Raw genomic sequence first — 72089 nt, 5'->3', positions numbered from 1 at the left:
ATATTTTGATTTCAGGAACCCTTGTGACATTACACAATTCCTTTACATGTTTCAACCAAGCTTATTTTTTAAACACATGCCTTTCTTTCAGCATGAAAAAAACACCTTAGATGAAACAAGGCAAAAATGGCTGCTTATGCATTTGTACGTTATTCCAACTGAGACGGGTGAAAAGTAATAAAATGTTCTACTTTCATAATTTTTCTACCATGTGTACAACATTTCTTAATAGGCATGAAGCAAATTCACTTTTATCACTAGCCTATTACAGAAACAAAAAATGACAAACTGAGCTTTTAAGGGGGCCCTCAGAAGGGCCCAGTCCGTGCGTCTTCTTTTCTAGCGCCATGGCTGTGAGCGCAGCTGAGCACATCTGCAGCCTGCACACCCTGTTCTAGAGGTGATCTGCTGCGTGTGGAAAGACTAGACGTGCTGATATGGCGTGGTATTATGTGCACAGTCTTCCCACGTGTTTAGTACACGGGGTTGCATAATCTGTAGTTTCAGAGATGCATTGAAGTTTGAGACAGACAAAGCGTTTGCCTCCACTGCCAGCACTTTTCATGATAGTGTCGTTCCACTGTGTGTGGCAGTATCAAAGAGGACAGGGCGGATGCGAAAGCAAGGCTGGGTTTGCTTCATGCTACCTATGTGAAGGTATCGTTAACACACCGTGAAACCGTATCTTTGGTCGCTGACTCTCAAATTCAAATTTTTTTTCTCATTCAGATTTGTGTTTTCTGACTGCGGCCCTTTCCGTGGGAAAACAATACATTTGCAAGTGTACTTATTTGACTAAACGGTCGAATCTGAGTACAACAAACCAAATTGCTGATTTTAGTGCATTCGTTATGTTGGGGTTCCTTTGTATATGACTCCAGAAAAAGCCGACCATTGTCTGCTCACACTCCGCCGCGCCCGCCCATATATGAATAAACTTAATTTTGGTTGGCCACGATGCTTATCGGTGTAGTAGCTGTCGTGTGTCCACCCATACACATTTTGTTGGCTTCCCGAAAACCTCAAAGAACAGCTGTATTTTGCTTATGTGCATTCACTAATCAAATAAGTACATGTTTGCTAGAATCCCCTTAATATTGAGTCAGCTGGTCTGCTTGAAAATGTTCAAAATATGGCAGTTAGATTTGTAATAGGAAGTCATACTAAAAGGCTTTGTATTACTGAGAGTAAGGGTAAGCTGCAATGGCAGGATTTAAAAGACTGGGAAATCTCTTCAGTTAAAATTATTTCAAGCATATACTGTTCCAAACATGTAGAGATAGAGAAATTCATATCAGGCTATCATCATACCTCACAAGAAAGAAATTACACTAAAAACGTTTATTAATTTCCTTTTACCTATAGGTGATGCCTCACATTATTTTTTCCTTGGACCAAATGGACTGCAAGGTTTTTCAGCCTGCAATTGTTTGTATAATTTTCAAAGATAATTCCATCCCTGCTTTGTGTGCTTGATTTGAATGTAAGTTACATTACACAGAATGTATACCCCCCCTGCAATGTCAGTACAGGCGAAGCAGGTACTAAATGAATAACCACGAAAGGATTTTGGAGCGAGCAAAAATGGCATGTGCAATAGATATGCGTAGCTGTCCCGTTGGTGTTGCTGTCAAACAAGAAATTGGGATATCGAGGAACTGAGCAAAGTAACTACATGTGTGCTTGCCAAACTATAGCTGTCATTTACACCTTGATTGTAACTTAGCTACCAAAAGAAGTTTTTTTGTCTTGTTCTTTTTCTGTTAAAATGTACTTTTTTCTCTGTCTACTTTCGTTTGGGTTTTTGTAGCTATATCGTGCACATGTGACCAATAATGCCGTGTGGAAGTTAGTGGTTGTTGGTATTTCTCACTGCCTGTCGTTTGTTCAATGTGTGTACTAAAGTCAATAGAGCACCAACCAGTATAAACCAGTGTGTTGAATTTGTTTTCTTGTTTTAGTACAAATGATCTGACTGGTTATGTGCCCAAATAAACAATTACATTATGAAAACAAAGTTCATCAGAACATGTCATGCATTTTACTTATAATTACCCTATTTCAACTGCAGAACCCACATATTAAGGCATGTAGATTTAAGTAGAACAAGTCTTTTTGCAATCCTTAGTTCTGAATAGGTGAGAGCAGAGCTAAGGACACAAAGTGAGTCCACATAGATAAATGGCATGGTGCACTGTGCACTGACTAATAATTGATGTGTTTTTGCAACAGACAAGCAAATAAATATCCAGTAATGCCTTGTCAAAGGCACGAAAGCACATAAAGAGGCAGGGGGTGGTCAGATACAAATGTGCCATGGTTTCAGATTTGTTAACAAGCATACCACTTTTCTGTAACTTCAAAGAACAGGTGCTGCGCTGACACATTAATCTTTTTTTTTCTTGTTGTTATTTTGTGGGATTTGATTAGTTTCTGGGTTAATGGTTGCTGCTTTCGCTAACATGTTGCACTTATGAAATTTGGGCTGTCATCTGCACTGATTACAGTGTATGTACTCTTATGGTCACATTATAGTGGTGCTTAATCGTGAATGGCTTAATCGTCAGCCATTCCCATCCAGTCATGCTTGCATTGCATACACACATTGTATTAATTTGAGATTGTGGCTAATGAAGTTTGTGTGGAATAACTCTCATTCGCACATAGTGATGCACTGCAAAATAGATTGGTTCGTTCCTGTGTTCATCAAAACTCGTAGCCAGAAATTATGAGCAGATGTACATAAGATAATTAAGCTTTGGCAGATTAGCACGAAAAGGACAAATGAATGTCATTCTCAGTTACATTGCACAAAGAATTTGTTTTTGAATTAATGACATCACTTCCTGTCACTATGTGTTGTATATGATGTCTGTTTTCTTATTAAAGCGAGAGTTGAGGTTAGGCACTTGTGTCCTGCATGTCTTTGTCTTCGTTTGCTTCTGTGGTGCCATTGCACCAGAATAAGTCCATGACAGGAGCTGCCATTCTATGCAGTTATACTACATTGGGCTCAGTACGCCTGGCGGCCTGAATGTGACGAGTGCGAAGTAGCAGTAAGAACTTCAGAAGGGTAGAATTTTGTGTCGGTGGTGCATATTACAGTATGGTGAAGCGCTATAGATGGAACAGTGTGAGACGAGACAGATGGGAAAGTGCTACAGACAACTGTGAATGTTTACTGGAAAGTTTCGCTGCAGCGGGACAATGCATGCGTTATCCTGGTGCAGCAAAATTTGCCAATGTTCATAGTTGTCAGTAGCACTTGCCCATCTACATTACACTTCACCGTACACTAGTAGCAGTAACAACAGCAACCAACTGACCCGAGCAATAATGAAAGCCCACAGAATTGCCAAATTGTAGGAGAAATGTTTCAGTGTAACACATGTTTTGTTAACTGACATGCAAATGGCATACATGTCTGCGAACCGATGATCAGATGAATTTTTCATGCACATATATTATTTTGTACAACTACTTCCTGCTTTGGTTTTTTATGGCTTTTAGGAAGCATTCCAAAGTACTTAACTGTTTGTCTGTTCTAAAATTGAATCTGTTCTCAGCCAGCACTATGTGGCATTACTGCATAAGCCCTTACTTCGTCAGTGTCCTTCGCACTGTTCCCAACTAAATATGAATAACCAAATAACCATGTTTTTAAATTTTCAGATTATGAAGAAAATACTCCTAATATGTATTTCATAAGAAAAATTTTCTCAATTTTAGGAAGAAGTCTGGCTGGCCCCAAGCCTGGTGCAAAATGAAGAAATGGCACTCCACATCAATTCATGTTTACTTGTCGTCATAACCAGTCTGTTAGCTTAATTCGTGGTTCTTCCTATTGAATTCTCAAGAAAGGTACCAACTCTGTCATTCATTGAAAACAAATTTTTGCACTTGGGGATGCAGCCATGCACAAAGCCTTTGAGCTCATTAATATCTTTATTTTTTAAAGAAAGTGCAGCTCCTGCGTAGAGCAATAGGTTGAATAAGAAGAGGGTAAATGAAAAGATGGCAAAATTAGTCATCAACAGTCTTCCAACAAAGGAAGTCTGAAGCTGGAGGCAACATCTTTGCAAGAGAACCAAATGGCTCCAGCCTGAGACATTCGTTGTTCAACCTGGCAAGTCTCCTTCTCGAAATATTTCCTCTAGCCTGAGACCTATATCCACTCCCCCACCCTTGACCAACAATACACCTATACATTTAGCAACCCATGGAAAGGTAGCAAATTCACATTCAAGGAAAGGGAATGTAGTGTGCACCCTGGAAGGTAGCATGAACAGTATTTTATTACTTGATGAAATGCAGATTTGCTATCCAATTACTTTATTTTGATCCCCGTTTTATAATTGGACAGCATGGTTCCTCAGAGAGAATAATAATTTGAAGCTCACACAATTTTGCTCCTTTATGTCCGTTAAATCTGTCCTGGTTGCTACACTATCAGCCCTGTCTGCAATTGCATAGCAGTGTTTTGAGCATGCATCCAAATTCAAAAGAATAGTTAGGCTTCTACCTCAGAATGTTTGCTACTGTGTTGCAGCTCGAATTCTATGTCTAGGTGGTCACTGTGATGCCATGTGCTTTTTAAATAAGACCAATATGCTATTTGAAGAGCAATTAAATGCAATCTCAAATGACCTCAGCTCGGGGAATGACACAATTGGAGGTCAATGTGATAAGGAGGATTTGATTTCTGAAAACAAGGCACTTAAACGGGAGAAAACATGACTAATTTCGTCTAAAGATGCTGCTATTGGATATGATCAGGGAAGGTACTTGTTCGTGGCTGCATTTGCAACATGTTACATTGCTGGCTTTATATATTGCACTGGGTACAGTGAAATGTTGCTGCTTGCACAATATTCAACTAAACATGGTAGCCATGCTAATGTGTCCATGCAGAACACAACTCATCCACTATTATGGACTACAGTGGAATCTCGATAAACGAAAATCGCTTCGAAACTGCCGCTTAAATAGGACACCATCCTGATAATTGGTTGGCTCTCTGCAATGTCTCTCAGTAAATATAATGCCTGGTGAATGGAACCAATTTCCCTGGCACCTTGAGGCTCCATTTAAAGAGCACCCACTGTAAAAATATAGGGGGGATCGTGTTTGGAACTTTCGTAAATGTAGTCTTAAACAAAACCGTATTTCAGTGGGAGCGAAATGCAAAAGCACCCGTGTACTTAGGTGCATGTTAAAGAACTCCAGGTTGTCCAAATTAATTCGGGGTTACTCGCTATGGCATGTGTCATAATCAGAAGGTGGGTTCTGGTTCGTAAAATACAATAATTTTTAATAGCTTGCTCAGAAATCCAGCACTAAATTATGTAGCTTGTTTGTGTGATGAGTCCCAATTTCTTAATTTAGTACTTTGACATTTATAATATTTGTGTGCTAGTCCATGCAAAATACCACTGATCGGCCTCATTATACCAGCCACTGTTAATTAGGAATGGCTTAGTCAAGCAACTTAAACTTACAGCACAAACACCTAAGACGAACCACAAGAAGAAGATACGACACACACTGGTGCTAACAACTTCTTTATTTCTTTGTCGTCGATGCAATATAAACCCTAGGCCACACTACCGCACAGGCACTCAGATTACATTACAGAGATCTGCCAAATTATCACATACGCAAGCGTAGGAAGTCAAATTCAGATGGATGCAAGGACAAAGACATCTTACTAATGCAATTATCGCCCTGCCTTTCTTGTGGTAGGCCTCTAAGGCAAGCCGCACATGCTCATTCTTGCTTTTGCCAAGAATCGACGTCCCATCAAGTTGTGCCTCACAATTGTTGCAAGAGTTTATATGCGCACCAAGGTGCGCTCCTCTATCTACATTTTTGTTTACTTGTTGCGCATGTTCCCTGAGTCGCTTATTGACGCAATGTCCTATCTAGCCAAGCTATGTCTTACCACATGAGAGTGAATGGTATAAACCACGCCGACCGCGCACAACACGTATGAAGCATCATGCCGAATTTGGCATCCTCCTCTGCCCTCTCCGCAGGTGCGGGAGCATAGCTTTAAAAGCTTGCTCGGTGCAGAAAACGCCATAGGAACACTATGCCTGCAAGCAATTTTCTTGAGTTGATAGATGACCTTATGTGTTTAAGGGACCGCGCAGGGAACATGCACAAAAAGTAAACAAAAATGTAGATAGAAGAGTGCACATTGTTGCGCATATAAACTCTTGCAAAAATTGTGAGGCCCGACTTGATGGGACGTCGATTCTTGGCAAAAGCATGAATGAGCTTGCGCGGCTTGCCTTAGAGGCCTACCACATAAAAAGGCAAAATGATAATTGCATCAGTGACATACCTTTGTCCCTGCACCCATCTGAATTTGAGTTCCTACGTTTGCATATGTGATAATTTGGGAGATCTCTGTAATGTAATGTGCGCACCTGTGCAGTTGTGTGGCCTAGGGCATATATATGCATCGACGACGAAGAAATAAAGAAGTTGTCAGTTAGCGCCAGCATGTGTCGTATCTGCCTTTTGCGGTTCGTCTTAGGTGTTTGCGCTGTAAGTTTTAAGTTCAGAATTATGTACCAACTAGGCCAAATGAAGTTTTACTCTTAGTCAAGCGAGCTCAATATATAGTCTGTGCAAAAGTGTGGAGTGTCAGTACAAAGTAACAGTTCAAACACATGGCTCTGTAGTTACAGTTCCGTATGAAAGGAGATAAGATTTCTTAGCATTTCTTTCATTTACTAATTTCATTGAGTTAGGACATATAGAATACTAGCAACTGGCATGCTTACAATGTACAGTGCTCTTTTTTAAAATCCAGACAATTGTTTTACTGAGGCAGAAATGTGCTTTCTTTTGGGCCCGGAAGTGAACATATTATATTTCTTACATTTGGCGTAAAATAAATTTTCTTTACTGTCAGTGTATGTCTCGTGCATTTTTCCTTTCAGCAAGTAGCAACTGCTCTCGAAGGCGTTTGCTGGCCTCGGAGGCACTGCCGATAAGCTAGGACGACTGTATAAAAGCTTTGTAAAGAGGGGCTCTGTGATCAGCGAAAGAGAAAAAAAATGAAGACGTGCGGGGACGGGTTCATTCGCCATTGGACCACGTGTGCGCGTGACTTGGTCGATTCAGCGGTGGCCCTGTGCCGTCGATTGGACCACGTGTGGCGAGCCCGCGGCGAAATGCTTCGTGGCGGTACGCCGCGCCTATGCAGCAGCAGACGGAACACCGCAGGCCAAGGTGTCGGACGCCGGCGTTCGCTCCGAGCAGGTGCGACGCCTGCTCGGGTGGCAGCTCACGGACAGCCGAGTTCCCTTGAGCCTTGATCGCCGGCGTTCGACATTTCGGCCTGCGGTGTTCCGTCTGGTACTGCATAAGCGCGTGACCCGCGCCACCATGCATTTCGCTACGAGCTTGCCGCACCTAAACTAAACTGCCTTTAATTCCTTCACAATACTCCCATTGTACCTCCCAGTCAAATAGGGGGGGGGTTGAAGTGGGCGTATTACGGTACCCCCGTTATGTGCCCAATTAATGCCCACGTCAATGGGAGTTTTATCGTACTCCCTTTCAATGGGAGCAAAAAGATGTACAAAAGGGAATGCGCTAGAGGACAAGCAAAAAACGCCCATCTGGGAGTTTTTTTATTTACAGTGCACTTGCACCGACAGCCTCGGCCTCTAAACGCGCGTTTAGAGGGGCCCGAGGCCAGGCAATCCGACAGCAACGAGAAGATCCCGGGCTCAGGGAGTGGGAGGCCGAAGCAATCCGGCAGTGGCTTTTTTAACCGTCCCGAAGGTCAGGTGCACGCAGTACAAACTGCGCTTACCCCATTTTCCGGTAGGCGAAATGTTCTTTAATGTTCTTTTTTAGAAAATGTAACTTGGCACATGTAATTTATGACTGAAAAAAAGTGACTAAATTACCGTGAGCGTTTCCTTGTAAAAAAAGAATTGTTATATTAAAGAACTACCGAGAGGCGTAATTGTTTGCAAGTGATTTCGCGTGATTGACTACGTACAAGTCTAACTGAAACTGCCCGATATCGGAGATAGGCCCACGTAAGAGGTTAGAAACACACATACCCAATATGGAAAAGTGGGTGTATGTCACCAGGAAAGCTTCCTTTAAAAAGAAAAAAAAATAGTCAAAGCGCCCACTACCATATGTGTTCTTAGTCGAAATGTAACTAAGTTTGCATTTCGGCTTACCTTGCAAGCGGTGATGTATGTAAAGATAAACATTCCATTGCACTCTGGCACATAGCTCGGGAATCAATTAAAAAAATTGTACACATTGTATGTACTTATAGAGCACTTACCTAAATACATCTCACATTGTATGTCGTGCGTCAAAATTCTAGCATTTTCTCGGTTTGATATGTCTTTTATTTTTGCAAGAACACTGTATTTATTCACAACACATGATTGCTTCTAGCAGCAAAAATACTGTGCAACCGAAGTTCCAGAGAAACAAACACAGCGACGCAGTCCGATATTTTAGGGTCGAGGACGTACGGAGCCGCCATCTATCGGAAACGCTTCGCTTGTGTAGTATGAGGGATAACGCAGTGCGCCCTACATAGGTTTGGCTGGTGGCGTTCAACGTAAAACACCACGCGGAAACCGTACAGGAAATTTCTGCAAGTATTTTAGAAGCGAGGGCAGTATCTTACTGTCAAACTATTAACCTAGGGCAAACACAAAGCACAGAAAACACGTAAAGTGGCTCGAGCGGCAAGTTGCGCGACAATTTTGCGTGCATTTGCGGGCTGCTTTTACGCTCGGAAAAGCACCTATGTAGCACGTATTGTGCAACAGAAAGCTGTATCGGGAATTTTTTTCATGTCGCTCTACAATTTTCTCGTACACACTTTTCATCTCATTATAAAAATTGAAAAGTTTATTATTAGGACGAATTACCTAATAAGGCGCAATGAAATAGTAATCTATTTTCAAGCGATGGCAAAGAACATTACCTTTGTTCTTTCAGGCTACGTCATGTTTGCATATTTTTAGGGTTTGGCTAATCTTCCGTGGAACACCCTATATATAGCGTCACGCGTAGCTGCTCTGCCGGTCGTTGCGGTAAACGGTGCGATGCCTGAATATATCGCGAAATGAAAACACGTACAGAGTGGCGCTCAAATTACTCATTAGAGAGTATCTTAATCATAGGTGATCTTTTTTTACTTTTTTGTTTGTGTTAACCGGCCAATATTTATTTGTACTCATTCCTAAGCAATAAATTGTAGTGGGCGTCACCATTGATGTTGAGCTTTCCTGCAAAATCATATACCAAAAATATACACGCAAACACACGCTCTGCATAGAGTGTGTTGGAACCTTGTTTTGTATTTTGCATTTCAATTTGTGGCGTTGCGTGTCGATGTTCACTTGCTTTGTAACCATGTGCCTTACTAGTTTGCTTGTGCTTGCATTTTGGTAACTACATCCCCCTTACTCAATGCCCTTTGGGCCTGTAAGGTATTTATATATAAACAAAGAAATAATTCAGACTCCCAATTGGCCAGTATCGGACATAGTCAAATGAGCACAGGGTATAGTCCGTATTGAGGTGCCGCCCGGTGGGAGGTACTATACGTGAGCGTAGACGTTAGCTCCAACGTCAACGCGCTGTCGTTTTTATGCGAAGCATATTACTAGAGCTCAACCCAGCTCCTCAGGCGCGGCGGTGTCGCCTTCAATACCACGTGACACCGTGACGTCACGACAGAGGAGAAACGGGGCTCCAACTCCCGCCGCCGCTCGCGGCGTCGCGGCGGTATATAAGCAGCTGCACTTTTTCTATGTGGCTTTGGCTCAACTCTTGCAAGATGGGCTGGGTGGGAATCGAACCAGAGTCTCAGGAGTGTGAGACGGAGACGCTACCACTGAGCCACGAGTACGGTGCTTCGAAGCGGTACAAAAGCGCCTCTAGTGAATGCGGTGTTGCCTTAGAAACGAGCTGTTTCTAAGGCTCAGGCGTGCGTCGCTTGCTCAGGCGCACATTTCGTTGCCGCGCCGAACGCTGCGTTGCTCGACGCTCACCGCGTCCAATGCGGGGCGCGTAGTCGCTGCGCCGTAGCCCATTGTCTTACACCCCTTGGCGGGTCGACGGGAACACTCTCGCGTTCCACTCTTGAAGGCGAAGCAGAGTAACGCATGAGTTGTTTCTTCTACTAGCCGAACCAAATATAGCCAAGCAACAGCAGTTCACCAGGCTAAACAGTGGTTCAACAACTAAAATAAAGGCTGGTATGCTTCGCATCCTGGGCTTAACCTTAGCTAAGCCGCAGCCATTTTTATTCCTTCGTGTCATTTCAATGCCTGGATGACATTGGCTTGCATTTAAATTTTTTTTTCACTTGTGGACGGTAAGATGAAATGGTAGTAACAGAATCTTACGGTTTACATTTCGCTTACTACGACGTAGTGGTATCCACCACTCAGCCGGGACAAGGGCATCGCATTTCGCTGTTATGGACAGCACAATACCAGTAGATAATACCAGCACGTTCCAAAATCGTGATGAATTTGAGAAACGGGCTTGTTCACCAATGGCATGCCACGAAAGGTCACTTTCATCCATCCGTACGAAACGCTATAGCTGTATTGCCTAGAATGTGCTTAGTCATCACTCAATGTCTAGAACTGGTGTGGAAGGCAGATATGATTACGTATGGTGGGTGCCTTCTAAGCAGATATGCCATGCATGCATTGCACGATCAACATTATACTTCACATTTCAATCATACCAAACACGGTTAGCAGTCACCTCCCACTCCCCTTGCCGTTTCGGCAGTAGCTTAAAACACGCATAAGCTACGCTGCGTCCAAATAACTTCCACCTTACAATTTCGAAGCAAAACTACGGGCACTGCCTATTACAAGACGTAGAGTTCTTGAAGACTATGAAGTTGTATGATGGCCTCTTCTTATGTACAAAGCGATGATCGTCGCAAGGAGATTATAATGAAATACGCCCAGGCGGGAAAGAAGGAAGCCTACTATACTGAAAGGGAAACCAGTTTGCGGATGGCGAAAGAAAGAACGAAAGATAATAATAATAATAATAATAATAATAATAATAATAATAATAATCTTTGTTACATACAGTCATGTCATGCTTACAGATCCAGCCCGCGTAAGCAACATTGCTTGTGTGCGAGGCTGGGCAGTCAGCTGGTAGTACTGATATGTGTACAAATAAATAAATAAAAAAATATAGGAAGAAAGTTATATTGCAAAAAATTAACAAAATATATGATTTGAACAAAAGATATTATTGCAGCAACAGGAAAAAAAACACATTGACATTAGAGCTGACTTCACAAACAGGTTCGCATATATATATATATATATATATATATATATATATATATATATATATATATATATATATATATCAAAACGTTTATTTAAAAGAAAAAAAAATGCAGAAAGCGAGTGGGTGGAGCCCCTAGTCCAGGGCCCCACTGGCTTGGGCGGTCCGCCGTGCCTGGCCGAGGAGCGCCAGTTGCATCTCCCGATCCTCGCTGGCGAGCCAACTCTCCCACTGCTCCCTTCCGGAAAGTTTGCCGGCTATTTTTGGTGTATTAATTTTGGGTGGCCTGTTCTGGCAGTCCCACGTAATGTGGGCGAGAGTTGGCCGGTCTCCGCACCACGGACAGCGAACGCTGTGCAGCGTTGGGTGAATGGCATTTTTCAAAGAAAGGTTTGGAAATGTGTGCGTCTGTATTCGGCGCGAGTCATAAGAGTCCTGCCTGGATAGGTCAGTGTGTGGTGGACTGTACTTTCTTCGCTCGCGCCGCTGGTGCTCAAGGATGTCTCGTGGTAAAAAGGGGTTTTCGTCAGAGTGGTCGACCGTTCGGTTGACAAAAGCACGAGCTGCGTCGTCCGCTCTCTCGTTGCCCTCGAGTCCTGCGTGACCCGGGCACCCGATGATCATGTGTTTCTGCGTTAGGTTGGATCCTAATAGGTGAGTGGTGCTGTGTGGTAGCCTCCCGGTGAGGAATAGTCTACATGCGACTTGGGAATCTGTAAGAGTTATCGACGATTGTCCCAGAACGTCCTTAGTTTTAATAGCTAGCGCGATGGCTGAAGCTTCTGCGGTATTCGCAGATGCAACTCTAACCTTGGCGCAAGTCACAAGCCCTTGATTTGCGGCCGCTCCTACCACTGCGAGGGCGTATTTGTAAGCACCAAATCGGGCGACATCTGTGTAGACTGTATCCGGGTTTCCACCGAATTGCTGCATTAACTTTCGAGCTCGAGCACTTCTACGTCCCTGGTGGTATTTTGGACTCATGTTCTTAGGGATTAGGGCTACTATGATCCTTTCACGAAGGACTCTGGGCAGAGATTCGAGTTCTTCTCCCGCATACTGTGGACGAGTAGGGTAACCCACGCGGCAAAGTAATTTTCTGCCAGAGGAGGTCAAGCTAAGCCGCTCCCGTTGAGATATGAGCGCCGCTGCCCGTAGCTCCTCGTAGTTATTGTGAATCCCGAGGGCCAGCAGACGTTCAGTAGAGTTTCCCTGTGGTAGGCCGAGAGCCGCTTTGTACGACGTTCTAATCAACGCATATAGGGCCTTTAGTTCTGTTTTCGTGGGGTCCTGGAAAGGGAGGCTATATGTGAGACGACTTAGCACAAAAGCCTGAACGAGCCGGATCGTCTCTGTTTCCTTGAAACCTTTTCGGTGATAAGCTACTCTACGGATCATACGGGAGATCTGTTTCACCGTAGTCCTAAGAGTTTTAATGGTGTGGTCTACTCGTTTGTTGCTTTGCAGCCACAGTCCGAGGACTCGCATTTTCTGGACCTCCTTTATCTGGCTGTCTCCTAGAAAGAGGTTCACCGGCTCGTGAGTTTGACGGCCTCGACCTCGTATCCTGATAAATTCTGATTTATCGGGAGCGCAGCTCATTCCACTGCTGCGAGCGAAGGTTTCAACAACGGTCGCTGCTTCTTGCAGGATTTCTTCTTTTTGTCCTAACGAGCCGCTGGTTGCCCATAGGGTAATATCGTCTGCATATATCGCGTGCCCTAGCCCAGGTATGACGTCGAGTGTTTTGGCTAAGCGTCTCTGCCGATATTGAAAAGAAGGGGGGAGAGTATCGCCCCTTGCGGTGTACCTCTATTGGGCATGGGAAAAGGGTCTGAGCGCGTAGTGCCAATGCCTATTGTCGCGATGCGAGAGGTAAGGAAAGAGCGGGCGTAATCATAGATTCTTTGTCCACAACCGATGTCACTTAGCTCAGATAAGATAAGTTCATGTGAAATAGTGTCGAACGCGCTTTTTAAATCAAGAGCCAGGACGAGATCTTCCGCACCAACCGCGGTGTTGCATAGAACTTCTTCGCGAAGTAGCAGGAAAACATCTTGTGTCGACAAATGTTGGCGAAAGCCGAATATGTTAGTGGGAAATAGGTTGCGGTCTTCAATGTAAGACGTGAGACGTGTGTGGATCACCTTCTAAAATAATTTGCCAAGACAGGAGGTTAGTGATATCGGCCTGAGTTTTTGTAGATCATGAGGTTTTCCTGCTTTCGGAATAAGCACGATTTTGGCCTCCTTCCACTGTTGTGGAACTACGCCCCTCTCCCATATCTGTTCATTAAAATACCGGCTAAGCTGTTCTAGGTGCTCGTCGTTCAGGTTCCGGATCATAGCATTTGTGAGCTGATCTGGTCCTGGAGCAGTATTTCTCTTCGCAGCTTGCGCTGCCGCGAAGAGTTCTGCCTTAGTTATCGGAGCGTCTAGCACCGCGTTTTCTTGCCCTTGGTATGGCAAGGTGCATGGGGGAGTGATTACTGCTCCTACGTACTTCTCTTTAAGCTTAGTGAGGAGGGCCTGATCTGTTCCTGAAAATTCTCCGGCAAGTTTTTGAAGAGTGCGGGTATTGGCCGTTTTTGTTTTTCCTGGTTCCATTATGCTGCGAAGTATCGCCCATGTCTTGCAGGTGTGTAACGTTTCGCGAAGTGAGTCGCAAAAGCTCGCCCAACTCGCTGTCTCTAACTGCTGTGCGTAAGCGTTTGCCCGCTCTGACATTTCAGCAATTCTGTAGCGCAGTTCGCGATTAAGTCGATGTTTTTTCCATCGTTTAGTTAGCCCCCTTCTGGCTTCCCACATATGTAGCAGATGGTTGTCAACTACCGGCGTTTCCGCTGTGAGCGCTGGCCGCTTAGATGTTGCTTTATGAGCGTCTCGTATGTGTGTTGCCCACTCTTCAGCGTTCTCAGGTGATATCTGCGGCATGGGGATTTTGCGATAATTTACCCAGTTGGTGATTACCACCTGGCCACAGGGTCGCCGAATTTTCGGGGAGCCTACCGACACACTGATAATGAAATGGTCACTGCCTAGATTCTCGCCTAGATTGGTCCAGAATACCTCGTTGACATTATTTGTGAATGTGAGATCTGGAAAGGCGTCTGCACTTACGCTGTTACCTAATCTTGTCGGATTTTGAGGCAGAATGATGAGTTGGAGATCATATGCTTCGGTCGCTCGCTCGAGCTCCCGGCCTTTGGGGGTGTCTGTTCGGTAACCCCAGCTGGTCTGAGGAGCATTGAAGTCCCCAAGAAGCAGTAGTCTATCCTGGGTGCCGGAGTGACACATGACGTACCGAATGATGGCCTCAAAATCGGCCCTCCTTTCTTTAGGTGGGCTATACACGTTCGTGATTATGGTTTTTGCCTTGCTACGCTTCTGCGGTAGTATTGTTACAATTTGATGGTTGATGCTGCTAGTCGCCAGATAATCTATACTGATTGCTATGTCCTTGAGCACCATCGTCGCGACCTTAGGGTAGTCTGGGTGGGTTATCGTGTACTAGCCAGTCAATCTAACCGGCTTGTTACCGATCTCCTGCAAACAAATAACATCAGGTTTGACTGGCACCGTGTTAATGTATTGGTGTAGAGCTGCCGCCCGTTTTTGGAAGGTGCGGCAGTTCCATTGCCAAATTTCGAAGTATTCGTGATATACTCGCGTTCTACTCGCCATGAATAGTGCTTTCGCTGTCCGAGGTCGATATGGGTCGCGGACGGCGGTTAGATTGAGCGCTGGGGCTAATGCTGGCTCGCTTACGAGCCGCGCTCTTTGCACTGGCCACAGATTCATCGACGTAAGTTTTTAGGCTTTCAAATTCTGCGTACATCTGCTGCTGAAAATTTTGCATAGCTTGTAATTGATGCACAACTTTTTGAAGTGTAACCTCCACAGAATTCGCCGTCGTTATAACTTCGAGAGGCGTGCCTGCTGCTTTAGTATGTGCTGTTTTGTTCGTTTCGGTACAGCGACTAGCTTTGAGGGAGGCCAACTCTCGGTTAATGTCTGCCAAGCTCTCGCGGAGGAGCTTGTTCTCGTTAATGATCTTCCGATATTCGGGATTTTCTGTTATAGGAGCAGTAGGAGAAACGACTCGTGCCCAGCTTACCATGTTATCTTGTGGCGTTTGCTTGGTCACAGTGCCGAAAGCCCCCGATTTAGGCGGCTTTGGTGATTGGTAATGAGGTGGGTTTTTGGGATTGGAATTCTTTCGGATCCGCGATCTTGACCTGGATCGACGGCGAGTCTCTGATACCTCCGGCGAGGGATCGGATGCGGATTCTCCATCATCGGAACTGAACCAACGTAGGCGTTGAGGTGGCTTCGTTGAGCTGTCCTTCCGGGTAGTCCGTTGAACGCCAGTCCTCGGCGTTCTATTGCTTTGGGGTTTCAGACGTTTTTTACAACTTCGGTCTCCTGTCATGTGACCCTCCCCACAGGCTGCACACTTGGGAGCACACTCATGTCCGGCTACAGGGTCCCGTTGTCCACATGTACGACATACTGGAATGTCCGGCTTGGGACAGACGTCCGATCGGTGACCAATTTGGTGACACACTCTGCACACCTGAGTGGTAATTTTGTAGGGATAGCAAGCAAGTTCTCCGCCGTTGTAGTAGACGTACCGCGGTGTAATAGCTCCAAAAAAGGTTATAACGGCCATTTAAGTGTTACGGAACATGCGCGCTTGGAGAATTTCAACCCCTTGCGTGCGTATGCGTAGATTCGCTTTTAGCATTTCAGGCGTCGTGTGCGGGTCCAAGCCGTGAATGACACCCTTGGTTGTCCCGTCACTTGTCGCTACGTAGGCGTTGACCGAGTGAGGCCGGCCGTTGATGTTAAGCATTTCAATACGTCTAACGTAGTCCGCCACTGTCTGGTGCGGCGTGGACACGATAAAGATGTTGGAGCCCGGCTTGATTCTGAGCAGAAATTGCTCACCTGATATTTTCCCGTTGCATGCAGCAATCACGGCATCCGCCAGGAGTGGACTAGCCAGGTTCTTGACCGGTAACCCTTGATGCAGTCGGACCACTATCTTAAAATCATCCTTTGGCAGGGGGGGTAACCGCCTGTATGCTGGTTTGTGTTTAGATTTTCCGGTTGCTTGATCAGCGGAAACTCGCTGATTCTTCAAGGTCCCCGAATATTCCAGTGCTCTGGTCTTCTTCTCTTTCGCATCCTTTTTTTCTGCCGAAGCGTGAGGACCGTCTGCCAATCCCCATCTGTTTGACTTTGGCTCTCTGTCCCGGCATTCTGGTCGCTGGGTCCTTTTGGTGTCGTGAGGTTGTGAGCAGCGGAGTCTTGAAAATACATGCTGTCAAGCTCCTGGCGGCGCGTGTCCGTCACCCGCGAGGGTCCGCGACGCGCAGGTGCGTCAGGCGGTTGATTTGCAAGAGCCATCGAGCGGTCGGTGGGAAACGGCAAGAAAGCCGCTTCCCATATGGCTTCCGGCGAAAGCACGAGACGGTCATTAGAGGAAACGCCAGTTCACGGGATTGGCCAGTCGTTTCAGCGGGTGCGAGAGAGAAAATCTGGGGGCGTTCGCGCTTGAAATTTCTCCCTTTGCCTAGGTACCACGGAGGAGCAGTTTCTTTGGTCGTTCTGTCCCTAGGCGTGCCCTGGCGTGCCGGCATTTTGCCATGTGTCGGCTGGCGATCTGTGCGTCGCGTACAAGCACGGTGCGTACAAGTTTTTCTCGTGCGTCTCCTTGGGTGTTGCTGGCGCAGTGCACTGGCGCGAACGATTGTTGTCGTTTGGTCAGTGGTCTCCCGTGAAGGCGAGTATGATATGGCGTTGCCCTGTCACTAGCAGTGTCACACGTATACTTCTCATCGCGATCGGCACCGATCCGGATCGAAATTCTCGACTGTGATTGGGTCTCTCGCTCATTTTGTCCAAAGAAGGCAATCACGACCGCGAAATTCGATCAGGATCGGGCGTGATCGCGATGAGCAGTGAGCCGGAACACAAGATACACACACAGCGCACACTGTCAACAATTTCATTGCGAAAGCATTGCGACCTTTGAAGATTATAGCATGGCACTAGTCACTTGATAGATATAGCATATATTACATATATACCAAAATATATAGCATCTTCACAGTTTGCCCTGTGTGTGCTTTTTCGTTCCTTGCTTGTGCCCCTGTCACACTGGTATCTTACCGTCCTCGCGAATTTTTCCATGCGTCGAACGCTTCGAGAGGGCTCAGTTGCGCGTTATTAAATTGCCATAATTTAAATATTAAAATACTACTAACTTGTAGCGTGGGGTCTCTTTTTCACGTTTCTGTGTCTTCGTCCGCTTCCGCTGCTGCCTTAGTATGTTAAACGGCAGACTTCTGACTGCTGTTGCAGAAGTCTTGGCGTCACAAGTTGGCGGCTGGACGTAATAATATTTATATTAAGTCCAGCACGCTTAGGCCTCCGCCACTCCAATCCTACGGGCCATCCTGCTTCCAGCTTTGATCTCCCCACTACCCCTTGGGTGTCCTGGGGATCCTGCGCCGCCTGCTTTATTATAACCTCAGGTCCTCTCCTGAGGCCTCCGGTTGCATGTGCCCTCCTGGAGCAGTGCTTGTAAAAAATCCAATCTATCGTCGCGACTGCAAAAGCGACCCGCGACAACAGTCACAAAAAGCGACAACACCAGTCAGAACCTTGCCTGTCGAACCAAGTCATTCTCACCTAATTATTTAAATGATTAAGCGACTTCTGTAGGTGTCGGTCAATGTCATATTAAGCGACTGGCGAATTTGTTCCCTTTACTGGACGGATCCTGCATCTCGGCATGCATGTTGTAGCTGTGTATTCGTATAGATGTAGGAGCTCGGTGGGAGATCTATTAGTGCAGGCAGCATGCGCTAACACCATGTGGCAGATACTGCTTGATGATTTCTAGTATATCATACCCGCGCGCAGCTATCGTGTGCGCCACAGCCCTTATAAGTTATTTGGCTCAGCCATAAGTTCCAGCTTTGCTCCGACACCACGTGAGTGCTGGTTTCCCATGTCTGTCTGTCCACACAGTTCTTTAAGCTGACAATGACCGCTGTCATCATTGATTTTCATTTTTCGTTGCCAGGATCGTGATCCCCATCTTCACATTGCATTAGTACAAATAATAAGAAAACTTTGACCACTATTGTCACCACTTTGATTAAAGTTCAGGTCCCTGCAATAATGTGCATTTCACTCTATATCTATACATTTCTTTTCTTGGGAGTTCTTCGAAAGTATATTTTTTTCACTAGAAGGTTGGTAACAATGGGCACCTCACTGTCATGGGCTACCAGTTTGGTGCAATGTCCCACTCATTATAAAAATCTTATAGATGGATCGTCATTTGAAGAAAACCAATTCTTTAACAGATGGTCCATTCTGCATTATGGTTCTACCTACCTGTCTTCTACAAGCTATGCATTCACATATGAAAGAACTGTATATAATGATAGTGATGAAGCGGTGTATCTGAAATAACCTTTGACATCATCACAGGAACTTGGAAACAGGTACCACATAGTGATAACTCTGATAATCATTAATCATGTCTTATACATGGCTGGACATGTTTTCGTTCGCTTCTGGCCTTCCTTGGGTCACATGATATTTTCTGTACCTCACAATGAGACCTTAAAGCATAGGCATCTAAGGCTTTCACCTTAAAACGGAAAGACGCAAAATTGATTGCTTCAATGTTGCTTCCCATGAAAATGAACTACGTGTACTTTGTTTAATTTATTCACTTGAGAAATGCACATATAATACCATCCATGTTAACATAGCAGCATAGACGGTGACTATGTGGGGGGCTCCGGGGCCCGAGCCCCCTCCGGAGATTTTCAGGGGGGGGGGGCTGAGCCCCCCCACCCTGAAAAAAAAATTGTAATCTTGGTCCCCCACTTGATTAATGGCTAGCGTCATTACTATTGTAGTGTTGATAGCTCAGATATGTTGAAATAATTTTTGCTCTTCAAAATGAGAAAACACATGACATTGCTGAACTGTGGCTGTTCGTCAACTCTTGATATTAAACAATAGAGAATCGTCTTACCGCCCTCAAATAGTTTGTGCGCGGTTTACAAGCTGGAACATACATTCAACTAACTTTCTCCTCAAAACTTAATAACCGCTTCTCAGAATTACAATATTGAAAATTGTTCATGGCAGAACAGCCCTTTTTGCATCATTTTGTGGAGTCTTGATAATAGCAATCCCTTGCTATTGAAAGTTGTAACATTCTTTTCATTAACATTGAAGTTCGAATGCTTTCAAGTCCTTTTAAATAAAAAAATAGGAGGCTTGGGACATTGTGATATAGGGCCTATCCAGACATTTTTAAACTGCTAGAATAAGAAGTTAACATTCACGAATGTTTGTACTGAGAAAAAGGTACCGAGTTCGATTTATCTAAGCAGTGGTTCATACACACCTCTAACACCACCCCAGGAGGAGCCAGACACTGCCAAATTTTTTCCAATATACCCCCCCCCCCCCCTCCTTACTTTCTCCCGCACGCAAGAGGTATTCGCCAAATGCCAGTTAGGTCGGAAGAGACAAAATAGAAAGGCGTCTTTTTGCGCCTCTTGTTCATCGAGCAATGTTTCAGAAAAAATGAGGACATACAAGGCACTGTTTCCAACTAAATCTTTTATCCAAGAAAACCAATATACAGTAAACTACCACTTGAACGTCACTTAAGCAAATTATTCAGCTGTACGAACTTTTTTTGTATCCCCCATCGAAACCCCATTCAACCCAATGCAAATGCCTTTCAGTTTAACAAAATTCAGTACAGTGGCATTTCAGTTCTGTGATCATATTCTGCTACATCATCATCATCATGATTTTTATTTTTACCACTGGATACAAGGTGAAAAAGGGAGAGCCGGGAAAAAAGCCGAAATCTCTTCGGCTTGACAAAGTTCCGGTCTCCCAGACAGGCACGGAAGCGGCTGGTGTAGCAATACAATTACGCATAAAGTGTGGAAATAAGAGTTTTTTAAACACAAATACATATAGAAATTTTCATGTTATTACATGGAAACTAGTTGTAATACAGTTGTGTCAAATGACTCCCAGTATACAATTATAATCTGTTATCTTGCATATTATTATTTAACACAGACTCAGTTGCATATATCATAGTGGACTTGGAAGCACCGAACGAGTACGGATGCTGATCAAATTTTTTCTGATCGCACAGATCGTGCTGTCGAGGACCGGATTCGTCGACGCAGGGTCTGAGCATGCACTGCATCAGGCCTATCTACTGCTACCTCCGGCTGTCTGCCCTGCTGGCTTCATCGGACAAAACAAGTCGCAGGAAGCTGTGCCACGTGCACTGCACTGGGACCACCTGACCAGCACGGTGACGTCGACGGAGACATCGTGGCACCCGGATAAAAGCAGCAGCCTTTTCGACGTTCCCTTCAGTGGACTTGGAAGCACCGAACGAGCACGGATGCTGATCAAATTTTTTCTGATCGCACAGGTTAGTGACCAGCATTTAGTCTCTTCAGTTAGAGACAACGGCGTAACGTTAACGGTGCTCCCAAGTCCACAATGCTGTGTTGCTATTTTGCGGGGTTGTTTTAATGTTGTCCGCTTAATGTTACTAACATCCGGAGACGAACAAAATCCAGGCCCTTACTCTCATTCAGATGAATGTTCGCAGCGGGAACTAATGAAACACATTCGAAGAGAACAAAAGGAAACGAACAAAACACTGAAACAACTGTCTTCAAATATCAAGCATGTGGAGACAATAGTTGCAGATTTGCAAGAAAGAATGACAGTTATTGAGAATGAAAGGGGATTATGGAAAGAATGCGAAGACAGGATAGTACACTGCGAGGAATCTTGTAAATCTACCATGATGCAAGTAGAATTTCTGGCATCGAAGGTCAATGATTTAGAAAATAGAAGTAGGCGGAATAACCTAGTAATTTATGGATTAAGAGAGAGCTCTGATGAAGATGTTAAAACACTTGAAGAAGAAGTGCACGGTATACTTAAGAAGATCCTAGGAATAGAAATTAACTCAATAGAACGAGTTCACAGAATTGGTACAAAGCAAAGCTAAAGGACACGCCCCGTTATTATCAGGCTATTCAACTTCGCTGAGAAAAACAAAATATTATCAAGCTGCTTCAAGGTAAAAAACACCCGGGTTTCAATATCCGAGGATTTCTCAAAGAAAGTATGCGACACACGTGCTAAATTATGGTGTTCTGCAGTAAGTGACAAGGCGAAAGGGGCAAAGGTATCTCTGTTATTTGATAAGCTAAAAATAAATGGCAACACCTTTATATGGAATGAGTGTGAGGTCAGAAGAATTGAACTATCTAAACCGAAAACTTCTGCACACGCTGGCCCAGCAGCTTGCGATGGCACGTGACAACAACGTACGAAATGTATCAGAGTGTTATCACTGAATGCGCGCAGCGTAGTCAATAAGTCCAGCCTACTTGAAAGCATAGTTGCAGCCCATCAACCGCACGTTATAGTCATCACGGAAACCTGGCTTCAGGAAAGCGTCCAGGATTCCGAAGTGTTTCCACCTTCTTATCGGCTCATACGGAAAGACAGAGAATCGCGGGGGGGGGAGGTGTAGCTGTCGCAATTAAATCTAACATAAAATTCACAGTTTTAAACAGCATACCTGACCATAAAAGCGTATGGTGTAACCTTACATTTAATGGAAAAAGCATATTTCTGGGTGGCGTATACCGACCTCCGAATGCGCCCCCTGAATACCTAGACGTTATGCATGATTACATTGCACAACACACTTATTCACGTTCCAATATTATTATCACGGGTGATTTCAATTTACCAGGAATCAATTCGTCTAATCTTTCGCACAACAGCTCCGACGCAAAAAGTGCTGAATCACTATTGTTCATGTCATTTACCTTCTCTCTAGACCAGCTAGTTTCCGAACCGACTAGAATAGCTGGTCAGTCATGTTCTGTGCTTGATCTGATGTTCGTAAGCAGTCTATTTCAAAATAACACATTAAACGTTGAAAATAGCATTTCGGACCATAAAACTATTGTATTCTCCTGTCCGATTTTAGGAAACTGTGAATGCGTTAAGCCATCGATTGCTGTTATCAGGGATTACACAAGAGCGGATGACAATGCTATCTCAGAATATTTAAACGCCTGCTTTCTGCAGGTTTCATTACTTCATGACGTAAATGAATTATGGTTACGTTTTAAGCATATTGTACACTTTTGTGAAGAAAACTACATTCCCTCCACAAAGAAAAGAGTGAACAGAGAACATCCTTGGGTATCGCGCGAAATAATACATTTAAAACGAGAAATTAAAAGGAAGCGCAGAAAGAAAACCACACGTGACCTTCAAGATCTCGTACGCTTATTACAAGATAAGATAAACATATGGCCAAGGAGCGTTTTTTCACTGTTACTCTGCCTTCTTACACAACGAATAAACCACAAAAATCCTGCTGCTACCTATCGAGGGAGTGGCACACCGTATCGCAGATTACTGTTTCAAACGAGACGATTGTTCAGCCTGACGTCATAGCAAGCAAATTTAATGAATTTTTTCTATCTGTATTTAACAGAACTACATTATCATTTCGAGAATCCAATGCCTGAAATAGATATCGACCAACAAGGAATTCTTCGACTCTTACAAAAACTGGATGTAGAGAAACCCTGTGGCCCTGATCTTATATCAGATGCATTTTTGCAAAAACATGCAGTTTGGACGTCAAAATACTTATACGTAATTTACAGGCGATCTTTGGAAACTTCAGTGATACCTGACGACTGGCGAAGGGCCAAAGTAATACCTGTGCACAAATCTGGCTCTAAACTCGACGTAAGTAACTATAGATCTGTTTCATTAACATGTGCATCCAGTAAATTGTTCGAACATATTATTTATAAGGCCATAATATTGCACTTAGAGAATAATAACCTACTATACAGCCGGCAACATGGATTCCGTTCAGGTCTAAGTACTATTACTCAGTTAGCTGAGTTAACCCATGATGTAGCTACCACAATAAATAACAGAAGCCAAATAGATGCCATTTTCTTAGATTTTTCAAAGGCCTTTGATGTTGTTCCTCATCCAGATCTTACTACTAAACTAATTGCCATTGGTGTACACGAGAAAACAGTATCATGGATCAAGAACTATCTCGAAAACAGAAAGCAATGCGTAGCTGTGAATGATATTACGTCTGATTACGTCAACGTTTTTTCTGGTGTTCCACAAGGCTCGGTTCTTGCGCCCCTCCTATTTCTGATCTACATCAATGATATTCGTTCATGCGTTCAGCCGCCTATTCGTCGATGATTGCGTAGTGTACGCAACAGTGAATACCAGAGAGGATCAGGTAAAACTAGATGATTCGTTAGCTGCTGTACAAAATTGGTGCAACATTTGGGGGATGAAACTGAATGCATCAAAAACTACCAGTATCTCCTTCACTCACAAGAAAAATGTGCTTCAGTTTACATACACAATAAACAATATATCACTAAGAAAATACGAGGAGGTCACATATCTCGAGGTCACTCTTACAACGAAATTAAATTGGGAAACTCATATAGATAACATATATGACAAGGCCCTAGGTAAACTACATTTCTTGAGAAGAAAACTTAGAAACACACCTCCTAGTGTTAAATTAAATGCATGCAAAACCCTCATTAGACCCTCTTTAGAGTATGCTGACATTATTTGGGCCCCGCACCAGAAGCATTTCACCGAGAAACTAGAACGCATACAGAACTTAGCATTGAGATTTATATATTCACAATATTCACGTCAAACGAGCATTACGAACCTGCGCGTCAAGGCTAACATTCAATCACTGGCTCAACATAGAATGATTTCCAGATTAAAATTTCTATACTTACTTTATCACGGCTCCTATCGAATACCACAAGCAACATAAATTCAAGCGCCATTCAGACTTTCTGCCCGAACCAACCATAATAAATCAATACGACACCATCCCAGCCATAATAACACTCACAAGTACTCTTTATTCCCACACGCCATTTCCCATTGGAACATACTACCCTCCAGAGCCGTAAATTGCCCATCTGCCAACGCAATTATTGACAGTATTGAGAATCTGGAATTCGAATGGTGATATTACCTGTATTTCATATGCAGCCTCTGTAGATGCATTCTTATAGTAAACGCTGTTTCTCCTGCTTCCCGGGCGGCTCATTTAAACAGTGTATATATTTATTGAGTGTGTTCTTTTTTGTGTGTGCTAATGCTCTTTGTTTTGGATACACTAGTTTCACTTTATTCTTTTTTTGTACTGTATTCCATGTTGTAACCACTCATGCATGGGCCCGACGATGGCCTGCAGTATTGTAAAATAAATAACTAAATAAGAATGCAAAAGCAATATATGTATACATATATATACATACACACACATACATATATAAATATAACAAATTTCACAGAAGTTTACAATAAACACAAGTTAAGTTACCATCAGGAAACATTCTTTTTTTTTTCAGAAATTATTTTACATACTTGCAAATATATATGTGCATCTATGTTAAAAAACATAAAAGAAGAAAATCTGCATATAGGCTGCTGCTTTCGCGACAGACATCACGGCAACGTAGCCCAGGGCGTCATCACATCCTTGAATTTTAACAAACGCGAAGACGCCCTTTGCAGCATCCAGTTTACAACACGAAACCCTGCCACGTGGTTCGGGCACAATCACTGCAGCGGAAACCCGGATTCTAGGAATAGTAGTTACAAGTGTGAATGTATAAACAAAATGAGAATATATGATAAGTTCTGCGGAACTGTTGGAGCAGTTAACAATACACATCTATAAGAACAAATCCAATATTTTAGTTTTGTTTAGAGATAGCACATCAACATGTTGTTGGTTAAAATAGTTAAGTAGGGACGGTAGTGTATGTTTAAGGCATTGGCAGCCATAATTAGTACGTGAGAAAGGGATCTGCCATGGTGCCTGGTGACGATATGAATATGCACTTCTATTTTGTTGTAGAGTTGCCGGGGCTAGGAATGAATAGAGTTTTCCCAGTATAGCATTTCTATAGCTTAGTAATGTTTTGAATTTATATATGTCACGGGCTCTGATTATTCTGTTTTGTTGGAAAAGCTCTTGCGTATGCTCGAAAAAAGAAACGTTCGCTATCACCTGAATTGCTTTCTTTTGAAGTATTTCCAGCATTTGAATATTTTGCGCTGTAGTGTTACCCCATATAAGTGAACAGTAACTGAGGTGTGAATGGAGAAGAGCATCATAAATGAGACACTTAACTTGAAAATGTAATGCACTTAAATTGCAATTTAACACACCAACAACTTTTCGTACCTTTGAGCAAACATGACTAACGTGTTCATTCCAGGACATATGCTTTGCGAGTATTATGCCTAGGGTTTTTATGGATGACGTAAGGTTAATTTTATACAGACCCCACACAATATTATCTGGCAATGTAGTAGAACTTCCCAGAGCATGAAAAATAACGCACTTTGTTTTGGTTTCATTGAGGATGAGGCCGTTTGCCTTAGACCATGCTCGAAGTCCATAACAAACGGAGCTTGCTATAGGCGTTATTTCTTTTAAATCTTTACCTGTAAAGAAAACAGAGCAATCATCTACATACGTGACAAATTTACACATATCGCTCACTTGTAAAATATCATTAATGTAATACAGGAAAAGTATCCGGCCAAGAATGCTACCTTGGGGCACACTCGCTGTCAAAGATTTTATCTGCGATCTGTTCTCATTAATTTCAGCAAACTGATGTCGGCTTTCTAAATAAGATCAGATAAGTTCAAGTGTTATTCCTCGGAAGCCATATTTTTCCAGCTTTATCAGCAGCAATTTCTGGTTGACCCTATCAAAGGCGTTGCTGAAGTCTAAGTATAACCCTAAAGTCAGAAATTTTTTGTCAGTGTTCTCTAGAATAAGCTCCTTCTGTATACTTAAAGCAGTTTCCATAGACCGCTTTTTCTTAAACCCGTGTTGACAGTCGGTTAGCAGGCTATGTTCTTGCGAAAATTTATTAATACAAAAGTTAACAATTTTTTTTAGTCCCTTTGATAGCACAGGAAGTATAGATACTGGCTAATAATTGCCCATATTATTTTTGTCACCTCCTTTGTGAACTATTACTCTCGCTACCTGCATATTACGCGGGAAAACTCCGGTTGACAAGAAAATATTAAAAATGTGCATTACTGCAGGTGCAAGTAAGTCTATGACGCACTTAATTGGCCTAATTTCTAAATCATCTACGTCTCGACTATGGCTATTTTTCAAGGATGAAAATGTTGTAATCACCTCAGGGATGCTAGTAATCTTTAGGAATAAAGATTCTCTTAATGAAGCGGCATGCATTGTATCTTGAATGTCGTGATCTATGCATCCTACTTTAACAAAAAAATTTTTAAAACGGTCTGCAAGTTCTGTACCACCTACAAAAGTGCAATCAATGTTCAACGTATCTGTTTGTGTATCAACTGGCTTCCGATTTAGTGCTTCGTTTATTTTTTTCCATACTTTGTCACTTCTGCTATTACCTCCATGGAGTTGTTAGTTGAGTTTTCTTCTCTATTAGTTGCAGGTGTGCCTAATACAGTGTTTTCACTTTAACCTCCTTATTTGCCTTTCTTCACTCTCATTTCCACTTGAGAATTTTGAACTTTGAGTGCCTATAACCTATACTAGGAAGTAGCCGCTAGCAACACTTGGGAAGCAGTGTTTTTTAATTTTAAGCATGAATGACATTGTCATTCACTGAATTTTGTGTGTAGTGCACAAAGCATCACATGGCAATAATTTCTTTGTTGAAAGAACTATAAAAGACACCGGTAAAAAATTACTGCATAATTCATTTGGGATAAGTAAGCTGAAAACCCTGTATTGTTTTTAGAATGCTTTTCTTCCCAATTGGATGTTTTACTGGAAAACATTTTGCAGCAGAAATTATGTTCCTGTGTCATCCTTCCAAAAGGCATAGTAAAACTTGTGAGCCCACTTAGTGTCTGCAAAACTGAATGAATTGGTTTTATGTGTAAGATTAAATTGCCCAAATTATACAGAATTTTTAATGTTAATTATTAAGCTCAAGGATGTAATTAATGCTTTGAAACATTTGTTCTATGCTTCCATATATGTAAATGTAAGCTTTCACACAGTGAACACACTAAATTAGAAATATGCCTGCTATCCATGCTTTTTGCGCGTTAAAGGAACTTGCATGCTTTTGCATGTTTAGGAAATTGCCTTTTATTCTGTTTATACAGCATAATTTTCTCACCTATACTAGTAGCTACAGTGTACTGAGGTTGAGTGCCAAGGCAAGGAACCCGGAAGTTTTACGGGAATAACTACCCAAAATTACTGTGGATGGACCTGGCAGTGGGAGCGGTTCAGGAAGTGCACTGAAACTTCGAAATTAATGTTCAGTGTGACCTGCAGCATCCTGGAGTGAGGGTCTGCACTGGAAGGAAACTATGAAATATGTTAGCAACTAGTCAAACATTGTTTTAACCCCAATGAGTGCTTTTAATGGTGCATAATGGGAAAGGATAACCAGTGACATCGATGCGAGCCTTCAGACTCTAAAGTTTGCTCTATGCATTCCTCTGTGTCATTTCATCAATGGCAACAGAGCAGGCGCGTATGCAGTAATTTTTTTTGGGGGGGGGGGGGGGGGGCAACCATAGGTCTCCTTCCTATGCAAATTAGGGGAAGGGTACCTTTATTATACAAATATGAATAATGCCGACCATTCACCACAAAGACACATAAACCCGAAAAGAGAAATGAAATAAGGTGCATCTCACAGGTAGGCCTGTGAGATGCACCTCTCCTTTACATGGCAAACAAGGAACCCCATCAAATGGACTCACACTGGAAAGAACCGCAGGAAGAACACTGCCAAGAACAAGTAAACAAGTGAAAATGTAAATTAAAGATTTCTATAGTAGAATACATAGCAACCATGGCACATGAACCGCGCGGGGTTGTGTTACTTAGCCAGCCAATCACAAAAGCAAACAAAATCATCGTCATGTGCCCTTTTCAACAATGCGTCGTACTTGATAGATCCGGAGAGTCTGCTGTTCTTGAAGAGCCTTTTATCGGCAGAAGCAATGAGGTGTGCAACAGACATGGACAAAGTGTATGGAGTCTGAGCATTTCACTCTTCAAAAGTCTGCGGTACAGTTCATTTCACTGCTGAACCAGTTTTACTCATGAAACTTCACTGCCAACTGCACTGAAACTTGAAAACAAATAGTTGCAGCAAAGCAAGCATTTTATAATTTTCAGTTGAATAAAGAATTCGACTTTCGCCATTATTTTATTTATTTATTTCATTTACAATACTGCTACTCTCATTTGAGAGCTTGGCAGTTGGGCGATACAGTAGACATGTATATGAATACGCATTTAGGCAGAACAGTTAATTGAAAAAAGGAAGAAAAAAGAAAACGATTGCCCGAGGATGGTAATATAAGAAAGAAGCTGAATTTAGAAACAAAAATGCAAGTTTTCACATGACAGTTAATTAACATGATTCTGGCAGTTAAGAACACGTAATTAACTAGTTTATACATAAAATAGGAGCGAACTGAAAGATAACACTTAACGCGTGAAGAAATTTTAAAGTTGTGTGAAGGGATACGCTTTAAAGCATACACTTTGAGAGCGAGAAACACGAATGGAAAAAGAAAGAACAATCTAGGCAAGCAATCAGCAGGAAATGGCAGTTATAACAATTATCTTAGGACTAGCAGTAGTACAGTAATGAAAATTTATTTTGGGAACACAGTGTACCATATGTCCACATAACGACAATCAAACAAAAATGGAAAAAGAAAACTGGGAAGTCGAAAGCAACACAATGCGAAATTTCTGACGATGACACGTGCGATGATAAATTGTTTTATTTACGCACTGCAGCTTCCACTTGTGAAGTAAATTCGGACAACGATTCGATGGCGGTTATAGCAGGATCAAGTCGGTTCCATTCAGCAATTGTAAGGGGGAAGAATGAATACTTAAACGTGTCATTGTTGCATGTGTATTCTGTTAAAGTGTGCGCATGTTTGTTACGTGTTTTTCGAGCCTCAGAAAATGAAATGTACCTGGACACATCTATCTTATAGTTATTTTTTAGAAGCTGAAACAAGAACTTCAGGCGAGCGTATTTTGCCCTGGTAGATAGCATTTGCAATCCAGACTGCGTTAGAAGATTAGTCGGTGAGTCAGTGCGTATATATTTGTTGTGAATGAACCTTATAGCCTTTCTTTGTACTGCCTCTAATTTTGTTATGTTAGTTGTTCTATGAGGAAACCAGACTGTATTTGCATATTCGAGAACCGGCCTAACGAACATTGTGTAGGCCAGTAGCTTCGTTGATGTTGTAGAGAGCTCAAGGCTTCTTTTGAGGAAGAATAGTTTGCGTAATGCACCTGCCGTGATATTTGAAATGTGTTTATCCCACCTGAGGTCTGAGGTTAATGTAACTCCCAGGTATTTATGTTGTTCAACTTTAGTTAGTGGTATGCCGTTAATCTCATATGTAATGTTAGATGGTCTTGTTTTCCTTGTTACGGTCATGACCACAGACTTTTTTACGTTAATTGACATCTGCCAATTAGAGCACCCTATAGCTAGAGTGTTGAGGGATGTATTAAGTGCGATGTTATAGTTATAATTAGTGATTTCACTATAGATAACGCAGTCGTCGGCGAACAGTTTTATATTACAACCAATGTTAGCTGTGATGTCATTAATATAGATTATTAAGAAGAGTAATGGCCCAAGAACTGAGCCTTGGGGAACTCCGGAAGTAACGGTGACAGTGTTAGGTGGCATTTTTTCGTAGGTTACAAATTGTGAACGATTGGCTAGAAATTCTTTTATCCAGGCTGAAAGGAGCCCTTTCCCAACAACACTTTCAACTTTAGTGATTAATTTGTTATGGCATACACAATCAAATGCCTTAGATAGATCAAGTAAAATCATGTCAGTCTGGCCGCGGTGATTGATAGTATATGCAAGATCGTGGACTAGTTCTGTTAGTTGGGTTATTGTTGATAAACCACTGCGAAAACCATGTTGGTAGGGAGACAAGAAGCCAATGCTCTCTAGAAAAACCGTTATGTGCTTTAAGATTATGTGCTCTAGAAGCTTACAGGATGTACTAGTTAATGAAATGGGTCTAAAATTTGAAATTTCTGCTGTGTCGCCTGATTTATGGATAGGTATTATCTTTGCAATTTTCCAGTCGTTCGGTAGCTGTGAAGTCGTGAGTGATTTACGAAAAATTATGCTGAGGTATCTACTGCACCATTCCGCATACCTTTTCAGAAAGTCGTTAGGTATGTTGTCAGGACCGCTGCCTTTTTTAGGGTCAAGATTAAGCAGAAGATTAAGTATGCCAGCGTCCGTAATGTGTAATTTGCCAATGCTTACGCCCTGTCTCGTTAGAATGGGGGGAATAATGTTATTGTCTGTAGTAAATACTGATTGAAAAAAAATGTTATATGCGTTGGCTTTCGCAGTTTCTTCCTCTGGGCTTAAGTGGGACGCTTCTCCATCATTGGTGCGAAAGTGCCTCCAGAACCTTCCGGGATTATTAGTAAGAAAGCTCGGTAACTTTACATTAAAATAATATTCTTTTGCTCGTTTGGCTGCAAGCTTGAATTCCGCGATGGCATTAGGAAGTTTCGTCACCCTGGATTCGTCTCCTCCTTTAATTTTTATTGTTCTACGCAGTCTTTTCAGACGGCGCTTTGCCTGAATAACTTCTTGGGTTATCCAGGGATTATTTTTTGGCGGCCGCTTGGTTTTAGTGGGCACGTAGTTTGTGACGCAGTAGAGGACGATAGATTTGTACTTATACTCGCCTATTATACTTTAATAGGCGAGGGAAAATGTATAAAATTATGCGCTAATAATATTATTTTTGTGGTTACCGCCTTATTTGCCTAACAGGAAAAGTTTGAAGTATGAATTATTTGCAGCCTCACAGAGGAACAGTGGCTGGCGGCTATGAGGCCGTGGGCGGGGCTTCGCTGCATACGTAAGTTGCATCCGACTATAGTTTCGTTTTTTTAATTACCTCTAGAAGAATTGTAGAGAAATATATATTTGCGGAACAATCACATTTCTTTTGGATCCCTCGTTTACTGCTCTACCAAGTGCCAAAACTGACTCTTATTGTTATTTGGGAGGTTGTGTAACGATGCGTGGCCGCCAGTCCCGTGCAACCGCATAGAGCGCAGGACGCTGCGGCTCTAGACATGCTGCACCCACCGTGAAGGTTAGAAAAAAGCCCACATAAGCACAACAGAGAAGTGGCAACATTAGGCGGTTTGACCGATAACTGTACAAGCGTCATTCAAGACACACGGAATCGCTCCCCACTTCTGGCGGCGTTTACAGTAACGAACGGCACACGCGTTATCAGCATGATAGCATTGCCTGTTACTTTCCTGTCGGGAATGATAACGCGCATGCCGTTCGTTACAGGAAAGTACCGGGCTCGCCGCGTTAAAGAAAGGAAATGCGGACAAGCAGATGACGATTATCGTTGTGTGGCAAAAGGGTGTAATTATGCTTAAGAGTGTATGCTAGCCACCATGCCCTTAGTATAAACATATCTTCTCTGTAAAAAAAAAAAGTTTAACACAGTGATTTTCGTCTGGTGACAAAAAAAAAAGTCGCTTCCAAAGATTGTGCGCATCTATAGCCAAGCCGATCCATGCCTAAAGCTTCCCAAAATGGCCGACTGCATCGTCGAAATCGTTAATACACTCTAATCGTTCACTTGATTTTTCGCTGCATTGGAAATGCAAGCGGTTAATTTCGCCGAATGAAATGTCTCGACGCTTTTCAGCGCCCGTCTCGTGCTTCTGAAAAGAGCTTGCGGTATTGGCGTGAACAGACAGGCAAGTGCACGTATTTATTCTACAGTTATTGAACAGTTACTTATCGATACATCTTGAAGTTAGCCTACAAGCTGTCGTTAAAAGTTCCGTCTTTCAGTAGACCTTGTGCAGCATACTCTCAGCTCAATACGAAATTCTTGACTGCGTTCTCGAGTTTTGTTTAACGGTAATGAGAAGGAGTTAGATAATGCACAGAGGCAATATTTTGTCTGGTCTTGCAGGAGTCCCAGGTGCTTTTTCCGCCGCGTACACTGTCGCAATCGTTACACGTCTGAGGAACCAGACTGGCGGCGCATAGGTAAAGCCGGCTGCCAGTGCAAGCCGCAGTCCCCTACATTGTCGCTATAAAGAGGAAATTTGTACGTGTACTAAGTGTACGCAACGTTTCTTTGTTTAGTATAATTTGGCGGTGCCTCCAGCAGACAAAATATGGATCCCATACTGCTCCGTCGGTTTGGGCTCGGCAATGCCTCCGCGTGGCGGGCGCGTTTAAGAGAAAGCTTTAGCTCGGGTGTTCCAATCTAAATACATGTAAACGCACTATTAGTTTTTCTCGGCAACCACTGCACCAAATTTGACGAGGTTTGTTACATTTAAAACAAAAGCTTAGAATCTAGAATTTCTGCTGGGTACACAAAAGATTTAAGCGAAACAATTGAAGCAAAGCGGGGCATGGTGCTTTCAGTGCCCAATTTTTTATAGAACATGTAGTTTTCCATTATAAAGGGGACTGTAATGCGATGTCTTTAAGTAGGGGGTTGTCTTATATTCAGAGTCGTCTTATGTTTCAATATGAACGGGAATGAAGTGTTACGCAATTCTATTAACGAAATTTACCTCTGCTGTTTAGTTTCCATATTGTGCGTAGAAGCAAAAGTGCGTGCACTTACAGCTGCTCAGTTTATCTTCAATGCTGCTCTCATTTTGTAGAGTTCATCACATGTGCATTTGCAACACATTGGCGGAGGCAATACGAACTGCATTCCTTACTAGCTGGACAAGTCAGAATGACAATGCACCTTGGAGAACAAGACTCGAATTGTGAAAGTCTGGTGGTAAGTCTGAATTAATATATTTTCATTTATATTTGGTGTTCACTTTCCAGCGCACTTTCTATCCTATTGAAGAAACATTTAGCCCCGTTTGGTCTGTTTTTTGAGGGCCTTACATCAGGCCCCCTAGCAAGCTTTAGCTTACACTGCAATTTAAAGCTTCTTGAGACCCGAATACAGCCATGGGACATAATTACTTTTCAAGCTGGTTATTATTGCCTCCAGGCATGTTACGAACATGAAAGATGTTTTTTTAATAACATAGTTTTAAATAACTGGCATCTTCTTTAAATGTCAGTCATACGTAGACAGGCTAAGAGCTGCATCTCCAACAAGTGAACATCTCATGTTCGCTATGGTAAAAACTGTATTTCATTGCCTGAACACAGAGGTGAAGATGGAGTTATGTGTAGTAGACTGTTACTTGGCTGCTGCATCCTGGATTTTCATGCATTAATGAGGAATTCAAAACAGACTTCAAGGTTGCTTCCTGCTGTTTGTGACAATGCAGAGGTCTAGATCAATTTAGTGTGAAATTTCTTGAAAGTAGATGAGAAGAATATGAGTGAACCACTTTCGACAGTTCCACATGCATTGGACTTCATATCCATGATGAATGTTTGGAGTAATGACTTCAGACTTCTGGCATTGCTTTACCGAAATAATCTTTTAAACTGGTTTATTATTAGAGGAGACAGAAGAAATTGAATGCCCTCTTACCAGACCACCATGAGGTGAGCGTGACTGCCAACAGAGACACACTCTCCCTCTGCCTTGAGTAGCATCCGCAAGCGACATTCCTTCCTCGCCTTGTCACATACTTGAGCCGAAGAACCACATCGGGTTCACGTGACTAGCACCACCCGCTTTTTTTTTTTTCTTATCCATTTTTGTTGCGTGGCACATTTTCCACCGTGGCATTGTGCATTCTGAATTGGGCGATTTACCGAAGTAATGCGTCATGGCGAGCGACACGACTGTGTTTTGCATCGCACTGTTTGTTTGTGTTGCCTTGACTCTGGCTGGGTGTGGCGCTTTCTCCAGAGGGAGGAAAGTGGCGTTTCATTTGAAATTTCAGCTGTCTGTATGACATGCACAGATTTGTCATGAATATCTGTGTCATGTGCTGTAAGGCTGTAAACTTAAGAACAGCATTAAATACATTCTCTTAGTGGTGAATGCAACGCATATTTATCTTTTGCGCACAAAGAAAATGTGAACAGTGTACAGTGCTCCCACTTCTGCGTCAGTCTGATAAAAAGGCCAACAAAGAGTCATACTGCACTAAATCAAGTATCTTGAAATTTGGAGACATACTAGGGATGCTTCTGCAGCAGACATGATTGACCAGAGAGGTTAACAATGTACAGCTGCTTGCGGTGACCAAATGCACAGCACCATCAGTTTTGTGCCATGCTATAATTCTATCAAAACTGCCTAAAATTCTTGCAGCTTTTTAAGAAAGGATTAGTGGCACATAACAGTGTGCCTTTTTTTTTTCCTGTTTTTTGAATGTATATTTTGCTCCCACATAGCTGATGTGACTCAAAGGTTTATAGTCCTGAAAGCTTGTTTGCTTTGTTATGAATGTTACCAAAAACTTACGTGTGCAAGCTTACCTCTGCCCACACTGAACGCAGACACAGTGAGTTTATTTAGTATGGAAAGCTAAAACAATGTAGTGGCTGCACTATTGTTATGAATCTGTCGTAGTGATAGATGTTGCTGATTTTATGTAGTGCTTGTTTTCATCACTCAGGATATCACCCAAAATGCTAAGAGGCAAAAAAAAAAATGTATATAATGTTCACAAGATATGGTTATGGGACGAGTAGAGACTGGGTGATGGCAGCCGATTGAGGGAACGAGCTCGCCTGCGGATCTTGCAACCACAAGAGGTTCAAGTAGATTTTATCGCATTAAAGTGTAACAAGTGACTAGAAAAAAAAAAAGCCTGGGCATGTCATCAAAAGATACCACTGGGAACAAAAGTCTATGGATCTACACGCACCATGAAATACCCAATTTTTTTTCTTACTTGCCATGTTGGCATACACTGGTCCACAGTAAAGTTGCAGAATGGGGCGGGCCCTCCATTTCATTCCTGCTTGACAAAGTTGAGATCTCTTAATTCCACTCTTTTTAACTCCCCAGAATGCCATGAGTTGTACCATTCCTCCAACTTTAAATGAAATTCTTACTATACTGGCTCTTTCAGTATCTACCTATAGGTCACTATCTCTGCCGTGGTACTTGCCAACAAAATGGTATTGTACTTATTGTGAAATTCTGAAGTACTGGAGACTGTTCCAATGACGAGCTTTAATTGCACCTAAACACTAAGCTTTAGTTGCCAAGAATGATTCTATTTAGCAAGAGCATGCTTGGACTATGACACAAGGATGGAGGCCAAAAAGTTACTGCCCTTCCACTGCTGCGAAGTGGGGTGCAAGCGAAACTTGGGATCTGCGGCTCTTTGTAACTCCTCACGGCGAGGGCGGCACGTCAACGTCGACCCCTTTCTCAGGTTCCCGGTGGCATCAATCAAACACTGCCTGTTTTTTGGCCAAAGGCACAACACGTGGCCTGCTCCCACTGCCATTCTTTCAACACAGCCTGCTCTTCGGCAGAACAGACCAAACGCAGCCTCCCCACCTGAACTGGTGTGGGAAACTGTGGGTGTCAGGCGAGCGAACACACCCTTTCCCTCCTCTGGAGGAAGGGGACGCCCGTGATTGGCTCATGCCTTGCGCTGCTTCTACTTACCCACCTTAAAGGCAGCGTTTGATGAACTGACAGTGGCTGAATCGCTTAGCATGGTGGTCTCGCAACCCAGAGGTCGGTGGTTCGAATCCGCAGCCTGATAAACAATTTCTATTTTTGCGCAGCTTGGGTTTTTTCGTGCGGTAACACCGACACCAGTGAGGCAATACAAGCTTCTGTTAAAAAGGTCACAAATGGTTGCATCTTATGCCAGTTCCTGTTCATGTGGACATTCAGTGTTATTTTTCACTGTCAGAAGTATCCTTGAAGAAAAAAGGGGAGGGGGGCCAACAAAGTATCAACACTAAAGAAGCAACGTCGACGTACACGGTAGTTGAAATAAATCGATGATTAAATGTTGATTATGCTGTCATGTACGACGCACAAATTGTGAGATGGATCTGGCGAGCTTCAAGCTCACCTGTCAGCACTCTCATTGGCCTGTTGAGCATGTGTAGCGTTGGTAAAATTAGCATTTCCTCTCTTCAGCGTTGACTGCTGCATTGTGGCGTGGTGGAGCACTGCCATTACGAATCCCCTCACAAACTTATGACCTACCAAGCTGCACTAAGACCAGTGCACCAGTTTCACGTCTGTGCGCACTCAAGGATGACAGCACGCATTGCATGCGAACTCAGATGTGCATACATACAAATTCTTGATTACGTCTCTCATTGTACTGTTACACTAAGGTACGTTTTAATACTGCATAAAATTACTGCTTAATTTGCACATCACATAGCATTAATTATAAAAAATTCAGCATGTGCATAATATAGCCGGCTATAAAGAAAAAAAGTTAGAGCTCCTTCCAACATGCTATGTTTCGCAAGCTGTTCCAACAATGAAATAGATGATTATACAATGGTGGCCGCTTTTCATAAGTTAGCTTCGCTGGAATACATCTGTGTTAGTGGCAAAGCATACGAATTTGGTTTCATGTCTTGGTGAACTGTGCAAGCTATTTCCGGCCCAAATTTCTTTTTAAAGAGTTGCACGCATTCATCATCCTATTTTAAAGTTCAATGCAGAATGAAGGTGCCTCCCTGCAATCTCCAATTATCATTGTCTTGCGTTAGCTGATGCGAACTTGTGCTTTCATATTTCATCATCTCACCTAGTTTTCTGTCATCCTTGACAGAACTTCCCTTCCCTTGGTCCACTGGTTATCTACCCTATGCATTACATGGCCTGCCCAGCTTCATTTTTTCCTCTTAATGTCTACTAGAATATTGACTATCCGCACTGCTCTCTTCCTGTCTCATTGTCATTTATCATTGTATTGCTCTTTGTACGGCCCTTAACATGTTCTCGAGATTCTTCGTTAACCTCCAGGCTTATGTGCCATACTGCATGCTTAGAAGAACAACGTGTCTACCAAGTTGACATTTTCAAATTCCCTGATTTTTTCAGGTTTCACAGAACTTTGTTTTATGTCAAGATGGGCTGACACCATGTCACCTGATGCTGTCACTCTCTGGTAAGCATGTTAAAAAAATAAAAACAATCCAGTTTGAACAGTAAGGAGTAGTGTTTATTTTATTCAAAATAGAAAACTGAAAAGAGGTGTTTGTAAAATGCACAGCTACTAAAATATCTTCGAAAGAAACTCGGTGCCCTTTTACTCTGTGAAGGATGACCAGCAAAGCTGCGTACGTGGGCCCCTTAATGGTGAACTGCACCTCTACCGTGGGTCGGCCTGGTATTGCACTACCTATGGGATTGGCGCACGTGTGGCGAGTGCTTAAAGCCTGCTTCATCTCCGCCACAGGTTTGACTGGCATTTCACGACCTTCGGGATCAGCCCACATATGGGGAGTGCTTAATGCTTGCTTCACTTCTGCCTCGGGTTGGCCTGGTATTGCACTTTCTTCGGGATCGGCCCACCGTATGAAAAATTGTTGGTCTATGCGCGGATGCGATCTGCCAGATCCTCACCATAGACAGCTTCACTGTAAAAAAGTGGTCTAGCTCACGGCAAATAGAGTCAAACATATTAAAATGCGAATAAAAAGAGATGCATACAAAAGCAAATAGAGCTATTTGTATCAACTGATAGCAAGCTCATTGGTATCATCCCAAACTTTGTCACATATGAGATTCTCCAAGCAACTGGAAAGTCAACCTCAACTGTCCTGACATACTCTCAGCCTGCGCATAATGCCTCAGTGTTGCATTTCACTGCTTTAAGGGGGTTATTTTGGTTTGGATGTGGGTAACCTGCATCTTAGCATCAGCCAACACTTTGCTTTTTGAGCGCAAGCTCCTTCAAAGAGGCGGCGGCACAGTTCCTTTCCTGATCATTCCTCAATGCAATGGTCCTTCCTATTCTTGTCCTTGTTACGCTGCGTGTTCGCCCCATGGATGAAGCATCCTTTTGGTCAGTTGTACAGTCAGATTTTTCAGACTCCCTAAGGGCCGCTACAATGTCCGAAAAAAAAAAAATGAATGCATGTCTTTTACTGCCCTTAAGGGCCCAAATCGCCACAGGCACGTCCGAAAAAGCTCTGAAGGTCTGCCAGTACACTTATTAGGCATATAGGTGCTTGCACTCTGACAGGAGACGGCAAGTGCACGCGAGTCTAACAATATATGTACTGCATCCCATACACTTCACCGCGTAGCATCACTGTGCTGAGGCAAAGCTGCCTTTCGAGGACTAGCAATATGCAACGCGCCGTGCTTTACGAGGATTGCAGAGGCAGAGTGGGTACCTTTGCTGACAGCGGTGAATTCTTTCAATGAAAAAGACAGCACCGAATGTCAAGAACCGTAATAGCATAATAGCCTAGCGTTCCCGCCATGGTGATTACAGTGGCCAGTGGATCTGCGTGTGAGATAACACGGCGGTGTTGGCTTTGATTAATGCCATATCAAATCTGCAGTTGCAGCACATTCGGAGTGCGGATCAATGGTGAATATCTCGCCAACAGTGGGGACAAATTACTAGTGATTGAGGACCTTAACCGAAAAAGTGTTAGAGTGGGTTTGAAGATTAATATGCAGAAGACAATGTTGAATAATTCACATCGCCAGTCAGCCTCTAGAGTCTGTACAGGAGTAAGTCAGTTGCTCGTAAGGGACCCTGATCATGAAAAGGCAATTTACCTAAGAATAAAAATGGGGTGGAATGCATATGGCAGGCATTACCAAATCATGGCTGGGAGCTTACCACTGTCATTGAAAGAAAAAAAATTAAATTATGGGGTTTTACTTGCCAAAACCACTTTCTGATTATGAGGCACGCCGTAGTGGAGGACTCTGGAAATTTCGACCACCTAGGGTTCTTTAACGTGCACCTAAATCTAAGTACACGGGTGTTTTCGCATTTCGGCCCCATCGAAATGCGGCCGCCGTGGCCGGGATTCGATCCCCATCCTCGTGCTCAGCAGCCGAACACCATAGTCACTGAGCAACCACGGTGGGTGTCACTGAAAAGAAAAGTGTACAACTATTGCATTCTACTAGTGCTAACTTATGAGGCACACATTAGAATCGGGTAAATACCGTAATTAAACTTTGTGATATATGGTTCTTGCTTCAAAAGTTTCCTATGGCAAGCATAAATGGGAGTTGTCGACACGCGATCACACGTGTTGAATGCATACATTGTTTCCTAAGCATCGCCGAGCTAGACGTGCTGCCACTAAAGGGGTCGCTATTGGGTTCACCATAGGGGTCAACAGCGAGTCACTGTTCCAAGTTCAAGTTATCCTGTGAAGGCCAATTTTACAATCAAAATAAGAGATTCGGGACTGTAGAAATGTATGACTGCCGGCCAAGACCTTTGGCCAGGATTGAATTACCCGGAGTCGAATTAACAGAAGTCGACTGTACCATATGGCAGTGGACTTTGCAGCAAGAATGTATCTCCTACTACACATAGCAGAATATTGGCATGCTGCAGAACAGTAGACTCCCATAAATTTGATCCCGTCTGAAAGTCCCAGCCGACACACGTGCATTTCTATAGGTCCAAACTTCGGTTATTTTGATACTAAAATAGGCTTTCACCCAATAATTCCAACTTGAGCAGTCAGCATGCATGCTGACCCCTACAGTGAACCCAATAAGCGGCCCCTTTGGTGACATACCTTAGAGGACAGTAGATGTGTGAAACAGACTTTATCTCCTGCAGGAAATGCCTATTTTCTGCCTGCCCAGGAGGAGCTTCAAGCAATAATCACAGATCAAAACGTCTGATTGTGGTATTCACCCATTTCTAATGTGCCATCTTTAACAAAACTTGGCGATTTTCGTATGCTTTACCGCATAACACGGATGTATTGCGGCGAAGCTGACTTTGGAAAATTGGTTGCAATGTGCAACACATTGGACCCTTGTCCGTTTTTTTAAAAACAAAAATTGTGTGCGCATTTGATTTCTGTTTCATTTTAGGGGCTTTTGTCCTTTCTATGCTAGTTAACACTTTGGACACACAGACAGCGGGCGTGTGTTTCACTCTGGGGCATGTTAGAATCTGTACGTAAACCATGGCAAATAAATCAGTCATGTGTGTTGGCATTTCTTCTGCATCTTCTTAAATTTGACCCACCAGATAATTCAATCTGTTTCGTCAGTCCCGTCAGAGTCGAATTAACGGAATGAAGTCAACTGCATTTTGCTTGCTGCTCAGAAGTATGAGCTTGAATAAATAACATAGCATTACAACACGTAGGACATAAAGGAGACAAATGAAGTGCTGCAACATGTGCCAACTTGCCTAAGTTAGCACTATATAAGCTTGAACCCAGATGTGCCAGCTGCATTAAGGTTGTGACAAAATGTAAAATCGCATGTGTTGGAGACTCAGTAGGTTGGCTTTCCTTCTTGAAAAAGTGTTGCAGAGTGCCTGTTAAGGATTTACTGATTGATGCTGTCAAACTGTCAACAAGGCTGCCAAAAAATTATTCTTAATACAACCATTTCATGGACACAACAAGGTAACAAATTGTTTTGTGTGTGAAGCATTAAGAGTATATTCGTGATCAAATATTGTTCTTAAAAAGTGACCTCAACGAGACAGCACACGAGACTGCACAAGATCTAACTCACCGTGTGAGCCCGGACTCCCTCTCGGCAGGATGGGCAAGCGAGTGCGATCCCCTCGTCACAACGATCTCACCCAGCATTACAAGTTAGTCAAGAGAACCATGCCGCTACCGCACAAAGCACCCAATAAAGCACAAGAAGTCACGTACAGGTGGCTTCAGACAGGCACCTACGCATGCCCGGCCTTCCTGCACAAAATCTTTCCGGACGTGCACCCTCACAATGCGTGTCACTACTGTAAGGATATAGCTAGCCTTGATCACATGCTCTGGGCTTGCCCCCTGGTGCCAGGACCACCAAGGAAGAGTGGGACCGAGCTCCACACAGCTCGGACCTTGAAGCACAGCTCTGGGCTGTCCATCGGGCCCGCGACGCGGCAGAGGGGCATGGCCTCTCTGTTCCGACGTGGGAGTGGCCCACTGCGCACTAATCGCACGTACCGACGGATGTCAAGAAATTTATTGATCCATCCATCATCAAAGCAGTTGTCAGAAAACATTCTGCAGGGAACAGCTAAAACACTATGCATTTCTCATTATAGTGATATTATGTGTGCGTGAGTTTAATAAATAGATAATTTGCAGGTGTGTGTATGGCAAATTCAGATGCTAACTTCACCAAAGTCATAAAAGCACACAGCACTCTACTTAAAAGGAATCTGAGCATTTGGCCACTGTTGTGTCACTAATGTGCACTGTCGTAGCCGTCTTCATTACCAAGCAGAAATACACCCAACAAACTATTTTTCGGACATGCATGAGAATTCGGGTACCCTTGCAACACTGCCACGTACCTCACAGAGGCAATTAATTATAAGCACAGCTGAAATTTCGGATGCTGAAATGCTTTGCCTTCAAAGTGCGGAAGGCACAACCATTGTAGAAAGTGTTGTATAATGCCGGTTTTCAAGCGTCAACTTTGCTGCAATATAGCTTGCTACGGGAAGAGGCTTATGCAATGTATCGTGGTGGAGCATACCAGCAGTGAAAAGGGGCCATTGTAAGATGGCATGATTTACATTTTTTTATTTACACACATACATACTCTCTTTTGTTACAGCACAAGCACCAAGAAGCCTGATAAGTGTTGTGGTTGGTCTACAAAATTAAGAAAAATTATGGGGTCTTACATGCCAAAACCACTTTCTGATAATGAGGCATGCCGTAGTGTGGGACTCCGGAAATTTCTACCAACTGGGGTTCTTTAACGTGCACCTACAGTAAATTTAAGTGCACGGGTGTTTTCGCCTTTTGCCCCCATTGAAATGCGGCAGCTCTGGCCGAGATTCGATCCTGCGACCTCGTGCTTAGCAGCCCAACACCACAGCCACTAAGCAACTAGGGCGGGTACAAATTAAGTTCCTTGCCTACCCAAACAAAAATGTTTGCAACATGATGTGCGTGGTATACCATCCTTGGGAAGGCAAGCTTAATTGGTTGCTGTTGGCTTTGTGTCTTGCTTCACTCTTGAGCAGCACTTACTGACTGCACAGTAATAATAAGCTCCACCAAATGGCTAGATTACTTCTGTACTACTCCAAGTGTTCCAAGAAGACTTTTGGAACACGAAGTAGAAAAAAAATTTCTGCTCCTAAACTGCTCCAGAATGTCAAGTTTGTGCTTGAAACCCTAAACTGTCTTGACCACCACTGAGGGGTTGATCTTCAACATCACTTATATACTTAAGATAAAATCTTGAGTAACACTTACTGGTTGTCTAAACATTTTGAAATGGTTTCACAGGTTCTAATTTAACACTTACATGCACTTTTTAAAACAGCAGTGAATAACGATTTCGGTAACATATTTCAGTATTCTACAGTTGATTTGGAGGATTATGCGCCATCACTGGTCTGCAATTATGGAAGTTTAGAGATAAAAAAATGGGGGCAATAATGCCTACGTTTTACACATTGTCATTGTACAGAACACAACCTATGCAACTTGCTATAAAACTGATTTATATAGTATTTGAAATTACCATAAGAGTATGTAAACAGCTGGGGTTTCATAGTTCTAGGTTCTTGTTATGTTTTAGACTAGCACCTCCCTTTAAATGGCAGTAAAAGGCATGCATAAATTTTTTTTTTGGACTGCCTGATTTTCTAAATGTTTTGTTCTTGCAGTCCTCGGGGAACCACCCATCGCCACCAAGAAAAAGCACTTTTGACTGTAGCAGTAATCAGTGATTCGCCTAATTGGCAAACAGTTCAGGATGCCAAACAGCCTCTTGACAGCTGTACCTCTGACAGAAGGCACTAATACACAGTGCAATGCACTGTTTCTGCACTCTAGACTGTGGGATTCTCATCCCGTACCTTGGGTCAAAGGAACGACAATCACAAGGGCATTTATTGCACCTTTCATAAATCAATGCCTGCTAGCAGAGTTGCTATCCACAAAACATGCCGATGGGCGTGCGACAAATCGCGGAAGTCCGACTCACCGCGACCGGATAGCGAGCGAATTATGTTCGCCCCTTGCTGGATCCCAATGCCTGGTCGTTCACGCGTACGGTCACGCGAACGGTGGCTCTTTCGCACAAGGCCTCACGAGACGATCTCGCAGAAGCATGGATCGGCGCACGGGCGGCACGTTTGTGCTGCTTGCCGTCCCAAACCAAAGAGGAAACGTGTTCTCCCTTGCGCCCCCAAGTAACCCTGCCATGAGGCGGCGTTAGCAGCGCAACACTCGCGTGGCCTGGGGCCCGCGGCGAAGCCGCAATGCAGGAGACGGAAGATATGCGGGAAAAACAACATATCAGGGGACGTGTGACAGTCGCGCATCCCCACAAGACAAATGTGATAAGAGCTGTATTATGTGACCTATTATAACTCCGTGGTGACAATACAGACAGGATATGCAGGGCATGTAGCGATGAGGTCAGTAGCAATGGAATGATATCACCAGTGTACAGAGCGCTAAATTCATTCTTGCTCTGTTACTGATAATTGAGAACTCCATCAAATGAAAAATTAAGAGAAATATCATGTGTGAAGGAATACTACTCATCATATCTATTGCAATTATTCTCGGACAGCATTCCCTCTTTCTTGCTTTTATTATTAATGCATTTATATAGTACTGCTCACCTGCTGTTCCATGTGTTCCATCGACACATATACGATCAGTTTCAAGCCTCTTGAAAAGCTCCTGTTGTGGTGTGGTCATGATGACTAGCATAAGATCTCTGTCATCCAAAAGGTCCTCATTTTTTTTCTCTAAGAAAATGTCACTTTTTGTTGGGTTGTCCTTGGTGTTTAAAGAAGAGCAATGGGTTTTCCTTTTCACTATGCATCCTCTCAACCCAGAGTTGCATGCTCACATAGTCATTATCGTGCAGCCGCTCGGTCTTCGAGACTCTGGCATCCCTCATTATTTTGCGGAGATCCTGCTTGCTTAACAGGTTAATGCGGTGGAATGTCTCATCCACGTTGGACCGCACATTATCCAGTACTGCATCCATGGACACGCCTTCTCGCAGCTTGTCTTGAGAGAGTAGAGAAAAAGTGTATATTAGTTGAAGCATAAGTAAAAATTACCGAGCACGCAAGGAAGTGAAATGGGCACTGATGAACATTTTTAATATCATTATTTAGAATTCCTTTAATTGAATAATGAGTTACATTGACTTACAAAAACCTTTTGCAATGGTGTGTGTTAAATAGTTCAAGCTGTCGCAATTTTTGTTCTTTTTAGGTCAGCTCTTTGCAAGGACATGGTGCTATGCAGCCTTCAGCTGCTGAAGAGGCAAGATTACATTTCTGAATTACACTACACGATTACATTACATTTGAAGAGGCAAGATTACATATTTAAGTGTTTCAATGTTTGGTGTCATTGATAAACCGTCATGGGGATTATCTGCACCAGTGTTATCAGGTACGTAAGTGAAGAAATTTATTGTGTGTACCAAGTTTACAGCTAGGTTGCCAATTTCATCCTTCACTGTTGGTAACCTTGTTTGCACAAGACATTACTGAACCATTGTAAAAGCATTGCACTGGACTGGACATGTGCAGATTGTGGTTCAGATCCTACCCAGGGCAAAAATGTCTTCCACTTTTAGTTCCTTTACTAAATATTGCCATTGTTATCAATTTCTATCCTACAGTTAGAACTTAATTTTCCAATTACATTCCATAGCATAAGTTATTGCCACTTCCATAGTGGCATGCCACCATAGACGGGCAAAACAGTCTGCAATCGAAAACATGTGCAGCATTTCCAGATTAACTTAAATATAAACATCACTGTTACTGACTGAATTGATGCACATAATTTGATTAATGTCAATATAAAAATTGTCAATTAAAGCTTTCAGCAATTATTTTTAATGGTTGATTTATCAGTCATTCATCCATATTTACAGAGCAGACACACCTGTGAACGTATGCTTTGAAGGCTATGCAGTCATGTGGGTTTTTGAGTTAAAGGTATTATTTCAGTCAAGTAGAGTACTGACTGGACACTTGAAGCTGTTTTACAAGTTCATGTCTAATACCCCTGTCACACGGCAAATCTAATGTCATTTACAACGAATGACATTCGCTGATAATGCCATTTCTTTGGTGTCACACGGTAAAACGTAAGGACATTTACGAAAATGACATTTACAAACAAATCAGTTCGCCAAACTCATTCGCATTCGTTTGGAACTGAATGTGTATCCTCGACACCACGAGTTTACCAGTGTTTCGCAAACAGTACGTGCTTCTTTTTTTGTTTTAACAAAAAATCACTATTCTATCCATTTTATTACCTAATTATTGCTTTAACGACATTGAAGTCCATCACATAGGTAAATACAGAAAACTACTCTCAGTCCAGTGACCAGACAGCCATCTTTAGCTTTCGCTGCAGCAGTCGTGTTGGTTCTCACCGGAGCATCGGCCGCGGCCACTTCAATTGACTTGGCATAAAAGCGTGCGCATTTTTTCCTGTGGCACGCGCCAAGAATGAGGATATTAGAAGCTCGCATGCACATCAGAAAGGCGATGACATGCAACTGCCCTTCTCGTACCACTTTAGCAGATGTAGCGGACGCGCCTATCGTTCTCTTCGCCCTGTTGCTTGCCTTAGCTCGACTCGACTTCGTTGGCAATGTCGACAAGTTAGTAATCGAACACTACGGTTTGAAAGCAATGATCACATATTCTAGTAGAATTTAGCATACTGGAAAATAATTATTGGACAAAAGTGGGTTTGAGGCGTGTCTTTTATTTTTTTTTACTCTCGTCATTGTCATCATTTTCAAATGACATTAGTTTTCGCCGTGTGACAGGGGTATAAGCCTAATTATCGTGATCGTTTCAATCATGTTTCATTCACATAGCTGATTCATAAGCATTCAAAATATTTAGGTACCATATTTTCCAAACCATAGGTGCCACCATTTTCTTTTCATTTTCGTCCAAGCGTATTGTAGAACAGTGTAACTTATATATGCAAGACCAACATGAGACATTCTTTTTCTCCAGCAATGTACTTGCAGTTTATTTTGTCTGCTAGAATGTGCGGCTCATAAAATTTTTTTTACTGAAGTTTAGTGCCCTGAAATGGGTAAGTACAACATTTTAGGATAAGTGTATAAACATGCACAATCGCATTTCACGATGCTGACCCAAGTTAAGATAGATGCATCTTATACAATGAGTTATATACACATATTTTTTCTTTGAAAGTTGTGAAAAGAGGGGGGAAAGGGGGTGACTTGTACAACAGTTCAATTTATAGTCCAGAAAATATGGCACATGGTTTGTGAGCCCTACATATAGTAGAGTAAAATACAACTTGAGCTGATGAAAGTTTCATGGAAAGCACATCTGCTGTGGATGACCTACAGTAGTGGCGAGAGGTCGCAGTTTCATCGATGTCTGTAATACTTGCACTTCAGTTTAGTCAAAATGGCAGACATAATTATGTACAATGCACCTTAAGTAATCCCAAGTGGAAATTATTCCAGCTTACTGCTATTTTGAGACATTGAATCGCACTAGGATCATAAGTCATACCAATACAGTTAACTGAAAGCCTGAAAAATAAAACAGAAAAAGAAAAAGCCACAGTCTGCGGCATGGCCTACAGTGCACCAGGAGGCACTACACCTTCCTGCTTGGTACATGAAGTGATGCAAACAAGTATAAAATAACTAAAGTCGTTGCCTGCAATAAGAATAGCCATATAGGTCAAATATAGGCCACTGGCTGTGCCAAGGTAGTTGTTACCGGTGTGAAATTGGAGAACGGTTCCCTTTTTTCTCTCTCTCTTTCTCTGAACCCTTCAGGCATTGATACAATGTAGCAAAATGATAAACATGTTTATGATGTCATTAACTATAATGCCCTGCAGTCAGTAAAGGTGGCCTCGAATTATGTGGAAATTATGAATTTCAAATGAATTTCATGTGCTCCAAGTTCACTGCATGGTCTGGCATGAGTATTGCCTTGTATTTGGGATGTTGAAAACTCAACAACCACTCTTTATGTATTATAAAGCAGGGCAAAAGTGGTTTCTTACCAGCAATAGCAGCTCTTTCCGACTTGGACAGAAAAACACGACCCAGTTCAAAGTCGTGGCCTCTGTGCTTGAATTGGAAAACCACATACACACCTGTGTTGTCTTCAGTCACAGCCATTGCCGCAAAACATCTTTTTCCACACTTGACACTTGAAGGCCGCTTCAGCTTTTGTTTACTTGTAGCTGTGGAAAAAGATAACCAGGTAGTTTATTCTAACTTAAGCACTGGACTTCCAACACATGCTTAGTGGTGGTTCTACTACACCATTTACACCATTTAGCTACAATTCAACTTGCCTGCAACCTAGCTACACGAACTGCGCAAAGGTGTGGTATTTTCACGCTTTCAGGGCAACGCAGCGTTTTCAGCAGGGGTACGAGAAGACTTAAATATAAGAAACAAATAGTGAACGTGCAAGTAATTCAGTTTGAGATGGATCATCTACTAGACTTTTCAAATATTGAGTAATATTTGCAGTAATGCAATGGATTGCCCGAGGTCAAAGCATTGCATGCAGCATTTCAAGGGCACTTTGTTTGTCTCGAAACAAGAACAAATAAAACAAATCTGGGTTTTTACATGCCAATACCACGATCCGATTATCAGGCATGCCTCTCTCAGTATAAGTTTCGTCCTGGCTGTCAACACCAATCGAAGCAATTACTATATGCAATGCTAACAGGGTACGGTGACAAAAGCAGCATTCATAGCAAGCACAATGGCATGCGCTAAGACCCACTGACCACTGGAAGGCACACAGTTTGCATTGCATACATGTGTTCTTGCACGTGGTTCAGAACTGTACGGCAATTTGTGATCTTTTAAGTACAGGAACTAACTTCTGTGCACACTTGTGATAGTTGCTGACTTGTGAAAAGAGGGGCAGGTTACTTGTGCCAGGTTCAAATTATTGTCCGGAAAATATTGTATATGGTTTGTGAGCCCTGCATATAGTAGAATAATATACAAGTTAAAGTGATGAAAGCTTCACATGGAAAGCAGATCTGCTGTGATCTTGTGGACTCGTACAGCAGTGCTTCATCAGTTATCAAAAACTCGTACTAATGATCTCGGAAACAATTGCCAATTGTACCAATATATTAACACCAAGCTTCCTGTAACTGCTTGCAGCCCATATCACAATCACCAAAAGCTAATTTCATGGCACACTACCCTGACCATTGGCCCTAATCAGCACTGCTTCATCAGGTCGGTTGGGTATCAGTAACTAGAGCTACAGTTAGCTGATGAATTGACTCATATCTATTTGCAGTTGAATCGACTCATATCTATTTGCAGAGGCCAGCAAACCACCTTGTAACAAAATTGAGTGCATGGAATGGTAGCAATGTTGTTTGTGTCCACCACTGCCATCTTTGCATCCATTTGTGCTATGGCACCTCCTTCTGGATGCCGTTCATAGCCTCGCGGCAGTCTCTTGTTGAGCTTCTTGCATTGTTATCGGGTGTAATACACTTGTGCATATGCCATAGTGCATATGAAAGCACATGTGTCATTTGCAATGCACATAAGACATTCACCTTCACTTCTTTTGTTATGTGTGACAGAGCAAATTGTTCTAGTGCAGTTGTAATTTCTTGCCTCTCTGATGCCTAGGCACACAGCTGCTTTCATTAGTTCACAAAATATTTATTTATTTACAAAGGCTTTCTACCTACTCAAATGAAAGTACTTGCAACATACTGGCATGGTAGTAATTGGCTGGTTCTGGGTGTTAAAATTTTCTTAAATGTGTAAGCATTTCTATGCTTACCAAACGTCCATCACGCAAGATAAAAATGTGGGCCGATCCCAGAGATAGTGCAATACTGGGCCGACCTACGGCGGAGGTGAACAGCCTTCAAGCACCCAACAAAGTGAAAAGTGCATACAATATAGATAGAGCATGCAGCAGCGAGTGGCTTTACCTTTGTTCTGCCTGTCGCTACCACGAGATCGAAGCAGCGCTCGCAAATCTCTCAGCACACACCCCACCCTGCACCTTTCGTAGATCGCTTTCAAGATATGGGCCCGCTCTTCAAGGCAAAGCGACGAGAACACGGAGTTCAAGATATGGTCCACGCGGTGCATAATGGTTTGACGTGGATGGATAAGGCACTAAAGAGCAGTATCAGCTTATAATGATCAGAACGTCATCAGCACACCTGGCGCCGCCGTCTGCAGCAGTCCGTGTTGCTGCGACGCTGCTGTTTATACCGGTCATATTAACTTCCATAACACTCTTTTTTGTTCAAGTACCCTAAAGAGCCCAGGAGGCATAGGGGTGGGGGATGTTACGATTGGCCAGCGGGGATAGTGACCTTCTGGCTTCACTGCAATGAATCGCTTCGTGAAGCCAACAACACGCCCCCTTCGAATAGCCCTTCGGAGCCAGTAAGGCTAGACACGTTTGGCGGACAGGATTGTTCGCTGGTTCGCTGTCACCTTCAGGGACCAATTGGAGCAAGAAAACTCCTGGAAATGTTTGTTCTATGGCATTCCCCCATGTACTCTGGTAATAGTCACGGTCATGACAGATTCAGCAGCAAACTGCAGAGTCAGCTCAGGAACCAAGACATGCGAGCTTGAGTCAAGCGTGACAACACCTGTCTATGAGGCCTCACTGGTTTTGGTGTGTTCAGTAAAACAAAAGTGCAAGAGAGTGTGTGAACCTTCGCCCTCAAAGGCGGGTACTTCGACGACTTTGGACGCTTTGATTGGATGAAGGTTGGATGGCAGCTTTCCCTGGCCTAGGGATCTAGTAAGGACAGAGAGTGTTTAAGCAGACATTTTCGGCTGTTCAGTGTGCATTTCAGTCATGCTAGACTGATCAGATGTAATGTTCTCCACCCTTCATGTAGATATTGTAAATAAATCCCCTGCTCCTCATTCCTCCCTTCAACAACATCCTTAGCATGAATGAGTCGGACGATGGTATGGGCCAGGTACCCTTTTCATGGCAGACACCATCTCTTACAGGGATTACAATGAAAGGAGCAAAACATACCAAAAATACACAACTAAACAAGAAATATGAATTGGAACAACATGAATTAGTGCAAAAAAACGACTTATTACAGGGTATATACAATGTGTGAAAAAACATAGTAATGACAAGGTTCAAGGTTCCTAAAATACTTGACTTATCACAATGAGCTGTTTTACATTACAAAACAATGGAAAAAAATTAAAGTATACATTACTAAACAGGAAAGCAAAATTGCATATTAAATAAGAACATCAAGAAATGCAACTGGAACGGAACAGCAAGGTAAGAGGTAGTTCAGATTTCTAGGAACAACTTCAAATTATGTACAAATGAGTCGTGACAAATAGCGAGGAGAAGAGGTGAGTGGAAAAACGGATTAGTGTGGGTGAAGATGGGTGCGATATTAAGTTGGTGATCAAGCCGTCAAGACACATGTCACGAGCTAGTCTGATATTTAGAGCCACGTGGGACAACCGATTGGAGTAAAGCTTATGAAAGAAGGACAATAGTGTCAGAAGCCTGCGTATATTGAGAGGAGCTAAATTAATCTAATATTCGATTTCTGTAACTAGATGTATGCGAGTAGTTTCTTGTGATGAAGCGAGCAACATTATTTTGCAGAGACTCTAGTTTGTGTTCGAGGTAGGCCTCATGTGTGGATTCCAAATCAAGAAGGCATATTCGATTTTAGAGCATACTAAGGTGGTGTAAGCCAGAAATTTGGTCTCGGAGTTAGCCGAGTGCAAATAGTGCCTTATGAAGCCAAGTGATCTGGTTGCTTTAGTAGAGTGTTCTAGTTTGCCGTTTTTACACTCGGCTAAGCAGCTGAGCGGAGCGAAAGCGTGAATGCACATGCGCCCTCCGCTTAGCTGCAAGCAGGCTGGTGGAGTCAGAAACACTGTCCGCTTACAAGCTGCCTGAGCAGAAGGTTGCTGCCATTTTTTTCTAGCAAGGGTGGTCGATGCACACACCCACTCAGGCACGTGCATCGAGGCACCTTGCCTGCCTTGCTCTTTACAAGACAGATTTGCACAGACGAAGACTTATGTCTGCTAGAAGGTGCGCATGCTGACCCATTTGAAAACCTCGCAGCGCGGGAGTATGTGATGCATGCTGTACAACATGTTAGCATCAGAAAGGATCAGATTGGATGCAAAATGCAAGCTCGCTGGCTATCACGTGGCATTTCCCAAGATGGGGCTTTATTTTCCACTGGATAAAATGGACCAGTAATGCATTACAAGTTCACGTTTAGATGCTTTGTGGACAAATAAGCTATATGTATTCGTTTTACTTATAAAAGGTTTACTTATAAGTTTTACTTATAGGTGATTTTATTTTGTTTCATTACCCTGAATTCGGCCAAAAGGCACTGCAAATACGAAAGGAACATCAAGCGGAAAGCCAGAGAGGCCGAGATAATCTCGTGGCTGGCGGCAATGGAAAATAAACCTGCTATGAGTAACTACTGAAGAGGAAATAACAATATCGGGAAAGAAACAATCTATTATAACTCAAAGGGAAGCTTATTACTTTCTGAAATGAGCTCGGGATGCCTTAGAACACGCACTTATACAGCAAGATATAAGAAGGAAGAAGCATGTGCTTGCTGCGGTAAAGCTAGGGAAACAATAGAGCATGCTTTACTAGAATGTGAAATATCTCCCCAGCAGTAGATTTAGGCACCACTGGCCTATATACCATTAATAAAATATATCCAGAGAGGGAGATTAAGATGGACTGCAATGATTGTAATGGCATCATTGGAATCAGACATATGCTGGCGGGGTGTCCCGCGACTCTCCCCAAACTCGTTGAAGAATGGACACAGTGGGAGAAAAGGATTCAAAGCCCATTGTTTCAGGACCAACTAAGGGCAGTCCAGGGGGCCCATGATGTCGCTGAAAGGCTTGGCCTGACAGTGCCAACGTGGGAGCGGCCCGCCTTGGCTTGAGAAGTCTAGCCTCCGGACATCATTACAATAAAAGTTTTCACACACATACACCACTGGCCTGCTTGAAGCCCTTGGGTTCAGCAAGAGCAGAGGGAAAGTAAAAATGTATGCAGTAAAGATTGGTAAGCAGCGAATGGAAGATTGGTGGACAAAAAGTAGGGAAACGTCAAACAACAGAGGCTTGCAAAGACAAAGTTCACAAAGTTTGGTTATGGGAAGTCGTCGTGGGTTTTTTTTCTTTGTTAACATAGGTAGAACATTAGGCAATACAAGAGCTTCATGGCGCAACCCACACATCTTTCCAAAGGGGACACTCGTAGCACCTATCCATCCGTCCCTCTGCTCCGCTAGGCTAGACATACAACTAAAACATGCAATCAACCACCAATCCACCATGTGGCTTAGCGGGGCAACTTGGAGCGGGGTGGACCGTAATGACACTAAACTAAAACACTCTAGTGAAAATCACATTTACGCAAATGTTCCATGACAGATCGGATGACAAATGAACACCCAGATATTGTGAATACCGAGGCTACGGGCATGTTTTATAATTATGCAATTGCATAACACGGGTTTAGCTGTAGTCCCGAATCTGATAGCTTTTGTTATATTAATGTTGATTTCCGCTTGCTTACTGCCCCACTTACGGAGATTGTCTAAGTAAGATGGAAGGTAGCAGGTGTCCTCAGGGTTAGTAGATCACGCAATCATCAGCAAATAGTCTATGAAACGCCTACCATTACTAATATCGTTAATATAATCTAAACACAAAATAGGCCTGAGCATGGAACCTTGCGGTACTCCAGATTTGACATGATTTAATGGAGACAAATGGTCATTGATGAAAACTGATTGCTACCGGTTAGTTAAAAAGATGGTAGTCCACCTACTTATCCTCACAAGTTAAGATCTGTCAGTTTATGAATAAGCCAGAATTGAGGAACCTTGTCAAAAGCCTTCGCGAAGTCTAGAGATATTACATCGATTCGATAAAAAGAATGAGTGGAGTTATGCAAGTCATTAATTCATATCAATCGTGTAAAAGTACATGCCGACTGATAAAGAAAAATTTATGTTCTGTAAGAAACTTCATTAGAGCAGATGAAATGATGTGTTCGAGAAGTTTGCAGCACATGCTGGTTAAAGAAATTGGTCTGTAATTTGATGGGTTAGACGAATCAACATATTTAAATATGAGAATTATGCAAGCTGCCTTCCAATCATTTGGGACGCATCCCGTGTCAATACATTGCTGAAAAAGCTTGGCTAAAATGGGACATATTGCAGGTTTGGATATCTTAAGAAGTTTAGGGCAGATGCCATCACGACCAGGAGCAGAGTTAGTTGGAAGACAATCGATACAGGACTGTACTACTTCAGAAGCGATATTAATGTTGTGCATGCTTGAATGCAAAATAGGGGCCTGAAAGCTACTAGGTACAGGAGTCTCATCCGTGAAAACGGATGAAAAAAAAAACTTTTTGAATTCAATAGCAACACGTGCCAGAGAAAGAATGTTACCATCCTTAGATAATGGTACCGTCAAGTTCGATAATTTGGGTTTCCTAAATTTTTGTGTCATTGCTAAGCATGTCTGAAATGTCATGGTTGAAAAATTTAACTTTGGCTGTTGTTGTTACGGTCCTGCATAAGTGTGCGTGCTCACGATAGGGCCTCCAATCTTCCACAGATGCTCATAGTTCAGCTCTGCAATATATAGGTTTCACATGCGTCGCAAACCAAGTGCTTTCTGTGCAGGCTGTTATATTGAATTTTGGAATATGCTTTTCTTTTTAAGTGTGATCAGCCCATTATGAAGAAAAACCCAGTTTGTGTTTATGTTGCAATGAGGGAATGACTGCAAGAAGCCGACAGAAAAGGTGGAAAGGTCACTAACAAGCCCGCTGACATTCACGCCGGTGTAATCAAATATTAATTTTTCTATTTTCATGTTTCTTTAGGGCACCTATGAATTCACAATGCAAGATATTGTGGCCACTGATACCATCCAATACATTTTCCGTAACATTATTTGGTTCTGTGGCTAGTATGAGGTCAGAGTGAATCACCATGAGTGGGAACAGAAACAATTTGATGCAAATTGAAAGTTGAGAGCATGTCAGGAAAATATTGGAATTGACGTTTTTCTTGTGCCATACAGGGGTCGGCATCAATGCCATTCAATATTGGGATAGTCGAAATCGCCGACAAGAAATATTGGTGATGTCGGGTACTTGTTCTGGACAAAACTTAAAGACTTGTTTAGATAATCCGGAAAGTAGTGGGATGAATCAAGTGGACGATAGCAGACTCCAATGACAGAGGTAGAAAGTGTGGGCAGACAGAGAGCAACCCTTACAATTTTGAGGCAGGAATTAGTTTCAATAACGCAAGCTTCTAAACTAGATTTTACTGCGATTAACACACCGCCACCTCTCGATTCAGTTTTATGTTTTCTAAATAATGAAAACTGACGAGACAAGGACGATCCAAAATGTCGAATGACAACCAGGTTTCGGTGCCTAGAACGTCTACTGAACAGGATTCAAGATAAGAACAGAGGTGATCTTGGTTACGAAATAAGCTGCGGAAGTTTGACACAAGAATTGACACACATGCATCACAGCGTTCATTTTTTACATCACTGGGTTTTCACGAGGACGTGACGTTTCGGGAGGGCACTTACTTCATTAGTGGTATGGTCAAAGACAAATAGTGTTGTTTAGTAGAAGCTTGTCAAACAGAAGTTTGAACCTTTCAGCGGGCTTCTGTTTGGAACGTCCGAAATCTCGGAGTTTCTGGACTGCATCCTCATTGAAAAATCCTTATCAATCCACATGAGACGATTCAAACCTTTTTTAGTTTAAATGCATTTTTCAGTATGTGTTTTCTTTTTTAAGTTTAGGAATTTCACAATTATCAGCCAAGTATAGCCTTGTCTTTTCTGCCCTATTCTATGGGCATGTTCAATTTCACCAGCTGCAATGCCTAAATATTTAGAAACTAACTCAGTTACAAGCCCTTCCTTTTCCTGCCACGTCTGAGTCTTGCTCAATGACTGCTTTAAAGATAAGGTTGTTGTGACTCAATCTGTTACTGAGGTCGTCTACCACCAAACTTGTGTTGCAATTGTCCTGATTTTATGCTTTCCAGTTTGTCTGGGTGTCAAGCATATGAATTACCTCGTGACGCCAGAGGTTCCTTCCATTTAGGAAAGAAGTTCAGTAACATTCGTTTGGACGTCTTTTACTTTCCCTAGGATGTCTTTCTGAAATTTTCCATTACAGGCTGCCGTATCCTTGAAAATGAGTTGATAATGACATTGGGCTGCGTAGAGATGAGCAAGTGGTACAATGCTTAAGCGTACTTAAGTCCCAGAGGAGTTTCTGCATGAATTTTTCAATTGTTTATGAAGGTTTCTTACCTATTCAAAGAAAAGTGTTTGCAACATACTGACGTGGTACTAATTGGCTGCTGCTGGCTGTTGGCCTTGGTGTCTTCCTTTGCTGTTGAGCAGCATTTAGTGAGTGCACAGTAATAATGAGCTGCACCAAATGGCTACACATTACTGCTGTACTACTCGAACTATTCCAAAAGGGCCAATTTTTCTGCTCCAACGTGCACCATGACTACTTATTTCCTAGCCCAAATCCTTAACTGGCTAGGCCACCGCTGCATGCTGACACACCATCCACTGTGGGTGTGGGCTGTATTAGCCAAGTCTCAGTAAGACAAAAATAACTGTGGCACTGTTCTTTTTGAGCTTTGTTATTTAATGAAAAGGCTTTGAATTCAGGCCACCAGTGCCACAATAAAGTATTCCTATTCCAGCCGCACTACTTGTTAGAGCTGCATGCCACCTGCATTACTAGCTGGGCCAGTCACTTGAAATCGGTGGACTATAAGGTTAGAGTAGAATCAAACAGAAGACATTTTTTTGATATACTGGCTTTGGACGTCCCCAAATTTTTGGGATGGGCCTGCTATAAATTTTACGTATCCATAACATGGGAAGGTTATGACGACATGTAACCCAGGCAGGCAATGCTTTTGGAAACAAACTTTAAACTTTGCCACTCCGACAGTGGTGAATAGCGTGATCTGTTGTCATGTTGAGCAGTACTACTTGCATCTGACCGCTGGATGTATTGTGTCACTGTTCATTATTTATTACATGTGCTTATAACATGTGCTCCAAAAAGATGTTCCAATCATTGGTGCAATCTACTAATACCAGCTACTTTCGCAATGTCTCTGTAGGCATCTCTTTAAATCCTTTTATGCCTAACACGATACACGAGGACTCCCCTGCAATCACTGACACAGAAATAGTACAGTGTAGTTCTAAAACAAATGTGCTTAACTCATATTGGTGACAACAAATAGTTTAACATTGGTGCTGTCATAGGTCTGGTTTGCGATTACAGCCGATGTCTTGTGGTTGATTATAGGAGTTCTTTAACAGCAAGGTCCAGCATTACTAGAGCTTTGTTTAAAGGGCAGCCACTTGGACAGTGGTACGCTTGGACTCGGGTGTAAGTAGTTTAATATTGATGCATAGGCTTTGAGGTGATTAGGGTTAGGCTAGTGTATACAATTTTTATTCTGTTCTATTTTCTTTCGCATCACTCGCACTTCATTCAGTGTTACTGCATAGATGGTGTGTTGAATGATAGGAAGGAAATAGAATCATATGTATAATCTTGGCCAAGATGGCCTTGGAGTATGTTTAAGCCCAACTTTAGGCACACATGATTCCCAGCTTGGGTGAGCATACTGAGATAACTGTCCAGGTTGAGGTTCATTCTGATATGCTGTTAACGCTTCTTTGAGTAATCGTATAAACATGACTGAACAAAAATCTCTGTGGTTTTTAAAAACCCATCAAAGCCAGAGACTCAGACTGGTGGTCATGATACGGGCATTTCACGATACCTTGTGAAGCATAACTTCCAGACCGGTGACAGACGAAGTAGAAATGCTTCTTTTTCAGGTGGCCGCAAGTCTCTGTACCTGTCCTTGCAATGAAGTGACTGCGTGTGTCTTTCTCCACCTTTTCCTTCTATGACTTGAAAGCTGATCAGGATAATAAAATAAAGCAAATGTTACATGTATGCAGTGTGTCAAGGGGAATCGGTTTATTGTAAGCCCACGTTGGCTGTGCAGAATATCTTATGGGGTAATTTAGAAGAAGAAAGAAGATTAAGTACCCTGGACACTTGTATGTTCAGTCTGCATTTCAGGGTGTGTAATGCACAGAACTAGCGTTACAAAGTTGAATCGTAGACATGTTGTGGAACTCAGTAGTTATGAAGAAGAGGTTCAGTGACATCTTTTCTCTTTTCCTGATGAGGATCAAGCATTTGTTTTTCTCAGGGCAAAATTTTAGAGCGAAGCATAATGGAATTGAAGAAAAAGAAGATATAAAAAAGTGACAAGAATGATGTTGCTTCTTGTACATTTTTAAACTATGCTTTGTTTGAGTACATTTTGCAGCTTTCATACAGAGATCAAACTCCTGCAAAGACAGTATGTATAGAAACTGTAAGCTAATTTGCTTTATTAATTTGAGGTTGACACTGTGACATGGCGTCTAATTATAGCAGCACAAAGTGACTGCCATCAAAATTTTTTTCGTGAGCAACGCCAAGAACTGCATGAAATGACAACTGAAAATGACAACTCTACATCTTACAAATTTCCGTTCTGAACGAGAAAGAAAATACAGAGAATCATGCCTTATCTATAAGTTCAAGGCATTGCAACAAATAGGCATAAACATTTCAAAAGGAGCTTTATAATCTATCCGCTATGCTAAATTTCAAGCTATAGGCAACAACACTTAGTTTGGTTTCTTGGCGTATCCTTCTTTTTTTCTTTCCTCTTCTTTTTCTCAGCCGGCGTGTCAGACGCCGTTGACATGCCGGCTAACACGCGTGCGTTGGCACGTGGTTGACACCATGTTTTCCCCGTGTTTTAACTGAACAATTAGTAGATTTAAATTTTTTGCACATTGGGGATTCAGGAAATATAAAACTTCGACAGGAGCTATCATTAGAACTAGTGTACAGTACTTCTAGCACTTCTTTAATCAAACAATGCAAAATTTGCGCTTTGGTTGACTCAGCTTTTACTTATTGTGTTAAGATTGATATGAAGTGCTACTTTGTTTTTTCTGCTGTGTGTACATGTTTTTAGACGCAATCCTTTCCATTGTATGGAGTTCTCGCTCACACAAAGCCATGTACTCGATTGCAGATCGACCTTAGGCAGAAGTGCAATCTCATACCTGTGCACTTGCCTCTATTCATTAGTGTGCAATACCGCGCAAGCCTGTGCATAACTATACGACGACTGTAAAGCATATGAAAGCTCCAGCACCAGTTTAAGGCACAAGATTAGACCAGATTTCTTGAACAGAAAAGCTGATTTAACACATTATTAATGTACAAGGAGGCTTGTCCATGCTACCTAACCTGACAACTATTGCTTCTAGACCCTAAAGAATGCAGTAAAAAAAAAAAGTAGGTGCTTGCTGCAATGGGGAGAAACAAATTTTTCCTGTACCATACTATAGGTGCTTACCCATTTCCAAGTTTGCAAAGCGAGTGCTTTCCTGCATGGCATGGCCACCACTATGGCTAATATTCATGCTACCAAATCTGCATATATTGTATCGCATGGTTTACCTTACAGAAGTTGGGAACTAGAAGCAGGGTTCATACTTTTTATATTTGTTTTCTTTTTTTCATTAGTTAAAGTAAAAATAGCAAATCATTAACTTCATTCATGCTCCTCCAGTCACTTTTCTTTTATAGAATGTATTCTAGGGTTTTATGCGCTAAAACCACGATTTGATTATGAGGCATGCCATAGTGGCGCAGTCCGGATTAATTTTGACCACGAGGGGATCTTTAAAGGGACACTAAAGTGAAACAATAAATCAGTTTAGACTAATGAAGCATTGTTTGAGAACCCTGCAGGCAGTGATTTCAAAAAAATAGTTTGATTATTAGATGAGAAAATGAAGGTCCAAGTATTAGTATTTGAATTTCGCGCCGAAACCCCAGCGCCGGTACGTTAGCGTGACGTCAATGGATTCCAAAGTATGTTTTCGCATTTGGGCCGCGTTGGCTGAATAAAGGTTCCCGAAACTTCCCATGTTTAATATTTGGTTCCTTTGGAACTCAATATAGTCAATCTGTACCGCTATATATAATTAGTAGGCCCTAGAAGATGCCATCAAAATCCACGACGTCACAGCCCCCAGGTGCGGGAACTCAAGTAGGCGTCGCCACCCGTATTTCGTTCTTGCGCTTTTTCTGGCTTACCAAATGTCTTATCATTGTAACAGTGGTGTTTTTGGTGTTGTAGAACAGTAATTTACCGATGCAGAAGAAATAATTTTTCACTTTAGTGTCCCTTTAACGTGCCACACAAGCGTTTCTTGCATTTCGCTCCCATCTAAATGCGGCCGCCGCGGCGGGCACATTTTTTTAAAACTTAAATATGCGATTCCTAAAAAAGATCCATCAGCAATGATTCTGCGTTGCTTCGATTCAAAACAGCAATGATAAGCATGCAATTTAATGTATGATGGTATAAGTTGCAGCTAGTGCATGGTCAGAAAAAATGTTAAGCATGAAAGCACCATAAATGAGCACATTTCAAGCAATAAGTGAACAAGTGAATCGTTCACTCTGCAAGCCCGTAATGCAAAAATAACAGGTGCAGCGGTAATCACGCGTTGCTTTGAGAGAATAAGCAAGTGTCTTACCTGGCATTGTCAGAAAGTGATACCTCTCATATTCCGGCTCGAAGAAATGCACGCTGATATGGCGGTACTCCAGTTCTTTCAAAGTCAGGGCTACTTCACACTCGTCGCAGTTGTACTTCAGGTGAGTGATTTTGTGCACAAGTTTTATGTGCCTCTGCAGACTGCGATTGTTCGCTAACCGCCGGTCGCAGTACTGACATTCAAAGGAAGCAACTTTCGCCATTGCGAGACCGCGAAGAGAAGCATGGGGTTTCCTAAAAACCGATTACGTAACTATGCTCAGTGCGTGCAAGCAGGCCTTTTATATCTGCGGGTGCTCTGACCATGGAGGAAAGAAAAGGCTGAGAGATGCTGACGTCACTCTTTGCGAAGCATGAGTGACGTCGGAAGGCGTGGCAGATATCCTCTCTTGTGCATATCTCTCTCCTCCGGCCCGCAACCACGCACGAACTGCGTGGGCTGCACGGGCGCGCCTGTAGCAATTCGAAAGCATCTACTATTCTGACAAAAGATGCAATCGCGATGTAACGTTGGCGAAGTCTGAGTATTCTGCCCTGGCATTGAAACAAGTTTAAAATAAACTCCTCACATTAGACCGTCATGTTGGACTCCGCAACTTTTGCGGGATTTTGTGAAAAGCAATATGGTTTATTGGTCCAGCCAACTGAAACTGTCCTGATGGCTTCTAGACCCACCATGTTGTATTAGTGGTTTTGGCGTTGCGCTGCGAAAGTGAGGTTGTGGGATCACATCTCGGTCGTGGAGGCCGCATTTCGACGGGGTTCGACGAAGTAAAAATGCAATGCCCGTGTACCGTACGTTGAATACATGTTAACGAATCCCGCGCGGTGAAAATTAATCCGCAGTTCACCGCTACGGTGTGCCTCATTATCAGTTTTCGGCTTTGGCACGTGAAGTGTCAAAATTTGAATGTTTGATTAACCGCAGGTACGGTGGCTGCCTAGTTCCTGCGTCATTTTAGATTACCTTTATCGTTCATTTCTACCTTCGTTTCCTCTGTTTGGGCTCCCTGGGGCTAGACCATAGTGGTTATGGCTAGACGCGGCGATGAAAAAATCAACGAGTCTAGAAGTTCAGGACAACATTCATTTGGGCTAGATGGTGCATACTTGATTTAGGAAGGAACAGCGCCAACGAAGACGTTCACAAGTGGGGAGAACGACACAGGACAAGCACCATGTTAAAATTGGCTCCAAGGCGCTGTCAATACAGGTTAAGAAAATGTTAGTAAGCACCGGGGCTACGCAGGATCCAATACAAATCCCTTGTCTTTGTCGATAAAACTTGTTCTCGAAAGAGATTAACGTCACATCAAGGTAAAATTCTAGCATTTTCATAAAATTATATATTGACACGCCAGAGGAGTTTTGGAACTCTACTGCACCGTTACTTTCCATAGCATCTCTGACAGAACGAAATAAGGCATCGTGGGGCACAGAGTAAAACAAGTCTTCAACATCTACTGAAAACACATAACCATTGGAAGTACATCCCTCAAGAAACCTAACAACATCTTTTGAACTCTTTGTGGCGTACGGATCTTGAACTTTAAGGGATGCAAGGTGCTTTTGAAGAAACTTGCTTAACACAATCAGCCAAGTTCCATTTTCGCTGACCGCTGTTCTGAATGGCACGGACAGTTTGTGCGTTTTGGCCGTAAAGAACATGGAAAGGGCATTGCTTTTGCTGTTACCAATGTCATTGGCCAGCGTGCTCAGATCTAATTCTTTGCACATCGCAGCCGCCTTGCCTCTCACTCGCGTCGCACTAGCTTTCAGAGGGATGAAGTTCTTTGCAATTGCTTCGCCGGCTCTTTTTTGAATCTCTTCCTCGGTGAGCACCACAAACCCACCATCCTTGTCAGCTTGAAGAAGCCGGAGTCTATTCTTCCTGAAATACGACACGACTTTTCCCATAGAATCTTTGCTAGTCAACGTGTTAGTGCTGGTCGTAGATCTTATAAGCGTATCCACACCATCCAGAAGGCATCTTTCACGGTTTTCTTCCAACGCCTTTCCTGCTATGCGCCTATTAAGCGCTAGGAACTCATGTGCTTCTATCCGTGGCTCGTGGCTGAATTTCGGACCTTTGTTCAACACATGCCTGACATCGTTGGGAAGATCAACGTCTCCGATGACCGTCACCAGCCTTTCCGGGGGCTTCTTGTCCTTCTTCAGAGAAGAGGACTGTAAACACTGGTTCAGTGTCTGAGCCCATCAAAATATATATGTATATATATATATATTATAGAGAGAGAGAGAGAGAAAGAACAGCGCATTAGTAACTCCCAGTTATGGATATCCATACATTTGTTCCCGCGCGCAGGCATCATGTAATGAATGATTGTAGACCAAAAAATATTTCGCGTTTCTTTCCGGATAAATACATGAACATTAATAATGCCTTGGTTTTCATACTTATTAAGAAGTAAAGGAACATTACAGGTTAGCGATTGCATTAGATAAATTGTTAGCGTTTTTGGCACGAGCCATCTATCCTGGCTGTAGTCCCGACAGTGATTGTACAAGTGAAGAGACTTTGTTAGAGGAAAAAAATATGAATAGAGTAAAGGAAAGCCATACAGATCTGGCAGTTTGAAATCGCGTTAAATTTGGTGAAAAGTGGTGATGTTGTGTGGAGGTATGGAACGGTAGCAATAATTCCGACGTGCACGTTTCTGAAGAAAAAGCTTGTGTTAGTGTTCACAGTGGTGCCCCACACATGCATGCAGTAGTTAATATGAGACGCAAATAGTGCCTGGTAAATTTGTAATTTCAACTGTTCTGGAAAGAAATAATATTTTTAAGGCCGTTGTGGCTGGACCATCCCAATGAAGTGGAAAGGAGTGCGTTCGCTTTAGGAATGACATCGCAAGCCTCCAGACCAGAGACAAACAGGCTGGTATCATCCACATATAGAATGGTTGTTGCCTCGCTTTCTGCAAGGGTTCATCGAGCAATAAGGTTCCCAAAGAGCTCCAGCTGCACGGGAAGGTGCGAGGTGAAATCCGGCAACACTCATGCAGGCGGCTGTTCCCCCACTCTCCATTCCCCCCAGCCGCACTTTGCTTCGCTGCACCGCTCATTCTTGGCTCAGCAGCCGTCCGATATGGAGGTTCCCATTGTTGATCGCGCCAAGTACGAGATTTGTTCCGCAATTCGCTTTTTGCACGCCAAGGGGAGTCCCCCGTATGTCTATCATGTCATTAACGTAAATGTCGAAGGGGACCTAAAATGCTGCCCTGTGGGACACCTAACAATATTGCCGTCCGAGGAAATACTATTTCCAATGACAACGCATTGCTTGCAATCAAGCAGATACGAACACAACAAAATATGTCATTCCATGTACACCATTGGCAGTCAACTCTGTTAATAGAATCTTGTGTTGCGGACTGTGAAAAGCCTTGCTGTAGTCCATAAATATCCGGACTACTAGGTTTCATTTTTCTAGCTTCTTGATTAACACCTGCTGAACAAGCAGTGCAGTTTCGGTAGAGCAGGTCATCAAAGCTGTTTCTCCATCGCCAGGGTTTGTGTCATGCTCTCCAACCATGATTCCTCGCTCCTTTGTGCCCTCCAGAGGGGCACGGTCATGGCCCCCCAAACAAGGGGCTTAAATCACCACAGCAATGAAATTGCAATTTTTCGCTTTTAATATGCTTCAGTGCAATACATTGCATAAGCCGCGTTTACATGAATGCGACAACGTCGCATTGCATTTATAGCGCATCACATTCATGTAAACAGCAGTAATGCGCTAGGAAGGCGCATCGCATTAGTGCGCCAGGCGAGGGTAGATTTACGGGCGCGAGTCGACTCTCGCGGAGCATGTAAACGCAGGATCGTCGCATTAGGAATGATGGGAAGGAATTGGCCACCAACATGGCGGCGGTCCCGGCTGCCCGCTTCGAATTGAATTTGGAGTTGCTTTTGTAAAATGCACTTCGTTCGCAGCAAATGATTGTGTAAACGGCTTTCGCTTAGTCTCAGGCCGCTTCGACGACAGAGTATTATGGCTAACCTTGTAGTGTTTTCGAGATCGCAGCTCGTTTCGAACGGGTCGAAGCCTAACGAAAGAAACATTCGAGATGTCAGCGCTACCTATCTCTAGAGCCGGGAAATAGCCACAACGACGGCATATGGCCTCTGAGATCCGAAGATCTCGCTGGTCAACTGAAACTGTAAAAAACGTGCGCTGCTTAGCGTACGCTACACTATAGCGTATAGTGTACGCTATAAGTTGCGTACGCTAAACCAAAACTGTCTATTTCTCGGCACTCAGCCACCAACGTGCACTCCGCCCACTACCGGATATACCAGTTAGACCGGAAGTCGGCTGCACTTCCCTTATGCGACACCTTGTGGCGCTGCGTTTTCGCGAGAGTTAATGCGCTACATGTAAACGGCGTCGCATCGCCTTTCCCAAATGCGCTGGGAAATGCGATGCGCCACTGTCGCATTCATGTAAACGGGGCTATAAGCTTCCCTGCTTAACTCAACTGTAATGTGGCAAAGGTGACTTTAGGAACACTTTCTAGATATGCCAAACAATATGTGCATTCTGGTCAGAACTACACCTGACTTAACATTCCGACATGTCGGCATATGGATGGCCCTTGTGCAGTTTAAGAGCACAAATACGCATGCTGGTTGTGGCTTGAGGAAATGTGATTTCTTAAACAAGTTTCAATGCCAATGCCCTAGACTGAGCTTCACCGCAATGCAGTTGTGTTATGCACTGGAGCTTCTGTAATGTATTGCGGTCCATCACTGCAGCAACGTCAGAACCAGCTTTGAATGGGTGTCATGTGAGTTATTAGATGTCTCGGTGCTCATACTGTGACAGATGATGGCACATGTGCGCATGTATAGTCGGGAACATGTGCAAGGCTGTGTTGCAGTCTCGTATATGGAGCTTGCAAGATGGGCGAAGCAAGGGCCCAAATCACTACAACCCTGCCGGAAATAGCTCTAAATCCCTGCCTGTACACTCCTTAAGGGTTTCGGTGCTTTTACCATAACCGGAGATTGCACATATTACTATATTTTCAAAACTGAGCTCATTGGAACATCTTCCTGTTCATGCTATGCACACAAAAATTAGGAATAAGGGAAAAATTATGCAGATCCCACACCCTGTGGGAATTGATGTAAGTGAAGCTCTCCATGCTGGATGCTCTGATTGACGATAATTAGCAGTGTTGACGGCTAAAGCTTAATTTCTTCAACGTTTAGGCTAACACGAGATTGGCGAATTGATGTTAAACGTTACCTTGTGGGCACCACTGCTGTTTGTCTGCGTAATAGGCGGAACACACAGGGAGAGGTGTTTGCATGAGGCATTGTTGTGGGCCATATCTTATAACCCGAGAGGGTTGAGTGTTGTCATTTCCTCATATGGCACATCGCGTTATGGCAGAAGTTTTAAACTTGAATTGGATTATGGGGCTGTACGTGCCAAAACGACACTCAGATTATGAAGCACGGCATAGTGGCAGACTCCAGATTAATTTTGACACCGTGATGTTCTTTTATGTGTCCCAAAATCTAAGTGCACATGGGTTTTCTATTTCGCCCCCGTCGAAATGTGGCTCCCGCGATTGGGATCAAATCCATGACCTCTCGCAATGCCATAGCAGCAGAGCTAATGCAGCGGGCACAGAAGTGTTGATTTGACGGTCAACCACTTCTGTAGTGTTTCCTGGAAGCTGCAGTGTGCTTTAATTAATGCGGCTCTGCTTCTGCACGCCCTGTGTGAATTGCCCGCTTGACATATTTTCATTGTGTTTATTTTTTCAGAAATAGCAGCAACGTATTGTATTGTGCCTTGAACATAAGCACACCGCAACTGCTGTTGTATGTTAGTGGAGTTTCCTTGCCTTCTCATGTCACTTCCCCCATCTTATATGGGAACTGCCACTTCTCCTCCCTCTTCTTCTCTCTACAGTTCTATCTGTGTCCCCTCTCGCCTCGCACATAAGCGCTGCAGTTTCTTCAGTGCTTCTGAGGGGAGTCACGGATAATTGCAGCTGTCAGGTGGCTAATGTGACAACGGCCAGGGAGCTCCAGAGGGCATTGTGCACATTCGATGCGGTGGGGTGAAAACAAGCTTCTCCCATCTCCTTTCCTCTCTTACTTGTGCCTGTCATGTATATACTGTTGTGCCATTACCTCCAGCCCGGATTCCGAATCTGCAAGATGCAAAATTATCCTTCGAGCGCCCAAATTCTCCCTTGAAAAGTAAAGATGCTGAGCCGTCAGGCAGCGGTGTCCTGCGAGAGAAGCATCGGCGAGCCACTTTGTTCGGACGTGTCGCCAAGTGCCAGACAGCCCGGCGCCGTAGACACCCACTAGGTGACCTCCGGCCCTTGCCTGAAGGTCACCGCGCCCGCCACAATTGAACCAGGTGGCCAGCGCGGTCGCCGGTTGGACCTCTCGGACGACCGTCGAGCTTTGTGTTGGGCCGTTTGGGTGACAATGGTTTTGGGGGCTTATAAGCGGAGGCGTGCCGCCTGAAAAACCGGATCCGCCGACCCACTGGGAGCCAGTGCCGCTCTCGACTGGAGCGAGATGTGTCATGCGTTTTCGCCGGACGTTGCCGTGCGGGAACAGTCGCGTTTGCTGTGAGCTCTCGGCCCCAGTGCCGATCCCTTCATGTCCTGTATAATGACCTGTATATAGTGTATAAAGTCCCTTTTGTTATTCTCATCGACGCCTGGCTCGGAGTCTTCGCTACCAACGCTCTGTCACGAAACGGGTGACGAGCGCTACGGGACCACAAAGTCGTAATAGTGGTGCAGCGGTGCAAAGTCGTAACAGTGGATGGCAGCTACGGGATTGACCGGCATCAGCTACCTCGGCGCGGTGAGTGCCTGAAGTTTACCTCAAACACCAGACTTTCTCTGACACAGGTTATAGTAGCTCAGGGAAGGATTTGGTGTTGCATTGTGTTAACCTTGTGTGTTTCAAGCCTAGTTAGAGTGTTTTGAAAACCAGGGGATGCTGAGGGGGTAAACAGGGCAGTGTGTGAAATACTTGCATATGTCTTACTAGTAGCATTATAGTAGCGTACGGCAGGTATATTCAAAAAGGGCAAACAGCAGGAGGACAGTGTGAACGATGGAGAAGTACAAGGTCAAGGAACTTCTCCAAATTTGTGAGGAGTTGGGCATCGAGTTGGGCTCAACCAAAAGAAAGAATGCGATCCTTGAGGTCATGAGGACTAGGGACGTAACGGCTGAGGAAGCCGAAGAGGCCTGGGCGGATATCAAGGAACGTCGCGAGGAGGAAAAGAGGGAGAAGGAACGTTGCGAGGAGGAAAGGAAAGAAAAGGAACGTCGCGAGGAGGAAAAGAGGGAGAAGGAACGTTGTGAGGAGGAAAGGAAAGAAAAGGAACGTCGGGAGTGGCAGGCAGAAAAGGAACGTCGCGAGCACGAGCTTAAAATGAAAGAGTTGGAGACCCGAAATAGCTCGCCGGCGCCTAGTCTAACTTCTAACGGTCCAAGAACACGCGATCAACTTCCACCCTTTGTCGTCGGAGAGGATATGGCCAAATACCTCGTGAAATTTGAGCACGTGTGCGAACGGAATAGCATTGAGCGATCTCTCTGGGCACAGAATCTGTTAGCCTTGCTTCCTGGGGAGGCATCAGACGTAATAACTTGCTTATCGAAAGAGGCGTTTGAGAGCTACAGTGATGTGAAGGAAGCGCTGCTGCGAAAGTACAAATTGTCGCCCGAAGCTTTCCGGCAGAGGTTCCGATACGCAAAAAAGGGCAGGGAGTCGAATGTTGACTTCGCGTTTCGTCTAAAAGCCGACCTGGTGGAATGGCTGAAGGGCGAAGACGTTTACGACGACCGCGACAAAATCGTCGAATGCATCGCGTTGGAGCAGTTCTACCGTTGCATTGATGAGGATGTCCGGCTCTGGCTGCAAGATAGGCTAAAGGAGGTTAAGCTAAACAAGGCAGCAGAGTTAGCGGAAGAGTATTACACCCGCCGCAGCTTGCACAGCAAGGCAGTGCGCGTAGAAAAAGCAGATAGGAGAGATGGGTTTTCCGGGAAGCCCGACGAACGAAAGCAAATCACGCGTCGCGAGTTTAGGGAAGATGAGTCCCTTACCAAAGAAACTGTAAGGGAAGGACAAAATGCATCTCAGAATGATAGCGATGGTCCCAAACAGCGAAGCGATGCGACACGTTCTTTTGAAAAACGGAAACCGTTAACCTGCTACAATTGCAAAAAGCAAGGGCACATCGCTGCGAGCTGCCCAGAGAAAATTGCTTTTGCAGCAATACAGGAAACTCACAAAAACATACGACTATTGGAGCCCTATGTGCAGGAAATTGAGGTAAACGGTAAGAAGTGCCGTGCACTTCGGGACTCTGCAGCAACTATGGACGTTGTCCACCCGTCTTTCGTCTGCTCGAGTGATTTTACGGGAGAATGCGCTAGGATACGGCAAGTGGCCGAGGAGGAGAGTGTCTGTTTACCCATCGCAACGGTTATCGTTGAAGGAGAGTTTGGGAAACTTAACACAGAAGCCGCTGTGTCTGCCGCCCTCCCGGAGCACTTTCCCTACCTCTTCTCAAATAGCTCGGAGCAGCTGCTGAAGGATCAGGGCGAATCGTTCTTTGCCGACGGGGCGTACATGGCCCTCACGCGATCCAAAGCGCGCCCGCTGTCGAGGGAACTTGACTTTGCGTCGGTGAGCGAACAGCGGTGCTGCACACGGACCGATCAAGGTAACTTGAGTGGCGAGCAGTCACGGGAGAGGCAGAGCTCGGAGGCTGGCCTAGGCGGGCGGGTCCTGGAAGTGAGTGGGAGTGACGCGTGCAGTGCTAGTCGCGATATAGACGCGACGCCGCAATTAGGCGACGCGGGCTCCACACTCGCTCCGGTTTCCGCCAGCTGGCAGGAGCAGGCGGCAGTTGAAAGAGAAACTCTGATTCGCGAGCAACAGGAAGACTGTTCACTAGCCGATCTGAGGAAGAGCGTCAAACGGGGAGTGGAAAAAAAGAGGGTTTCATTTGGCAAGGAATCTGGCTTATTGTACCGCCGCTACACGGATAAGCAGGGTCGCAAATATAAGCAGCTTCGGATTCCGCGAAAATATCGCCGGGAAAAATGAATGACCTCATTTGCTTCCTCAGTAGTATGTTTTCGGTCCAAGTGATTTCAAGGGGACCATTCTAATTGTCATTATTATTGCTGATTATTAATTGTTCCTGATATTTTGGTGTGTTGTTCATTTGAAAAATGGTTTTTTGAGCCTTGTGTACTGGATCGTACACCTGCCTCTTGTTGCAGCGGGAGCAAAAAGGGGGATAGCAATTCAGTTAGGTTGATTTGGATTATAGCCTTGTCTGGTGTTTGACGGGAGACAGAGGGCACTTGCACTTGTTCGTGTTGGGTGTTGCCTCTTGCCGGTCGGTTTTGCAAGCTGCAGAACGACCAACCGGGACCAGTGGCGAGAAGCAAGGGCTTAGGAACGACCCGAGCGGAGCTGGTCGAGGTGCCTTGGCGACAACGCGGTGAGCAGAGCTCCTGTCCTGGCGAGTTGGACCTGGGCACGTGAAGTTACCTGGCGTCCCGACACTGGACGTGAACTTGGACGAGCCTGACGAACGTGCGCGCCTGGCATCCGAGCCACGTGGAGGCAGCTCGTCTTCCCGGCGCCTTATCTGAGGGCGGGGATGCTGTTGTGCCATTACCTCCAGCCCGGATTCCGAATCTGCAAGATGCAAAATTATCCTTCGAGCGCCCAAATTCTCCCTTGAAAAGTCAAGATGCTGAGCCGTCAGGCAGCAGTGTCCTGCGAGAGAAGCATCGGCGAGCCACTTTGTTCGGACGTGTCGCCAAGTGCCAGACAGCCCGGCGCCGTAGACACCCACTAGGTGACCTCCGGCCCTTGCCTGAAGGTCACCGCGCCCGCCACAATTGAACCAGGTGGCCAGCGCGGTCGCCGGTTGGACCTCTCGGACGACCGTCGAGTGCTCGCTTTGTGTTGGGCCGTTTGGGTGACAATGGTTTTGGGGGCTTATAAGCGGAGGCGTGCCGCCTGAAAAACCGGATCCGCCGACCCACCGGGAGCCAGTGCCGCTCTCGACTGGAGCGAGATGTGTCACGCGTTTTCGCCGGACGTTGCCGTGCGGGAACAGTCGCGTTTGCTGTGAGCTCTCGGCCCCAGTGCCGATCCCTTCATGTCCTGTATAATGACCTGTATATAGTGTATAAAGTCCCTTTTGTTATTCTCATCGACGCCTGGCTCGGAGTCTTCGCTACCAACGCTCTGTCACGAAACGGGTGACGAGCGCTACGGGACCACAAAGTCGTAATAGTGGTGCAGCGGTGCAAAGTCGTAACAATACACACTCTGAACACCCCCCCTCCCCCCCGACGTGGTGTGTGTGACATCAGCAGCAGTCCACAGCAGCAGCTGGAGTGGGAAAGTCAAAGGAAGAGACAAAGAAAGCTTCACTTTAAAACAAAATGCGTAAAGGTTTCTATGCTTACCCAATGAGGAAACCCGTCCGTCACGTAAGATGATTGCTTTCAAGATAAGGCCCGCATGAGCGAGCGAATTGTAAGATCGGGCCTGCGCAGCCATGCCATAAGCAGCGGCCGCTGATGTACAGTTGATAATGGTTTGCATCGAGAGGAGGCAGCATCATTGACCACATCTACGTATGACGTCTACCTAACGTGACACTGTTCAATTACGTCACGTAGAACAGCACGCATTGGCCAATGCTCATCTTCCATGAAGCAGCAACATCATCCAAATGCACCATGATATAAAAGGAGTGAACAGTGCTACTACTGGCCTCTGCTTCATACTCATGCTGGTCTCAGTTTAAAACTTTGGTGTTGCAAATGCGCTTCTCCATTTCATGATTTTTTTCGTGGCGTTTCTCGCAATTATATGAAACGCAGCAGCATATGACGACAAAACAGTAGGTGATCAGTCACAAATGCTTATGCATCATTTAGATAACTCCCACAGGATACTCTTTGCATGTAATTTTATCTTTTTCCACTTTCAGTATGCTTCAGCGCTATGGTATGCTTGACTGCGTAACCTTGCTATGTCCAGTGTTTGTGACCCCTTCCCACTGTTGGTATACTTCATCACAATGCTAAGTGCATGGTTGAATGCGTAACACCACTGTATTGGGATGAAGCTAACTTATGGGTCTGACATTACAGTTTTAATTTAGCATACGCAACTATAGCGTATGCTATACGCTAAAGTATATATAGCGTATGCTAAGCAGCACATTTCTTTAGGTTGAGTTGGCCTGTGAGATGTTCAGATCTTAGAGGCCATGTGCCGTCATTGCGGCTATCTCCCGACTGTAGCTATAGGTGGTGCTAACATGTCAGATGTTTCTTTCGTTAGGTTTCAACTCACTCGAAACGAGAAGCGATCTCGAAAACACCACAAGGTTATCACAGTTATCATTTACAAGGTTATCATTTACACAGTCAGTTGCAAAGAACGAAGTCCATTTTACAAAAGCAACGCCAAATTCAATTCGAAGCTGGCAGCCGAGGCCGCCGCCATGTTTCACGCAAATTCCGCAAGCCACGCAAAGACACTAATGCTAAATCTGAGAAATAGTGCGCGTACACTATACGTAATG

At 43.6% G+C, this 72089-nt stretch overlaps 1 protein-coding gene and 2 long non-coding RNA genes across 25 annotated transcripts in view; 2 read left to right on the top strand and 1 right to left on the bottom strand.

The window, feature by feature from the left end:
* LOC126520318 (uncharacterized) overlaps positions 1–5545 on the top strand; it is a 10570-nt gene extending 5025 nt beyond the window's left edge. The window contains exon 3 of the long non-coding RNA XR_007596969.3: positions 3730–5545. This is a non-coding gene — a long non-coding RNA (uncharacterized lncRNA). The remainder of the gene's footprint in view (positions 1–3729) is intronic.
* Positions 5546–16799: 11254 nt separating this feature from the next.
* LOC126520319 (uncharacterized) lies at positions 16800–66933 on the top strand. 20 transcript variants are annotated; one of them, XR_011895643.1, is made up of 7 exons: positions 16800–17115; positions 20545–20832; positions 23111–23195; positions 30925–31001; positions 32262–32313; positions 33307–33368; positions 37542–37646. XR_011895643.1 is itself a non-coding variant. In XM_072289183.1 (6 exons), exons 1-6 carry the CDS (start codon positions 16979–16981, stop codon positions 66545–66547), a joined length of 726 nt encoding a protein of 241 aa, XP_072145284.1. In that variant the 5' UTR covers positions 16800–16978; the 3' UTR covers positions 66548–66925. The 20 variants fall into 20 exon arrangements, 14 of the variants coding, with proteins under 14 accessions (XP_072145284.1, XP_054921474.1, XP_054921476.1 ...); XR_011895647.1 differs by lacking the exons at positions 30925–31001; positions 33307–33368 and adding an exon at positions 44879–46472 and having other exon boundaries at positions 37542–37608; XR_011895644.1 differs by lacking the exon at positions 30925–31001.
* LOC129382119 (uncharacterized) lies at positions 25763–60702 on the bottom strand. 4 transcript variants are annotated; one of them, XR_011895649.1, is made up of 5 exons: positions 57581–59367; positions 47699–47881; positions 44272–44668; positions 41184–41606; positions 38969–39559 (listed from the first exon to the last, which is right to left on the bottom strand). It is a non-coding gene; the product is annotated as an uncharacterized lncRNA (long non-coding RNA). The 4 variants fall into 4 exon arrangements; XR_011895650.1 differs by lacking the exons at positions 38969–39559; positions 41184–41606 and adding an exon at positions 25763–25973; XR_011895651.1 differs by lacking the exons at positions 38969–39559; positions 41184–41606 and adding an exon at positions 60423–60702 and having other exon boundaries at positions 44148–44668; positions 57581–57721.
* Positions 66934–72089: the final 5156 nt, after the last annotated feature.

This window comes from Dermacentor andersoni, chromosome 7 (genome assembly GCF_023375885.2).
Source record: "Dermacentor andersoni chromosome 7, qqDerAnde1_hic_scaffold, whole genome shotgun sequence".
Taxonomy (NCBI): Eukaryota; Metazoa; Arthropoda; class Arachnida; order Ixodida; family Ixodidae; genus Dermacentor; species Dermacentor andersoni.
This window is presented reverse-complemented; position numbering and strand designations above follow the sequence as displayed.

Bases quoted from the DNA above. Each gene is read 5' to 3' on its own strand.
- LOC126520319 (XM_055065495.2), top strand. From the start codon at position 16,979: ATGTGTCGGCTGGCGATCTGTGCGTCGCGTACAAGCACG. The intron at 32,314-33,243 runs GCAAGTGCACGT...CTCATTTTGTAG, and splicing joins GTATTGGCGTGAACAGACAG to AGTTCATCACATGTGCATTT. The intron at 37,609-37,899 runs GTAAGCATGTTA...TCTCCGCCACAG, and splicing joins CCTGATGCTGTCACTCTCTG to GTTTGACTGGCATTTCACGA.